This window comes from Rhinolophus ferrumequinum, chromosome 18 (assembly GCF_004115265.2).
Source record: "Rhinolophus ferrumequinum isolate MPI-CBG mRhiFer1 chromosome 18, mRhiFer1_v1.p, whole genome shotgun sequence".
Taxonomy (NCBI): domain Eukaryota; kingdom Metazoa; phylum Chordata; class Mammalia; order Chiroptera; family Rhinolophidae; genus Rhinolophus; species Rhinolophus ferrumequinum.
This window is the reverse complement of record NC_046301.1, coordinates 42,957,332-43,029,420: the sequence shown is the minus strand read 5'-3', so window position 1 is coordinate 43,029,420 and position 72,089 is coordinate 42,957,332. Positions and strand designations below refer to the sequence as shown.

The following is a 72,089-nucleotide window of genomic DNA, read 5'->3' as shown; positions in this document are numbered from 1 at the left end:
CTTTACTCTCTCCCCTTTTATGTTTTTGTTGTCACAAATTATCCCTATTTATGCTGTGAGTTAACTTCTGTGCTGCAGTAGCAAGTTGTCTATTTCCTCTCTTTTTTTCTCTTTTTTAAAGTGTTTTTTTCCTTCTTTTTTACCATGTATGTTATGTTTGGGGTGGTAGATGAGGGTAAAGGGGATCAAATATATGGTGATGGAAAGAGAACTGACTCTGCGTGGTCAACACACAATGTGATATATAGATGATGTATTACAGAATTGTACACCTGAAATCTACGTAACTTTACTAACAATTTCCAGCCCAATCAACTTTAATTAAAAGAAAAGAAAAGAAAAAAACAAACAAAATGAAAACTGACAGTGGTTTTACTCAGATGAAGGTAAGAATAATAAAGTTTATGGAATAAATAAGTAATAATTATGAGTCATGTATGACTTTCTTACTGATCATTGCTAGCCCAGCAACTGAACACCAGAGAAAGACAATAATAATTATATTCAGTTATTGTTGATATTTTTTTTCTGATTTTCAGTCATTTAAAACCCTAGCTTTACACATACTTTTCAAATATTTTTGTTTTGTTACGAGGGTATACGCATCAAGATAAGAAGAGAGAGCATATTTTATTTAAGTTTTTAGAATTTTAGAATATTTATTTTTATGAAGCTTATTGGGATAAAACTGGTTTGTAACACTACGTAAGTTTCAGGTGTACAACTTTATAATACATCTGTATACCCTGTTATGAACATTTTACACGGAGCTTCATTTGTACTTCTTTCCCAGGCCCTTTCATTTGAGGAGACTTAGGGTTATTTTATTAGGTTTAGGCTTAGAATCGAAGGCTGTGGAGATTGTTCCTTGGGCTATTGTTTCCCCATTTTCTTCTTCTATTATCCAGCTCTCCTCTTAATTGGAACAGGGAAGCAAGAACTACAGAAGTGCAATGTATGTTCTAACAATCTATTGTTGAGGTAGAAAGTAACACAGACATTCTCTATGTAATCAATTGCTTGTGGTGAGATGAAACGTCCAAGTATCTCTGAGGTGGGATCAATGAAAATTACTAGCCTTGGGGATAGAGGTTATGGAGAACTAATTTTTCTCTTTAACAGTGCCCAGCAGGGTACTGTGCAAATTAGGGACGTTTGTGGAAAAGGAGAAACATTTGCAAGTCCTGAAGGATGGGTAGGATTTGCACACTGAGTGTTGGAAGCATCTAGGCTGGGCATGCAATTGTGAGCAAGGTGCAAAGGTGTACATATAGGTACATTTGTTTATATGTACGTGTGTGTGAGAAAGATGGGGTGGGGTGAGAGAGAGAGATTTTAGCTTGGATGAACAGAAGCGTGTGCTGGAGAAGAGTGGGGAATAATATGGGGTAAAATAGGGCCCCAGCTGATGCAAGAATTTGGGGAAAAATTTTTTTTCTCAAGTTATATTATGAACATGTGGCACAGAGAGGTTTGTGGTGCCATTGGAAAAAAAGGTGATTTATGGGTAATTGTGAATTATTGTAATTACTTCCAGTCGAGCAAAACAAAGGGGAATGATTAAGACAGTGTCTACTTGTATGAAATTTGAGTTTTAATATCTGGAAAACTCCAGAGAAAACAGAAAGCAAAGTACATTACTAACTTCACAACCAGGCTCTTTCTGTTAAAGACATTTTTAAGAGCCAATTTTTTGAATGTCTTTGCTTAACTATAAAGAAAGCAAAGAGAAGCAGGAAGGGTGAGGGCCAGGAAAATTTGAGATGATTTTTCCCTTGTTATGTAATGAAACTTAAAAAAAAAAAAAAAGAAGTAGATAAGAGCATCAGTCAATCAGTTTCTTTGATTTTAGGCCAAGTCAAAATGTCCTCTGTTCCGTTTGCTCATTTTAAAGAGCTTAATGTTAACACACTCTAATCCATTCAGTTTTTCCTTTATGCCCATAAGAAAATGTAACACCTGTCAAAGAAAATCTTGTGATCAGTTTTTGTTAAAATTAATACAAAAAGGAACTGGGCAAATTAATCTCCAGCACTACTTTCTAGACCTGAGGGATTCTGGGAATGTTTAAGAGGAAGAGCAGGTCCAAAGCTCTTCTATTATAACATGCAATAGACATGCACACACTGTCGTTTGGGAATTACCCTGTAAATAAAAGTCATTGAATAATAGCAAGGAGTTTCAGGACTGACCTGACTATTAATTGGCTGTATGATTTAGGAAAATCCCATTTTCTTATCCAAAAAACAAGAAGGAATTGAAATAGATTATATTAAAGGTACGCTTTAGGAGAGAGAAATGGGGGGCCAGTGGGAAGTAGGAAGGGGTCATGAAAAGAAAGGGTCTGTCTGGGTGCTACTTGTGTTCGTTGCGACTGAAGTGTTGCTTCTAAGTCTTGTCAGATAACAAAGCAAGAAAATATATGTGTGTATACTAACATGTTGTATATGTCTATAAATATTTGTATATGTATATAACCATTTGTATGCATGAGGTCAGACAATTAAGTTCGTGAACTCATCCTAGAAAAATTGCTCCATACCTCATTGCTGAATATCACTACGGTCACCTTCAAAGTACTCCCCCTGGGAAGCTATGCACTGATGCCAGTTACTTGTCCACCCTTCAAAGCAATTTTGGAACTCTTTTTCTGGAATGGCCATCAGAGCTGTCGTTGTATTACCCGTGATGTCCTGAATGTCATCAAAATGTCTTCCTTTCAATATTTCCTTTATCTTTGGGTAAAGAAAGAAGTCATTGGGGGCCAGATCAGGTGAGTGAGGAGGGAGGGTGTCCCAATACAGTTATTTGTTTACTGGCTAAAAACTCCCTCACAGACAGAGCCGTGTGAGCTGGTGTATTGTCGTGATGCAAGTGTCATGAATTGTTGGTGAAAAGTTCACCAACTAACTTTTTCATGCAGCCTTTTCAGCACTTCCAAATAGTAAACTTGGTTAATTGTTTGTCCAGTTGGTACAAATTCATAATGAATAATCCCTCTGAGATCAAAAGATGTTAGCAACATCGGCTCAATAAGTTCACGAACTTAATTGTCGGACCTCGTATTTTAAGCTAAACTTAAGTTCATACTTTTATCTCCAACTCTATTCCCAGATGGATCATTCTAACCTCCTCCCTTTGATTATCTGTAACCTCCCACTCCAACACTGTAACACGGCTCACATCATCTGCCATCCGTTTAATCGTTCACTTCCAGTACACATTTACAGTGGTATCAAAATGGTTAATCTGTACTCTATGGGGCACAACTTTATTAACTAGGGTAGAGTGCTTATATGCAATTTATTTTGCCTTCTATCTTACAGACTCCATTGATTTCCAAAGTCTGTTATGTCTGTTACCCCCACCCCTTCCATGAGGTTGTTTCATACATTTGTAATACTGTTACATCGTTTTGTCATAATATTCATTCCATTCTGGCATCACCCCAACTCCGAAGTGATTTTTTTAAAGGTTTACATGCATTAAGGTTCACTGTACTGTAAAGTTCCATGGGTTTTGACAAATGCATAGTGTCATGTATTCACCATGAACATATCATACAGGATATTTTCTCCACCCTAAAAATAATCCCCTGTGCTTCACCTATTTAATCCTCTCTCCTTCCCTCTGAACCCTGGAGAACACTGACATTTTTACCATATCTATGGTTTTGCCTTTTCCAGAATGTCATATAACTGAAGTCATATAGACTGGCTTCTTTCCCTTAGCAGTAATGCATTTGAGATTCCTCCATGTCTTTTTGCAGTTTGATAGTTTATTTTTTGAAATCACTGAATATTCCATGATGTGGATGCACCAGAGTTTGTTTATCTTCTTATCTATTGAAGGATATCTTAGTTGCTCCCATTTTTTGGTGATTATGAGTAAAGCTGCTATACAGTAAAGCTGCTATACAGTAAAGCTGCTATACTTGCGGGTTTTGTTGTGGGCATAAGTTCTCATATCACTGGGTGAAGACCTTGGGGCACAATTGCTGTAACGTACGGTAAGAAACCACCAAACTGTCTTCCAAAGTGGCTGTGTCATTTTGCATTCCCATCAACAATGAATGAGATGAATATTACTTTTTACTTGATTGAGAATTAAAAATGAACAACTTTGACTTCGTTTGGAAGTGAGTAGTTCCCTTTCATCAGAGGGAAAAAACACCCGCACCATCGTTTAAGTGTTTACAATGTTTCAGACACTATGATAATGCTAACAATACAAAGATGGTACAGGATTCAAATGCTAGGGCATCTATGGAGACTAGGAAGACAGTAAATGAATAAAATAGAACATCAATGAGAAAAATAGGGAGTGATTGGGTCTGTGGCAAACCAAAGTATAAGTCTGGTGGCTACCTGGCTGTAGCTACTTGTTGTCATGTGGAAACTTGGGCCCAGTGCTTGTAAATATTCTAAATTTGCAAGAGAATCTGAAAATCTGGATTTTTATGTAAACTCTCCCACTGTTTTGATATACCATGAGTTCCATATATTCATAGTATATAGTTCTATAACTTTTGACTTATGTTTGCACCAGTAAAACCATCATCACAATCAAGATATCCATCACCCCAAAGAGTTTCCTCCTTCCTTTTTGAAAGCTCCACCCCCTGCACTTCCCTGCCTCACCTCCCAAGTCAACCTTTGATCTCCTTTCTGTTAATATACAGTAGTTGGCATTTTCTGTAGTTTTATGTAAACGGAATCATACATTATGTACTCCTTTTTGTGTCTGCATTCTTTCACTCAGCGTAATTATTGTGAGATTTTTCCATGTTGTGAGATCAATAGTGCACTCCTTTTTATAGCTGCATAGTATTCCATTGCATAGTAATACCATACTTTGTTCTTTCTTAGGATTTCTGTCTCTGTGCTTACATTACCTTTCGGTTCTTGCGTACTGTCTACTTTACCCATTGCAGCCCTTAGCATATTAATCATGGTCGGTTTAAATGGTCAGTCGGATAATTCCAACATCTTTGCCATTTCTGGTCCTGATGCTTGTTCTGTCTCTTCAAATTGTGTGTGTGTGAGCTTTTTGTTTTGTTTGTTTTTGTCTTTTAATATGGCTTGTAAATTTTTCTTGATAGCTGGACATGATATATTTGGTAAAAGGGACAGCTGTAAATAGACCTTTGGTGATGCAGTGATGAGGTGTCGGGGGAGGGGAAGCCTTCTACAGCCCTATGATCAGGTCACCGTCTTTCAGTGAACCTGTACCTCTGACTGTGAACTTCCTAAGTGTCGCCATAGGCAGGAGCGGAGGAGTACGGTGCACTGGAGTTGGGTGTTTTCCTTCTGTGTGGAAAGCTAGAGCTGACTGAGTTGGGTATCTCCCTTCCCTCAGGTCAGTTCGGCTCTGATCAAACCCCAGCAGCTTAGGCTCTGGTGAAGTAATTTCTCCTGAGGGCAAACCTGGTTAAGAATAGGATGCTCTGGCATATTTTGAAATGCCCTCCCCTGCTGGATGCCTGAGGAGATATTTTTTCCAATATTTACTTTGAGAACCAGTAGAGCTCAGTGTGGTCAGCCTTTTTATTTTCAACGATTCTAGTGACTCTATAGTGGTATGTTATTGTGGTTTTCATTTGCATTTCCCTAATCACTAGTGATATTGAGCATCTTTTCGTGTGTTCATTTGCCTTCCATATATTTTTTGGGTGAAGTGTCTGTTCACAACTTTTGCCCCTTCTTTTATTGAATTATATTTTTTATTATATTTTGAAGGGTTTTAAGAATATGTATTCTGGATGTAAGTCTTTTGTCAGACGTATGCTTTGAAAATATTTTCTTGCTGTCTTGTGGTTGTTCTTTTCATTTTCTTAACAGGGTCCTTTGAACAGCAGATTGATTCATGCCCACATCTTAATTTATAAAGGCAATTGAGTGACAACAAAGAGAGGTCAATGCCATTGAAAGAAAAGTTTAATGTTACTCGCAGTTCCCTTAGAAATGAGAGACACAGCATACCATGCAGAGTCACAGGAGGAGCACCTGTGTAGGACAGTGGGCAGAAAGGAATGAGGGAAACGGATAGGCCACAGCCTTAACTAGGGTTTCTGTGGGAAAGACAAGGCATGGTAAATAGCTTAGGATTGGCTATTTTGAATAATTTCAGCAAGCTTTTGGGCATAGGGGTTGTCCCTAGTTACCTGGTATCTGGCCCTAGGTTGATTTAGGGCAGGGGAGATATTTGGTGTGGTATTAGATAAAGGAGTTGGTTGGGGGTATGGACTCAGGTTTGATTAGATTGTATATGAAGGGTGGGCTCACTGACAAGCTGTTTAACTGTCTCTAGGAGTTAGTTAGCCCTGAGAGGGGTAGTCTCTCTCCAGTCAGCAAGGCTCCCTAAAGATGTCAACACATCATAAAATATAGAAGATATGATGGATATACAGTTTTCTATATTGATTGATATACAGATTTTAGATGAAGTCCAATTTATCAGTTTTGTAGTAAACATTTATTGTTGTAGATATGTAAACTTTGCCTAATCCAACGTCACAGAGATATTCTCCTGCTTTCTTCTAGAAGCTTTATAGCTTTAGGTTTTACATTTTAAATCTACGATCCGTTGTGAGTTAACTTTTGTATATGCTTTAGATATGTGTCAAAGTTTTTTTTTTATGGCATATGGATATCATTGTTTCAGCATCATTTGTTGAAAAGGCTATTCTTTCTTGACTGAACTGTGTTTGCATCTTTGTCAAAATTTAATTGTCTGCAGATATCGTGGGTCTATTCCTAGACTCTATTCTGTCTTATTGATCTGTTTGTCTAGCTTTGCATTAGTATTACACTGTCTTATTTGATGAAATTATTTAGTTTTAGTCCTCCAAATTTGCTCTTAATTTTCAAAATTGGCTCTTTGAAAGGATAAAATGAATAAACTTCTAGTTCGACTGATGAGGAAAATGGAGGAGATGCAAAAGTACCAACGTCAGGTATAGCAGTGTTGATTCTACAGATAATAAATTTGATCAGGTAGATGAAATGGCTAAATTCCTTAAAAGACACAAACTATCAAAGCTTACTCAAGAAGAAATAGTTAACTTAAATAGCTGTCTAACAATGACATTTAGTGTATAATTAAAATTCTTCTCAAAAAGATAACTCAGACTATTATTTTGGCTATTATTTTGCCTATGCTAGGACCTTTGCATTTTCACATGAATTTTTGAGTCGTTCATTAATTTCAACTAAAAAAACTGCTGGAATTTTGATTGGGGTTTCATTGCTTCTATAGACCCATTTGGGGAGAAATCACATCATAATAATATTGAGTCTTCTTACCTGGGGACAAGGTATATCTCTTCATTTATTTAGGTGTTCTTTATTATCTTTCATCAATGTTTTATAGTTTTCAGTATATAGATCTTGCATATCTTTTGTCAGATTTTCCCCTAAGTATTTTAATAATTTTGGTGCTATTGTAAGTGGTATTTAACATTTTCCTTTCCAATTTGGTTGTCTTTCATTTCTTTTTTCTTGTACTGGCTGGAATCTTCTATATGATGATGAATAGAAGTGGTGAGACTGGCAATCTTTGCCTTTTGATCTTTAGGTGTAAAGTGTTTAGTCTTTCACCATTAAATTTGGTATTAACCATAGGCTCTTTTTTTCTTTTCTTTTCTTTTTTTTTTTGGTGCCCTTTGTCAGGTTCCTTTTAAACCTAGTGTTTTAAGAGGTTTTTTTTTGTTTGTTTGTTTTTTGTTTTTGGAATTGATGTTGGATTTTGACAAATGCTTTTTCTATCTCAAGATCATCATATGATTTTTATTTTTTATTTTGTAAATGTGGTGAACTGAGTAGATTGGTTTTTGAATTTTAAAAACCCTAGCTGGTCATGATGTGTTAGCATTTTTATATATTATTGACATGATTAGTGAAATTTATATAAGAATTTTGCATCTATGTTCCTGAGGAATATTGGTCTGTAAATTTCTTGTAATATTTTTGTCTGGCTTTGGTCTTATGGTTATGAGGCCTTATAGAATGCATTGGAAGTATTTCCTTCTGTTCCATTTTCTGGAAGAGTTTGTGTAGAACTGGTATTATTTCTTTCTTAAATATTTGGTAGAATTAACCAGTACAATCATTTGGGCCTGGAGTTTTTTCTTATTTATTTTGTGAGAGGGTTTTTAATTACAAATTAATTTTTTTTTGTTAGACATGGAGCTACTCAGGTTAGCTATTTCTTTTTGAGTAATCTGAGATATTTTCTGTGTTTCAAAAATTTACCTACTTCATCCCAGTTGTCAAATTTAATGTGTGTAGAATCAACTCTTTCACGCTTGCTATTGGTATTTTTGTATTTCTTCCATTTTTGCCCCCCTGATCAGTCTGGCTAAAATTTGATCATTTTTACTGGTTCTCTCAAAGAACCAGCTTTTGGTTCATTGATTTGTTGTAATGTTCTATTTCATTGTTTTCTGCTTTGATCTTATTTTGTTCTGCCTACTTTGGATTTAATTTGCCTTTCTTTTTCTAGTTTCTTAAGGTAGAAGCTAAGGTCATTGATTTGAGACATTTTTCTTTTTCTAATATAGGTATTTAGTGATAGAAATTTCCCTTTAAGAGTGATATCAGGGAAGATGATGGAGTAGGAAGTACCAGGAATCTGTGTCTCCACCTGGACAACAATAGTACTGGAAGAAATGGTCTGAAGTAAATATTTTGGAACCCTAGAGTTTATCTGAATATCTACCTATAACTTCCAGGGGATAGCTTGTAATAGGTTAACAGTGAAAGAATGGAAAAGCTATTCCATATAAATAGTAACAAAAAAAAAGTTGGAATGGTTATACGAATATCAGACAAAATAGATCTTAAATCTAAAAGATTCAAGGGATAAAGAAGGATATTACGTATTAATAAAAGTTTTAATATAGCAATATGCTATAACAATTATAAACATTTACACACTCTAAAAATGTATGAATCAAAAAATTAACTGAATTGGAGAATTAGACATTTCTACAATAATAGTTAACACTCCATTTCAGTAATGATAAATCAACCGGACATAAATAAGTACAGAAATAGAGGACTTGAACTACATAATAAAGTGACTAGACGTAACAGACATATATAGAACACTACACCCAAAATTCTTTTCAATTGAAAAGAGAATATTTTCCAGGATAGACCATATTTAAGGCCACAAAACAAGTCTCAATAGATTTAAAAAAGATATCATACATAGTATCTTCTCTAATCACAACAAGATAAAGTTAGAAGTCAATAACCGAAGAAAAACTGGAAAACACAAATATGTGGAAATCAAACAACACCTCTTTGGGGATGGCTGGATGGCTCAGTTGGTTAGAGAGTGAGCTCTGAAGAACAGGGTTGCTGGTTTGATTCCCACATGGGCCAGTGAGCTGCACCCTCCACAACTAGATTGAAGGACAATGACTTGGAGCTGATGGGCCCTGGAGAAACACACTGTTCCCCAATATTCCCCAATAAAAAAAAAAAAAAACAAAACAAACAAAAAAACCACACACTCTTCAACCAATGGGTCAAAGAAGAAATCAAAAGGGAAAATGGAGAATAGTACAGGTGAATAAAAATAAAAACACAGCATACAGAAATCTATGGGATGCAGTGTTTACAAGGAAATTTATATCTGTAAATGCCTATTTTAGAAAAGAAGAAAGATCTCAAATCAACAGCCTAACTTTATACCTTAAAGAACTAGAAAAATAAAACCAAATTAAACCCCAATCTAGCAGCATGAAGAAAATAATTTAAAAAAAATAGGGCAGAGATAAACAAATAGAAAGACAATAGAGAAAAGCAATAAAATCAAACATTGGTTCTTTGAAAAGATCAGTTAAATTTACAAACTTTTAGCTAGACTGACAATGAAAAAAAGAGAAGGCACAAATAACCAAGATCAGAAATGAAACCGGGAACATTACTACAGACCTTATGTAGATAAAAAAGATTATATGAATAATTGTATTGCAACCAATTATATAATGTAGAAGAAATGAATAAATTCCTTGAGACATACAAATGAACTAAACTGACTCAAGAAGAAATAGCAAATCTCATCAGATGTGTAATAAAGAGAATTAATCAGTAATCAAAAAACCTCCCCACTGAGAAATGTCCTGGACCAGATGCCTACACGAGTGAATTCTACCAAACATTTAAAGAATTAACACCAATTCTTCTCAAACTCTTCCAAAAAATTGAAGAGAACACTTCCTAACTTATTCTATGAGGCTAGCATTACTCTGATACAAGAGCCAGGTAAAGACATCATAAGAAAAGAAAATTAAAACCGTATTCCTTATGAATACACATGTAAAAATCCTTAACAAAATAGTAGCAAAATGGATCCAACAACATATAAAAAGAGTTATTCACCATGAGTAAGTGGGATTTGCCCCAGAAATGCAAGGGCAGTTTGATATAATTAATGAAACACAATAGGAAGAAGAAAAAATATCCATATGATCATCTCAACTGACGCAAAAATAGGCATTTGACAAAATTCAATACCCTTTCATGATAAAAGCTCTTAGAAAATTAGGAATAGAGGGAAAATTCCTCAACCTGATAAATATTTATGAATAACCCACAGCTTACATGATATCCAATGGTAAAAGACTGAAACCTTTTACTCTAATATCAGCAACATGATGAGGATGTTGTTATTCTCTGTTGCTATTCAACATTGTACTGGAAGTTCTAGCCTGAGCTATTAGAAAGAAAAAACCATAAAAGGCATCTAAACTTGAAATGAAAAGATAAAACTATCCCTGTTTGTAGATGTATAGTAAATCCCAAGAAATTCATAAGAAAGTTACCGGAGCTAATAAATAAATTCCACAAGGTTGCAGAGTACAAGACTGACACCCAAAAATTTGTTTTCTTTCTATGCCTTATCAATGGAAAACATGAAAAAAAAATTAGGAAAGCAATTCCATTTACAGTAACAACTAAAATAATTAAATACTTAGAAAAAAATGTAACCAAGGAAGTAGAAGACTAGTATACTGAAAACTACAAAACATCGTTGAAAGAAATTAAAGACTTAAATAAATGGAAATACATCTTGTGTTCTCTTGGATAGGAAGACTTAACATTGTTAAGATGTCAATACTACCCAAATGAACCCAGAGAGTCAATGCATTGCCAATCAATATTTCAACTGCTTTTTATCAAAATTAAGAACGTTTGTGAAGCAAGGGATACTATCAAGAAAGTGAAAAGACAGCTTATTGACTGGGAAAAATATTTGCAAATCATATATATGGTAAGGGATTTATATCCAGAGTATATAAAGAATACCTAAAACTCAACAACAAAGAGACAACCCAATTTACAAAGTGCTTGAACAGATATTTCTCTAAAGAAGATATACAAATGGCCAATAAGCGTATGAAAATATGTTTAATAACAGTAGTCATTAGTGAAATGAAAACCACACTGAGATACTACCTCACATTATTAAGATGGCTACTATAAACAAACAACCAAACAAGATATAGAGGCATTGGAATCACCGTGCACTATTCCTTTGAATGGGTCATGTTTCCCTGTATGCCTGCCTTGCGATTGTTTGTTGAAATGTGAGCATTTGAAAAAAGCAACCACTTCTTCCAGTCTTTGTAGACTGACTCCAGGCAAGGGAGACTTTCACTAACCAGGCAGGCTTGAAGGCTCACATTTCTGTTAGGCCTTTTCTGGGAATGCGTTTCTCTTGGGTCTACGGTGTGTGCTTTCCCCAGTTTCCTTATAGATATCACTGTTTTCAAATGTCTTGATTTCCTATGAGTCTTACATTTGTTTCTTGTCAGGGCCTTAGGTGTTCTAGTGTATTGCTCTTTCCATAATCTCTTGTTTCCAGGTGGCTGTGGATCTGCAATCTCCTTGCTCATTAACTGCAGCACCTGCCACTACTTTTGAAGGGTTCCATCTGCTATTTAAACTATGCTATTGTTTCCTTCAGTGCTCTAAATCCGGCGAGGCAGAAACCAGTTCCACGGATGGCTCCCAGACAAGCCAGAACATTGCAAATAAGTTCTACTCTTTTCTTCTTTCCGGAGGTCGGGGACCAGGAATTGAATAGGTTCTACTTGATTGTGCCATACCTTGGCAAAGGCAAGGAAAAAGGCTACAAAATTCCCTACCTGTTTGAGTGTGGCTTTTTCTTGGTTAGGCATTTGCTGGATCGATGCAGCTTCTTAACTGGTTTCTAGAGTTCTTACAAAGCTACTTTGGTCTTTATGTTATTGTTTATTTGGTGTTTCATGGGGCATGGGGGCCTGGAACTTCCTAGTCTGCCTTCTTGCTCACCTATCTTTCAGTTTGTTCCTTTTTACCACTGGTCTAGATGTACCACAGTTTGTGTAGCCATTCATCCATGAAGGATACTTAGGTTGTTTCCAGATATTGGCTATCATGAAAGAAGCTGCTGTGAACATGGGTGTACATGTTTCTATTTTCTGGGATACATGCAACAGATTTTGATATATTGTATTTTCATTTTTATTCAGTTTAAAATACTTTTTAATTTCCCTTTTGATTTATTCTATGGCATGTGAGTTATTTAGAAATGCATTACCTAATTTCCAAACATTTGGAAAATTTCCAAGGATAATTCTATAATGATTTCTAATTTAATTCCTTTGTGGTTAGAGAACATATTTTATATAAATTGAAACCTTTTGGATTTATTGAGACTTGTTCTGTGGCCTGGAAGATGATCTACTTGGAAACTGTTTCCTGTGCGCTTGATAAGAATGTGTTTATGCCGTTATTCAGTGTATTTTTCTAAAAGGTCAATTAAAGCAAATTTATTCATAATCTTCAAGCTTTCATATACTTTCTGTTTTTCTGTATACTTGTTTCAGCTTTCTTTTAATGAGTGTTTACATAGTATATTTTCCCCATCATTTTAATTTTAATCTATTTGTGTCTTTATATTTAAATTGCATTTCTTATAGGCAGCATATATGGTTGAGCCATTTAAAAAATCCATTCAGTTAGCAAGTACAATTTTCCAGTTATAAAAATAGTCATGGGGATGTAAAGAACAGCACAAGCATTATAGTCAATAATATTGTAATAAATATATATGGTGTCAGATGGGTACTAGGTTTGTTGGGGTGATCACTTTGTAAGGTATATAAATGTCTAATCACTATATTGTACACCTGAAACTAATATAATATTGTATGTCAACTATAATTGAAAAATATTAACAAAACAAAACAGTCCATTCAGACATTATCTCTTTTAATCAGGTATTTAGACCATTTACATTGAATATGATTGTGGATATGTTTAAGTGTATCATTTTGTTATATGTTTCATTTGCCCTATTCTTTGTTCTCTTTACTCTCTTTTTCTGCCTTTTTTTTGATTATTTGAATATTTTGTATAATTTACTTTTATCTCCTTTTTTGATTTATAGCTATAACTTATTGTTTTGTCATTTTAGTATGTGCTCTAGGGATTATAGTAAGCATCTCTAATTTATCACAGTCTACCTTCGATTGCTACCATACCACTTTGTGTACTATGTGAGAACCTTGCACGGTATCATTTCATTCCTCTTCTTCTGGCCTTTATGCTATTGTTGTCATATATTTTAATTATACATACATTCTAAACCCACAGTACATTGTCATAATTTTAATTTAAACAGTTAATTACCTTCCAAGATCTTTAGTGATAGAAAAAACAAAAACTCTTACATATCAACACACAGTTACCATTTCTGATGCTCTTTATTTCTCTGTGTAGATCCATATTTCCATGTAGTTTCTCTTTCCTTTGTCTGAAAAACTGCCTTTAGCATTTTTTGTAGTGTGGGTCTTCTAATTACGAATTTTTTCAACTTTAGAGTGTTTGAAAATACTCTTTATTTCACCTTGGTTTTTGAAAGAAAGTTTTTGCTGGATGTAGATGTCTAAGTGGACAATATTTTTCTTCTAGTTCTTCAAAGAGTTTGTTGTGTTGTCTTTTTACCTGTATTGTTTCCAAAGAGAAATGTGTTATCTTTTTATTTTAAAATAGTTTTAGATTTACAGAAAAATTGCAGTATGGTACAGTGAGTTCTCATATACTCTATTCTCAGTTTTTCCTAATAATATCTATTATTAGTATGGTACTTTGTCATGATTAATGAACCAGTATTGACTAAAATCAATATTCAATTCGCATTTTCTTAGTTTTTACATGATGTTGTGTTTCTGTTCCAGGATCTCATCCAGGAGACCTCACTATATTTGTCATGTTTTCTTAGTCTCCTCTTAGGTGTTACAGTTTCTCAGGTTTTTCTTGTTTTGGATGACCATGTCGGTTTGAGGAGTATTCGTTAGGTATTTGATAGAATGTCCCTCAATTAAGATTTGTGTAATTTTTTTTTCATTGTTAGACTAAGTTTATGTGTTCTTGAGAGGACTACCGTAGAAGTTCATCATGTTAGAGTCACATCATGTCAAGGATAAATACTATCAATATGACTTATTGTTCATAATAACCTTGATCACCCGGTTGAGGTATGAGGTAGGATTTTCAGGTTTCTTCACTGTATAGTTGCCCTCCCACCCCTGTTTTAATATTGTATACTTTGAAAGGAAGTCATTATGCAAGCATACATTTAAGGAATGGGGACTTATGTTCCATCCCCTTGAGATCAGAGTATATTTATAAATTATTTAGAATTCTTCTGTGATTTATCTACTATATCCCATTTATTTATTCAATTATTGGTTGATATCATTGTGGACTCATTTATATTTATTTTATATTTTGGATTATAACCCAATGCTACTTAATTTATTTTGTTGCTCAATGTTTCAGAAAAATAGTTTTATTAGCCATTATTTTTTAAAATGTTTTTTCTCCTTCCTCCTTCTTTGGGGATTCCCATAACATGTATATTAATCTAATTAAACTTGGTGGCTGATGCTCTTTCACTTTTTACCTCTCTGTTTCTTTTTGTATCACTTCTATTGCTATATCTTTAAGTTCTCTAATCTTTTTTTCTGCAATGTCTGATCTGCCATTAATCTCATACAACATATTTTACAATACTGACATTGTAATTTTAATCTCTGAACATTACATTTCTGTCTTTTTTGTAGCTTCTATGTCTGGAATACTGTTATATGGACATATGGTATACTGTTATATGAACGTATGGAATACTGTTGTATTTTATGTTTGTTTTAACGTTCTTGGATACTAATTCTAACATCTCTACAGTTCTGGATTGGTTTTTATTGATTGATTTCTCTCATAAGACATCATATTTTTGGTGTCTTTGCATGTGTGGTAACTGATTGGATTGTAGACGTTGTGAATTTTACTTTGTTAAAGGCTGGATATCTTTGTAGTCTTACAAATGTTCTTAACCTTTCTTCTGGCATGCAGTTGAGATACTTGCAAATATTTTGATTCGTTTGGTGTCTTGCCTTTCAGAGTTCAGTGGTACAAAGGCAATGTTTGGTCTAGGGCTAATTATTTCACGTTACTGAGGTTAAGATCCTTCTGAGTACTCTACCCAACACTTTGTGAATTATGAGGTTTTCCAGTCTGACTGTTGGAAATAGACAATATTCCTGACCTTATGTGAATACTGGGTACCTTTCCCCCTAATTCTTTGGATAGTTCTTTTCTTGGCTTCAGGTAGTCTTTTCACAAGCATGTGCTGGTCAGTATTCTGCTGAATCCACAATAGGGACCCTCGGCAGATATCCAGGTTTCTTTCCCTGTGCAGCTCTCTCCCTTTTGATGCTCTGTCCTGTGAGTTCTAACCACCTTGGTCAGCTTACTTTCCTCAATTCAAGGAGTCCTCTGGGCTCTGTCAAGTTTCCCATCCTCCCATGCCGTAGCCTGGGAATTCTCTCAAGGCAATATATATGGGACAATGGTAGGGCTCCCCACATTTGTTTCCCATCTGTTAGAGACCACTGCCCTTCATTACCTGATGTCCACTTTCTTGAAAACTTTTTTTCATATGTGTTGTCTTTTTTGTTTTGTTTGGTTTGATTGTTTCAGGCAGGAGGTTAAATCTGGTTTTTGTTACTCTGTCTTGGATAGAAGTTGAACATCAATTTGCTCCTTTGCTAAATACTTGCACATAATACAGAATTTAAAAAGATATACTGCAAGCAAACAGAAAACATCTGGGGTTGCATTTAGCCCTTAGGTCATCAGTTTGTGATCTCCAAGGGAGAAGATTACAAGGACAGGCAAAAATGGCACTTTGCAGACAGTACGGTAAGAGCTATGACAGAAGTTCCTATGGGACACTCTTCAGCCATGCTGGGTATTGAATTCAGCCTTCTTAGAAGAAATGACACTTGAGTGAGCCTTGAAGACTGGCAGATATTATCCAATAAAGAAGGCATTGTAGCGGGAGAGGCTAGTTCTGGTCAGAGGTCCACTATGAATAAAAGCATATTAGTGTGTATGGAATCACATGACATAAGATGGGAACTACAAGCAGTTTGATTTTTACCAAAGCATAATAGGCAAGGTAGGAAATCATAGAGTGAGACTGGAGAAATAGGTAGCCAGCTCATGGAGAGGTTCATATGCCGTGCTAAAGCATTTACACTTCGTCTTGTAAGCAATGACGAACCATTGAAGGGTTTTAAGCAGGGGAGTTATATGTCATGTTTGCATCTTACAGAGGTCACTGTGGTAGCAGCGTGGAGGATGGAGTTGAAGTGCAAAGATTGACTTTGAGGAGACAGGTTGGGAAGCCGTTCTATCAGCCCAGGGAAGAGATAGTGGAGCCTGAACTATGATGTGTGGTCAGGGTTGGACATTCAGGCAGATGTGTGAATTATTTAGGATGTAAAATGTCAGGACATCTTGACTTACTGTGTGTGAGGGAGTGAGGGAATGGGTGTGGATATAAAATAAGTTCCAGGCCTTTGGCTAGAATTACCACATGAAAAATGCTGAAATGAACTGTTAGGAGCTGTTACGGGAGAGGGAAGTTCTGGAGTATGGAGAGTTCAAGAAATGCTGAACGTGACGTGGCTAGGAGAGGATATGTTTGTGTGAACTGTCTTTGACCCTTGCTTTTACACCGTACCCCTAACCCCCATTCGTTCCTTTTGAAGTTAAATCTGCCATAGTGGATAGAGTACTGGGTTCAGGGAGACTTTGTCCCCAAATCAGATCCCTTCCTGTAGAACTCTGATCATTGGTACTTTAACCGGTAGTCTCTGGGGAAGCAGCTTAGGGCTGCCATCCTAGATTGTGGAGATTGTCTGTAGCTCTATTCTATAGCCACCATTTATGTATCATAGGACAACGAATCATGCTCCCTGGGATTGGACAGTCTGCACTCTAAGCAGGTGTATGTGGTGGTGCATTGCTGTGTCATAGACAAAGCTTATCTTGGACACCTTACACCTGGGTGACCTTGATCAACTCACTTAAATGTTATGACCTTCAACTTCCTTGTTTGTGATCGTACAGGGCAGATTGTTAAGATTAAACATGGTATAAATTCTAAAAGTGTTAGGTATTATTCATATTTCCATCCCATCTGTTAAATCTATTTGCTGATATTGGGGAGATTTAATGATAAGCTTTGGGTGACATATTTGTTCCATGGCAAAGGTGGCTGCAGCCAAAGTAAAAGAGAAGAAAGAACAAGATTCAGAACTTGAGGACAGATAGAGTACAAGGTCTTAGTTGTTTGTGTTGCCTTAGTCCCTTTATCCAACCGCCTTATTCCTAAATCTCCCTTATGCTTCCTAAGGGGATTGGGCTTGCTATGAAAATGAGATATAAAGGCTAACAGGGGTTTTCAACCCTGGATGCACATTAGAATCACATAGGGACCTTTCAGAAATACTGATGTATAAGAATCACCCCAAGGGATTGTGATATAATTGGTCTGGAGTGTGGCCTGAGTATTTGAATATTCTAATGCTTCCATGGTTCTAATGTGCATCTGGGAGTCCAGGATTAAAGTTGGTGCTGGGGCAGGGAAGGGTTCTGTTTGTTCTCTTTTTGTTTTGAGATTAGTGTTTATTATTTAAAGAGGCTGGGCTGGAACGTGGGTATGAAGATAAGAAGGGGGCCGGGGAGATTTCTAAGCTCTGAGCTTTTGCCTTTAGAGTCTTGTTTTGAGAAAAATACCGAATGTATTTATGAAATAAATACATAAATAAAAAGACATTCTATGTTTTCAGGAAGAATGAATTTGGCAGCTTATGTCTCCCTTTCTGTTGTAATGTTGGCCAAGATCATCACTATTCTGAAAATTTTGGGGTATAGGAGAAGAGGTCAATATACGAATAAAATAGAGTTGCTAGATTCAGCAAATAAAAACACAGAGTACATTTAAATATGAATTTAAGTTAAACAAGGGCTACATTTTTAGTATAAGTAATGCCATGCATGATTGGGAACACATATACACTAAAATATTATTTGATGTTTACCTTAAATTCAAATATAACTGGATATCCTGCTTTTTTTTTGGAGGGGGGCAACTCTAGGATAAAACTACTCAATGAAGTTGGGAGAAGAACCTGAAGCAAGTCAGGGTGAGCTGATCTAGGAATCAAAAGTAATGTTTTTGCTATAATCGTAAATGGGTTGTCACTGGCTTAGGTCTTGGGATTAGTTTGTCTTTGAGAGAAAGAACTGAACACCAAGTAGCCTACAAAACAGTTTTAATAATATGATCTCTTATATTGATATAACACATATGCTTTTCCAAAGTACTTCCACAATGTATTCTCATTATCCCCCAAACTACCAGAAGTTTAGTTCACATTAGCCGTAGCCAGACAGCAGAAAAAGAACAAGGGCTAGGGAAAAGAGGGTACTGTGAAATACCCTCTAGGGAAAAAAGGGTACTGTGAAGTCCCCAAACGGGTTGGTGTTAAATCAAGACCTAGAATCTCTTTTTCCCCTGTTTGTGGCCCATAGTCATCTCTAGAGGTCGAGTTGATAGTCTTAACACAGAGGTGCCAAGATTCAGATTGTGTGTGTGTGTGTGTGTGTGTGTGTGTGTGTGTGTCCGTGTGTGTACACAGACAAGTAATTGTGAATGTGTTGACATTCCTAGCAAGGGAGAAAGGAGTCAATCTGCTTAATATGTGCCCAATCCTGTGAGTTTAAAGTAGGCTACTCTCTCCACCCCCATTTCATAGCTGAAACTGAATCAAAGTCGGTTTTGGACATCACAGCTCTGGTGAAGGCATTTCTTTTGGTCGTGCTCACTTCATTTCTGTTCTTCTTTCTCCCTCTTTTATGGCCTCTCTTTGCCTCACAGCCCTTGGATTTGTCTCCCATATCTGGATCCACAAAGACAGATTTCAGGTTCTTGGGTTTCATAGCTGTCATCCTCTAGATGCAGCTTGACTTGTTCTCACCTTCCGGTACTTCCTGTTTCTGCCATCTTGATTGAGCTCCAGCCTCCAGGACTGGACCCCAGCCTGCTGTTGACTTGGTGAGCTGACATCCTCACCAGGGTTGGACATTTGAAAGAAGCAGGTGGGTAGTAATCTTGATCTGTGACGGGGTGCTTTGGAAGCAGCCAATTAGCTAGAGATCTTCTGCAAACCGGTCTGTTGGCCGTTTCTGAGACTTGTGATGTGTTGCTAGTCTACCCACCTCTTAGCCTGGAGTGCCATGACACAGTCCACACCGGTGAAGGCAGGAGTCTTCATGGTGACTGGCTCTAAGTGTTCACTTAACCCGGGGTCATGAGCATATGGCCCCTAAAATTTACCTCTTAAGCTGCCAGCAAATGTTTGATTGAATACTGTAGTTTCCTTAATTTATTTTCCTTCTTTTTCTCTTTTTTAGCCTTCTCTTTACCCCCCTTCTTTCTTTGCCTCTCTCTTGGCCTTTCTCAATTCAATCTTGAGCCATCTGAGTGGAAATCAGGAACATGCTACAGTATGGAAGGTACAGCTCCTTCCGGTAATATTTTCCACTTTTTCTCATTTCATATCCATCGTGCCGCAAATCCAGGACTAAGCCACACTTGGAGATGTACCTATAGCAATGCATTTTTATCACCTGCTTTCAGTTAAGGATAGAACACAGTGGCTGCTTGAATTGGAATGTTTTATGGACACTTACATATACATAACAAATAGGGGTTATGAGGTGATCGTTTGTATACTAGTCAAAGAAACTCCCTGTGTTGACCTCCAAATCTGAGAATTTTAGGAGAAAATGATACATGGGTGTCCAAATTCTCTTCGTACCAAGTAACTCTGGAGTTGGAAAGGGCGTGGGAGACTCTGAGATATTGACTGAGGTAGACTCAAGGCAAAAGTCAAAGCCCCTCGCTTTATGATAATCTGCCGTTATAATATGCTTCCTTTTATTTCCTTAATTTTTCACTTCACTCTGTGGAGCTGAGAAGTTTCAGACTAGTGTGGTGGGGTTAGGTCGGTGGGACTATCCCAGCTGAGAGTCTAGGTCTTCGTCCCTTTAGGATAGACCTGATTCTCCTCTCCAAGGCAAATTCCAAATTCCTTGGCTTGGCCATTTAAGATCCCCCCGAAGGTGATCTCTACCTGCTTTTCCATCTTTACTCCTGATGAGTATCACCTGCTTACGCAGACTGTTCCCCTTGCTGCCCACTGAACACTCTTCATGTTTTGTTTCCTCCGGGTCTAACTTTGTTTCTGGAATGGGTGTCTCCCTCCATGCTATCTACATCCTACACCATCTCAAGGCCTAACTCAGATGTCATCTTTATGAAACTTATCTGACATCCTGTGATCTCCTAGGCCATTTTTGTCTGCCCCATTCTTTGAAGATTTACTATACGCCAGGAATGATGTTCAAGATAGTGGGCACTAATTGATCAAAATGGCACCGGCACAGGGTTCTAAGGACCCTCCCTCTCTTTAATTGCTAGATGATGAAGTCTTTGGGGTCTAGAGGATGGGACAGAGTGGCCAGAGTAGCAGAAGCACAAAGGTGGGAGGGCTTTGGGACAGATGACATTTAACACCCAGAATAAAGATATTTCAAAACTTTAAGAGTCAGCAGAGACATAACAGTGCACACCAGATGAATATCATTTCTCCAGATTGTCTGATTATTTCAACCTATTTCTATGTGTATGTTTTATATAGCTTTAGAACTAAAGATCTATTTCAGAAATCATTCAATCCTGGGATTCTCAGCCTAGGATCTGTACTATAGACTCTAAGGGAGTTGACAGCTTTCATCATATTTTCAAAGGTACATGTAACGCAGAAAAGGTTAGGAACCACTGGTCGCTCCAACACTTCCATTTACAGATCAAGAAACTATAGCTGACGGAGATTGAGTATAAGTGCTCTGCATGCAGTAGTTTTCAGGGGAATGTTTGCTGCCTGCAGTGTAATTTATGTTCCCTTATTCAAGGTACCATTATTAGTAAGCTTATTAAAGGTGTTCTGTGACACCATGGTGATTGTCCACACATTTTCTTCTGTAGGGAGCCCTTGGAGCTTGCCTGCTAGGTCAGGGTTCTTGGTTGGGTGGGAATGCGGACCTGGTGGAGGTACTAACTCTTATCTAAAGCAATAGGTGATAGTTACACTGAAGTGGTATGTAGACCATGCAATCTGTTGGGGAGATGCATTCAGAAGAGTCTAAAATGGGTTGTTAGGCCATGGGAGGGGTTGAAAGCAGATATTAATAATTTATATATTATCTATTATATTAATAGAGTACTTACTATCAAATAGATACTTTGCATGTATTAAACTATTTAACCTTCGGGAGAAACTGATGAGGTAGGAACTGCCATTTCCCCTCTAAACAGATGAAGAACTCGAGCCTCAGAGGGGATAACGTAACTTGTCCAAATTCACACAATTAGGAGAACTAGGATTGGAGCTGAAATATCCCGGTTCCAGCATCTTCACTTCTAACCACTACACCAACTACTGCCTCTTGCACTGGCGTGTGGAGGCAGGGAATGGAAAAGTAAGGAAGGCTGGGTCTAAGTGGTTGGTTTAGAGGGGCATGGAGTGGGGGAGGCTGGCTGACACCTCTATCACATGCTGCTGCCCACCCTGGCTTTTATGGGGCTTGGTGCTGGGATGCTGGCATGGTGTAAAGGGCAGTGATGGGGTGGACAGAGTCTCTTGAGAGTCTGAAAGCAAATGGTATTTATTTATTCATCCACATAACTCCTGTGCTTGGTACAAGGCACACCAGCTGTACCTACTGCACGGTACCAAAGAAACTGGGTAGTTCTTTCCGAAGGAATAGAAAACTACGTAAAAATCTGCCGGTTTATCTTGGGGACTATATCCTCCCCTTTCTTGGACTTTCTGCTCCATGATACCTTTCTCCTTTCTCTCCTTCAAGGTCCAGTGCCCTCACCTGTGCTTCTCCTCTGTCAAACATTCTGCTCTCAGGAAAGGAGGGGAAACCCTGAGGTGTACATCACCGAGAGGGCATAAATGATGACACTGCCCGGATGTTATTTTAAGCACGGTCTGTCTAGCGCTTCACTTTGAACTCCTGTGCCTCCCTGAAGAAGTATGTAGTCAGGACCACTGTGCCTAAGTTCCCCCACCTTGTTCTCAGCCCAAGTCGTGGACCCTCTCGGCACTGGGTCTGGCTTTTCCTCCTCTCTCTGTGCCTGCACTGCCCTTGGATCCAACGATAGCATCTATCTCTTCCTTGGCACTGCCTGGCTGTTGTCCTTCTCCCTCTGCCCCCTCCCCCAGCTGTGTCAGGATGAGCCTGGATGGGAAGGGGGACTGGGCTGGGTTGCCTTGTGCCAGGGCAGCTACTTAAAGTGCTTGGGATGGGGAACACCCAGGGGACGAGTGTGACCATGCCTGAGGTCTTACCAGCATCTGGACTTTACAGACTTTGTCTCATTTCATCTTTCTAGTAACCCTATGTGGCTGGTATTGGTGACCTCGTCTTACAGATGAGGCAACTGAGAATCAGAGAGTTTAAAAGAACTTGCTTCCACAGCCAATACATGGCAGAAGTGGGACTCCATCGTTCTCTGTCTGATTGCAAAGTCTATGTGTGATATTTCCCCCACCTGAATACCACGGAAGCAGAATCCCATTGTCTAGATCAAGGTGGCAAGGAAGGGACCAGAAATGAAAAGGAAAAATGAAAGGGTTAGAAGTTGAGTGGACATTGAAATGGAGCAGCCAGAAAAAAACCAGAAAGGGCAGGGATCGAACTAGAAAGTCGGAGACAATCACACTGAATGAAGCTGGAGTGCCTGAAGCTTTGTATATATGGGTCCCATGGTTTGTGGGAAGGGTGGCCTGGCAAGGGGCTACTCCGGAGGTGGGTACTCCGCCGCCATGCTTTGACCCTCACTCTGGGCCTGTTCTACTTCACCTGACTCAGCTTTGTCCCCCAGGACAGTGCAGCAGAATTGGACAATGACTGTAAGCCCATTAGCAGAGCTGGCAGCCTGGGATCTTAGACATTAGCAAGTTTGTTGGGAAGACAGTCTTTTTCATTCAGGAGGGTGGGGCTGTCCTTTTCAATATCCCTAGAATTCTACCACTGAATGGGCAGCTGGCTATTTTCCATAAGCCTGAGGCTGGCTTCAGATAAAGTTATAGAAGTGATACAGTCACATTTTGGTTTTTTGATTTCCTCTACAGTTCCTTTCTAGGGAGCATGTCCTGCCTCCCTTTCCCTGCCCAACATTATATACTTCCTGGCTGAGATGTGAAATGGAGTCTGCAGATGGCGTGGAGGGGCCCCAGTGGTCCCCGGCTTGGCTCCTGAGGCTGGAACTGGAGGATTCCGGCTCTGCCCTGAATGGCTGACTAAACTCAGCTCTACTTCTAGGGCTCAGGATTGTGCTGTTCTCTGCTTCTGGGCTTTAGGCAGTGTCTTGAGAACTGCATGGCTCAGAGAGAGGAAACAGGTGGACACCACGTGGTCTGGAGGAAGCCCAAGGTCACCAACTCCCCCTGGGGCCAGGAGGCGATGGCTCCCTTTGGAAAATGGTGTGTTAATCATCAGATCGCAGAGATGTCAGGCTGCAGAGAGACGAAAGTTAGTCAGGGCTTGTTAGGTTTGCCACGAGGAACCAATTTAGCACCGGCTAGAGTCACTTTCCGACCTTCTTGTCCTCAGCAATGAGTTAGATGCTGGCAAGATTTGAACATTGTAATTTACACCAGGCAAATTACACTGCACTCTACATTTTGGAGGTGCTTTCCTAGAGCCGTGAAACTTGATAGCTGCAAGAGCCCTCCTGGTCCAGTGCCTGGTGCTGAGTGGCTTTCTGTCAATGTTTATTGAATCATAATTTTATGGAGAAGGGACCTGCCCATGGATGTATAGCATTTTAGGACTGGAGGAGATGGGTCCCAGCAGGGAAGTCCTTCTCCACAGGGAACTGTTGAATTCTGCGTCCCTGGAAACCTCCATCATAAATGTGATTACCAGGATAAACTGAATGGGAGGGAAAATGTAAATAAGAATTTCACACATTGCATGTTACTTTCCAATGGATTTATTAATCTTAGAGATAATTTATGTCATTTATTATTTTTAGCTTAATAGGCATTTAGATTTCTAGGCCTTCTCCCTTTGCTGCTCTGCCAGGCTTGTTTGTTTGTTTTGGTGTTCAACACTCAGCAGACATCACATGTTCTATGGGGTCTGCATATTAGTTGGGGAGGAGTGTGGTTTATTGGAAAGAGAAACCAAGCAGTCCTGGGGTTCAGATCCTGTCTCCACTAATGATTAGATATGTGAACTCTGGCTGGTTACTTAATTTCTCAGCATTTCTGTTATCTGTGAAATGGGAGAGAGTAAGAACCCTTTCAATGGGTTACTGTGAAAATTAAATGAGATAATACATGCTTAGCATGGCACCTGGGACACAGTAAGCCCTCAATAAAAGTTACTGCTATTTAAATGTAAAGCTGAGTACGCGACATTAATTTTCTTCCACTTACAGGACATTCTGTTTTCAGCGTAGGAACCTCCTTTTTGAAATAACCAAAATAGCCATTACTTTGTAAAGCTGAATGTTCTTATATTGGCTCACATGAATGGAAATACACATCTGTATTTTAAATAAGATCACCTGGTGTTTATAGCATCTCTAGGGTATACAAAGGATTTTTACATCAGTTTTGTTTAGTTTTTTTTTATAAGGTCATTAATTTTCACAGCATTCTTATGAGACAGAGATTAGACATATTGTTCATGAATGAATGAAGGCACGGAGAGGGTTCGGCACTTGTCCAACATCACAGAGGAAAATCAATGACAGCCAGGAAGGAGTAGCATGGACATCTCCAGGTTGCAAACTCAGCGGTGGCTTGCTCTCAGCTGACTGTGTGCTGGTGTGCGTGTCTTTGCTCCTGCCCTTGGGTTGTGCATATCTTAAGTCCTCTGGGGTAGCACGCAGGGTATGAAGGTACACGTGAAGCTTCTATCAGATGTTGATCACTGACCATTCCCACTACCCGCACCCCCCGCCCCAATCCAGTTTTGATTGGATGAAAAGGAAAGGGCCCAACTGGAGCAGCGCTGATGAAGGTAAGATGGAGCCTATGAAATAGCCAACTTTCTTCTGTTCCACTTTCCACACCTCTTTACCTTCCATGATGCTCCAACCTTTCTGGAGCCAAGTTGTCCTTCCTCTCTCACTCTGTTTCTGGGGACAGTGCTCTCTATTCTTCTCTCTCTGTTGATAGCATCTTAAATATCCTTATTCATAAAAGCCAGTAAGTTCTATTCTATACCCAAAGACGTTTCAGACATTGGTGTGGAGGTCGTGGTGGTAGAGATTGTGGTGACCAGCAGTGCCATTTCCTGTGTTCCTAAAATCATATTTTAAAGATGGGGAATTCCTGCCTCTGGGTGAGATGTACTGGTTGAGATCGTGGCATCAGATTCTTGTCTCCAATTGTCTTGCTCTAAGGGTGGATACAAACCCCTCTGTGGCAGAAGAGGTCTGGTTCTCATAGATAGCTTTGGAATTGATTCTGGAATGACCAGGTCACCACCTGCTCCCAGACTTGGTTTCCCTGTTGGCGCTGGCCATCTCAAACCCTGGGGTTGACTCGTGTACTCTTCCTCCTCAATGTTTTCTTTAAAACTCGATTGTCTTCCGTTGCCTTGTCTGTTAAAAGACTTGGGACCAGCCCCCACTCTATTTTGGCTGTGTTAACTGTGTTTTGATTTCCTCCTTTTAGTTTCCTGGCAGCCTAGGCCATCTCTGCTTTTGGCCTCTAACACCTCCCTTGGTTTTGACTGCTTGGTTTTGTCCCTTCTTGCTATAAAATTAGAAGGAAGAGGGTAGCATCAGCTGATGATTCACACAAAGTTTCCTGTACGAGGTAGGAATTAAACTAGGTCTTGAAGTTTGAGTAGCATCCCAATAAGCAAAGGGAGGTGGGTAGGGGGGCCTCAGGCAGAAGGAACACAAGTGAGGAAGTGCAATGCCACAGGTGTCACCGAAAAAAGCATGGGTTGGTGTTAGAACTGGATTCAAAGTGTAAGTGGGCTGTGGTACTTACGGAACACATGCAGGCTTTCTGTATGTTTTCATCACAGTGGTTTTCCTGCAGAGTGTGGGTCAAACAGGAGGGGTGCACTAAAAAAAAATCCATAGGAAATTCTTTTCTCTTTCCCCAAACTAAATACAAGCTTGAGGATGTGGTTATACATGTTTGTATAGACATGTTTGTATTTAACTTCTAAAGCCCCTTTTTCCATTATAAAAGTTGCACAGTCTCCATAGGATGTGTTTTTTACTGTGAAAGAACAAGCTTCTAAAGAATGTATTACTAGCACTTTGAGTATGAGAAATTGTCAGAAAGGTTCTTGGGAAGATCCCTTAACTTCCCCGGACTTAGGCTTTCTTATCTGTCATAGAAGGTAACACAACTTACTTGTCAGTGTTGTTGGGACTAGTAAATAGTACATGTGAAAGCAGCTAGCCCAGTGTTTTGAGTAGGTTCTCAAAAACCTGTGGATTTTATTTCATGCTGCCTGAAATGCTGGTTTACTTAGGTAGGCTGGTAAGAGCTGGAGAGAAGGAAGAGCTCCGGTTTCTGCTTCAAACACTTGCCTGGCCAATTGCTCAATGCCGAGCAATGAGAGTGCTTCCTCTACAGTTGGGCCTATTCCCCTGGGCCCAGGCTAGAGTATCTCGATTGCTAGAACTTACACACGGCTAATGATGAGTTATCTTGCCCTTGTTAAAGTTCAGCCTGGAGATGTAAAGTGATGTCAGCTCCTTCTTCTCCCAAAGAGATGAACCTGTCCTCTCCTCTAGTGATGATGAATTCTAGCATTGGTGGCTTTGTGCCTTTAATACAAGGCCTGATCACCTGTATCCACCTACCTGTCCAGAAATGCCTTGCCAGAAATGCTTCTACACCTCAAACTCTAAACCCCAGCAGAGATTCTGATTCCAAAGTTTTGTTAGAGAAGGGGCTAGGGTGATAGCTAAGGGAGAGGGGTACAGCCTAGACCTTCCTAGAACTCTGGGTGCTTCTGACACAGGTGGTTCATGGATCATTCACTCTGAGCCACACTGACCAATACGAAAGTTTCTAGAAATCTGACTTCCATGTCAAGGGAAATGTTGTCATGTTGACCAACTGAGTGTGAAAGGCACAGGTAAGAATGACCTGTTTTAAATCAGAGCTTCTTCAGGGAATGAAAACAATATAATTTCCTAAGTAAGTTAGACATTCTCTCCCTACGTTTGTCTGTCCTAAGCATTTTGCTTGATTAGCCTTTTTAGTCAGAGGAAACTAAGAGAGGTGAATTTCAGGCCATGATTTGTTTGCTCAAGTAACTTTAAAATTTGAATTTGCTCAAGTCTGTGTTTATGAATTATGTTTGGGCTTACAAGGAATAAAGTATTCTCAGGCCCATTGTCACTTTTCCCCCCTCCAATCCTTGCCCTTAATCTGCCCCACACTCCAGCTGGCTCCCACTAAATGTCAGTAATGCTTTTTTGATAAGTGCTTCATGGGTGATCTTTCTCTGAGCCATATTTTTAGAGGAAGAGATAAAAGGAGACTGAAAAATTAAAATCAAGATAAGCGGTCTCTCCCTTGGAATGTTATTAAGAGGATGTGGTCATTTAAAAGAACTTTTCCCTCTTCTCCCCACTGTTTGAGAGCTGAAGTCATGGAAGATGCTATCACACCTGGCTTTATTAACATAGCTACAGTCACCTGTTTCAAGAAGCCCGGGAATGTTAATCTTAAATGAAAAGAAACTGGAACGAAAGGAAAGATAAAGGGAAACTAGGTTTTGGCAGCAGGAGATGCCGGCTCTCAGCCAGGCCCCTGCAGCTACTCTGTTAAATGGCCCCATGAATTTATTTTACAGGGAGATCGTTTCCACTATCTGAGTGTAATGAGTCTGCCATTGTTCAGACAAGATTCAGAAACCCAGTTATGTTATATAATGTGTTGATCTTCCAGGAGAACTAGGGAAGGGGGTCGTAAATTAGGGAAGGGAATAGACGGTCGAGATGGTCAGGACTGGCCTTCCTTGGAACCCAGCAGGACTTGCCGAGAAGGGTCAGAAGGTTCAAGAGAAGTTGGATAGAAGATTATATACACTAATACCACCGTCTTTGAGCCTGCGGCCAAGGGCGTGTGCTGGCAGAGCAGGGCTCACGCAGGAAAGGCGAGGGGGTGAACTGGAGGTGTGGGCCCTGCTGCCGCTGGCAGGAGACTCAGAAAAGAAGCTGGTGCTAATTCCATTTCTTTGCACTGAATGCTGGGCTTACCAGTTTATTTCTTGTTGTTAGAGTTTGAATGTTCCTGAAAGATGGATGGGTTGGGGATGGGGTATGAATAGTCCTTTTGGGTGTGACAACCTTATAGTCCAGATTTTATGAGATCTGCAGATTCCGGTGTCCTTCTTCACTGACTTCATAATTCACCTATCAAACCACATGTCCTGATTTGGGGGATGGAGACCCCAATGTTTTGTTTCTCTAACAGCTTGTGACAGTGGCTTTGGGTCCTGTAAAACTTCACTTCCATGTCTGCTTTTTTTCCCCTCTAGAGTCTAACAGGGCAAGTCATTTTAGTTCATTAGAATATTAAAACAGCTTGTTATTCAATAGAATAGAGAACACTCGGAATGGGTTTGATCAAAAGTGGGGCAGTTGGGTGTGCTCTGGTTCCTGAGCACAGGCAGAACCTACCTTTCAGCAAGCTACCTTGCACATGGTCTCCTTTGATCATAGGGCCAAAGAGAGAGTGGGGTGCGGGGCAAAGATTGGGTGTGAATCTATTTTCCCATTAGGGAAAACCGCTCTAAGTCCGTGCCATCCTGATAGCTTCGTCATCATATGGAAAGGAAGCACGTATTTGTACCCTGGTAAGAAGTGTTTTTCACTTATAAAAATTAAGAAAAAATTATGAACTGTTACCGTTTTGTAGGGGCGAAGGGTGTTATTAGTCCTTGACTGTGATGAGTACAGAGCTTGGCATTTAGTAGGAGCTGGCACTTAGTAGGATACTGATGGTGCATGATGTATGAATTGCCTTGACCTTGAGTTGTGTGAATCAGAAGTTTTCTTGAAACACACATATCTCTTAAATATTAAACTTGTTGGATGTAAATATGAACAGCTGGTAATCAAATATAGCAAGGGTGTTTGCTATGTTAAAGAGGACTTTTATGTAAATATATATGGTGAGAACATGGTATCAATATTTTGGATCCTTTAAGGTTAAAATAGAGTAGTTTTACAGTAATAAGTGACTTATTTGTTTAAGGTCTGCTTTTTAATTTTAATTCTTTAAATTTTTATTTTTATCTTATTATAAAACTAGTAAATTGTAAAAATATTTTAAACCTCCTCCCCCAACCAAAGCCTAATGGCAAATAGCTTTGAAACAAAAACAATCACTATCAACATTTTGTTATGTAACCTTTTAGTCTTTTATATACATATATATGGGTACATATACATATATGTATATTTTTTATAAAAATGAGACCATATTGTACGTACATTTTGCTAAGTTCTTTTTTCAATTATATATTTTAAACCTTTTCCTATGTCTATAAATATGCCTTGTATCCTTTTTAATGACTAAATATTGTTTCACCACAATTTCTTTAATCAATCTATTATTGTATGCATAGATTATTTTTGTTTATTTGGTAACAGAAAAGTTTTTGTGATAAATATCGCTATAGTAAAATATTACATATGGATATTTTATTATACTACATTTCTATATGTGGAATTACTAGTTTAAAGGCTTTGTAAAGCTTTAAGACACTGTATAGGTATTGATAGAATATTCCCCCAAAAAAGTACTCCATTTTGCATCTCTATCAGTAGCATTTGACAATTTTGTTTTCTTAAAACACTGATCAACACTGGAAATTATTATTTACAAAAACCTTCCAGTTTTATAGGCGAAAGTGTACATATCCTGAACCTTTTTCATCTGCAATAGCCAATTGTATTTGTCCTTTTGGAACTTGCTTTCATTTCCTTTGCCACTTTTCCTACCAGAATGTTTATGCCTATAGATGCTAAGAACAATTTGTGTGTCTCACATATATCTTGCTGTTGTCCCCCAGCAAAACCTGGAAAGAGAATGACCAGCTTTTAATTAATTTAACTACGTCACATTCCCATTCAATTAAATCCAACAAGTATTGAGAACCTATTATGTGCCAGGCACTTTTTCTAGACAATAGGCATACACTTTGGAAAAAAGACACTGACTTGCTCTCAAAGAACACATAGTCTAGTGAGGAAAGAAAAACAAGTCAATAGGCAATTTAATTCTCTAATAGAGAAGTAAGCACTGGAAGCTTTGGAAGCAGTAGAGAGAGTACCTAACTTAGTCTTAGGTAGTCATAGAAGACTTCTTGGAGGAAGGGATAATTTCACTGAGTCCCAAAGGATGAATAGCTGTTAGCCAGACATGGAAGTGTGTGTGTGTGTGTGTGTGTGTGTGTGTGTGTGTGTGTGTGAGTGATAGAATAATACTAATGAAGTATTATTGTATTATTAATATGGTAGTAATAGAAAAGATCAAGGAAGCAAAGTAAATGCATGGATGGAACTGCATATACTGCATACATGGCTGGAGCTCACAGTGAGAGAAGGAAGACAGTGGTTGAATTGGTTAGCAAGAGATGAGGCTGAAAAGTAAGAAGTGGCCAGATTATGTAGCATCTTATATTACATACTAAACAGTATGCATCTTTTCCTGATGTTTTAGAGCTTCGATTGATGGTTTTCAAGCAGTGGAATGACAGACTCAGATTTACTCTCTGGAAAGGCTTCTGGTCCCAAAGTAGGGAATGGATTTGTGGGCAAAGTCAGAACGTTCCTGGAATCTGAGAGAGAATTTAGGAAGCTCTTGAGAATGGTGTTCAAATCAAGATAGTAGCAATGTGAATGTGGATGAGTGGACAGATTAGAGAGGTAATTAAGGGAGAAATCAATGGTTATTATTTCCTGAGAGGTGTGGGGACAGAGGAGTCAACTGGTACCTATATTTCGGTGGGGGTGGGTGGGTGGGGTGCAGATGTTGTTCAATGAGGATGAAGGAGTTTGGAGAATTCAGCTTTGGGTATGTTTTGGTCTTGGTGACTATCATGTGTCAGAGTGGAATTTTCCAGTTGGATATGTGGATCTGAAGCTCGATAGAGTTTTCAGGGAATATACAGAATTGGAGTTATTGACATATACACAGGAATTATTAATAAAATATGGGAGTAGATGATAGTTCCAAAGAAGAATATGTAGAATGAGAAGAAAAGAGGGGCCAGGACAGAAAGCTGAGAAACTCCAATTTTGGAGGGATTGAGAAAGGAAGTAGAGACTGAGAGTATTCATAGAAAGAGAAAGCATTGTCCTGGAATGCCTTTTAAGGAGGACAGATGTTCATTAGTGCCAAATGGTGCAGTTAGTCACATAAGATAAGGATTTTGGATTAAGCAGCAAGAGGTATTTTGGTCTAGTTTTGAGTCATTTCAGTGAAGGTGGAAGCCAGATTATAAAGAATTAAAAGAGTGAATGGAAGGTGAGAAAATGAAGGAAATAAATGCAGACATTTTGTTAAGGAAGATTGATTGTGAAAGGAAGAGAGAAACAGGGTGGTAGTTGAAACATGAGATGGCCCTGAGAGGAAGCAGAGAGGGAGAGGCTGCTGATGGAGGAGAGAGAGGACCACCTGAAGGCCGGAGATCCCACGTAAGGGTAGAAATGGTTGGGATCTAGCCCTCAGGAGAATTCAATTATCCAGAGACAGGAAGACAGAGTCTGTACATTTTGCTGCAGAAAACATAAAAAAGGCTAGGTGTGGATGGGTATGGTGGCAGAAAACTGAGGGATTTCCCATGTGATGATTTCAGTTTTGTCTGTGCAGCCGGAGGCAAGATTTTCTGCTGGGTGTTAGAGAGGTGGTTGGGTGGGAGGTTTGAATAAACGGGAGAAGGTTTTAATTGTCGCTATGGAGAGTGGAAAAGGGAGCTGAACAGGAAGAGGGAAGATGGCCAGGCCGCCCGGAGGGTCCTGTTGGGCTTGAAACTGACACATTTTAAGTGACACCAGATCTGGGCATGGCTGTAGGATTTTCTTTCTCTAGCTGAGATGGCAGACCTCAGGGTCGGGATTTTTCCAGTTGAGTATGACAGAAGATTGATGGGGCAACTCTTTGAGAGCAATGCAATTGCATGGTTGAAGTGATTAACCATGGGTTCAAGTCCGGGCAGGGAGAGGACGATGATAGGAGGGGGTTTGGAAGATCAGGAGAATGTAGAAGGGTGAAGGGCCTGGGGATCGGGGAAAGGCTAAAGAACTAGTATGGTGCAAGTAAATTAGTAGGAGAGTTGGAAGGGATGGTGCAGTTCGAAGGACTTTTGGATTTCAGATTTCAGAATCGTACCAGTTTCAGAAAAGGGAACTATTTAACACAGTTGACTGGTCTGACACAGACAATGGCCAGAGTAAACCACGTGCAGCCATACGTGCTGTGCATATGGGGGTGCGGCTGAGGAAAGAGGAAGAGTTTGAGTGCTGCATGAAGCATGTCCATGGATAGTGAATTTGTTCATACTGATGATGTGACTTGAGAATGACGAGGAAAATCATGAGCGTCTTACCAATATCATTGATAAATGAGAGGCAATGCCTGTCACAGTCATTACAAGGTATTTTTGGGCTAGACAATAGTGGTAAGGAAAAGAGGAAAGTGCTATAGCCAGATAGCCTATGTCTTAGTCCTTTAGGGCTGCTATAAGAGAATACCATAGACTACTGGGTGGCTTATAAACAACAGAATTTCTCATAGTTTTGGAGGCTGGAAGGCTGTTGGGAGACCTGGTGTCTGGTGAAGGGCTGCTTTCTGGTTCATAGATTAGTTTCTCTCCTCACCGTGGCAACCTCCATTCTCTAGCATACCCTGCTATTGCTGCTAAGGTCCCAGCATCCTACTGGAGGAAAAGTCATGGATTATTTGTTGGTGGAAAGATTTTTTTCACTTCCCTTCCTCCCTCCTTCCCTCCACTTACAAATGCTTAGCACATGCTAGCTTTGTGTTAAGCACCAGGAATATAAGGATGACTAAGTCCTCTCTCTTTGCAAGCAGTCTGCAGTGCAGTTTTGCTAAAAGCTTGGCAATGCTGGAGAAGGCTTCCCAGGTGACATGGACTTTGGTGAATGAAAAGAAGTTTGGGCAGAAGAATATTCATTGGAAGGAATGATAGAGTGAAAGTGGTATATTAACGTGATGAGGCAGAAAGGAGCACGATGTCTTTGGAGATAAAAGAGAAGTTAGCATTAACAGAATCAAGGGTGCATGCTGGAAAGAAGGGCCCAGATTTTGAGGGGCTTGTATTTGAAGTAGAGATGCTTGATTTTTATCTTCTAGGCAATGGGGGGCTACTAAAGCTCTGTGGAGCAAGAAAATCAGCATCACCTGGGAGTGTGTTAGAAATGCAGACGCTTGGGCCTCACCCAGAAGTACCAAATCGCTTCACCGAGATTCTCAGGTGATTTGTGTGCATGGTAAATCAGACAAGTACTGATACAGGAGCTACACTGATAGCTCTTAGGGCATTTGTGTAACTCCCATGGAGGGATGGCCTGACCTTTTTTCTCCTCTTGTATCACAGATTTACAGACCATTCCATGATCTTTTTTTAACCCCAGTTTTGAAAGGCTGATAGAAATTTAAACAAAATTAAAGTATATGAGAAATTCTATCCGCTTCAGCCATGACTTTTCAAAAACAGCTGAGTCATGGATTGCTAATGTTTGAATGATTTCAGGGAGGTGCACAAAAGAGACTAGTAGATCTGTGCTGTTTCATTTTTTAAGCTTAGTGATGGGATGCAGATGTTCATATATTTGCCATTTTTGATACTTTGCAGTATTTTATGAAATTCATAAAATCTTGATGAAAAAGTAATGTTTAGTGATCTAAAAAGACAAAAGAACAAGAACCTTCATCCAAAATGGTGCCTCAAGGCCCATGTCACGGGTGGAAATAGAATTTAAATGATGGCGATAGTATTCATGTAAATGGTAATAGTTAACATTTGTTGAGTGCTCAATAAGTATTATTTTGGGGGCACTTGCTATTTGCTAGATACTGTTTTAAATGCTTTCTACAGAACTCAGTTAATGCTCACAATTGCTCTAGGAGGTAGGATCTATTATTTATCTCTATTTTGTAGGAATAACTTCATAGGTAAAAAAACTAATGTGTGAAGACATCAGACACTTGGCCCAAGGCCACAGAGGTAGTCGAGGAATGAGGATTTGAACTCAGTACATGGAAATCCCAGGTCTAAGTTCTTAAACCCTTAAACTATCATCTAATATATAGTCTCTCTGTATAGGTAGACATAGATAGAAGAAGACTGAGGATGAAGGATTGTAATGTAACAAATATACTCTTTTTCCTTGGCCAGGTCAGAGAAAAGCAAATGCAATACATTTTTGGCCTTGGAGTGACAACTCTTGTAGTGTTTATTAACTGTCCTGTTCGTATCTGAACTTGGGAAAATGCGATTTGGAGCTAGAAAAGAATGATACTGAGAAAAATGTCTCTATTTGAATCTAAAGTATGAGAAAAATCCACTAATTAAAAAAAAAAAAAAACACTAAGACCTCTCCTTGAAAAAACTATACCATAGAAGCCCCCTTCTTTCTGTGACTGAACTTGTGATCGTCTTTGAAGACCCAGCTAAATGGCATTCTGCTATGAATCCTTCCCCTATTTTGTGAGATGGGGAGTTCCCTCCTTTTACTCCCAACCCTTTTACTTGTAATGATGATAATGGCCGAAACATATTGAGTGTTACAGTGTATTGGGCATGTAAGCACTTCACTTATTTTATCTCCTTCTAATAGCCTTCTGGATAGTTATCGCTGTCCTCATTTTATAGGAAGAAACTGATGTATTTTGAGATTAAGTAACTCATCTGACAACATGCAGTGAGTAAGTGGCAGAGCCAGAATTCAAATCCCAGAAATTTGACCCAGAGCTGGACACATCTCATCACAGAGCTATCTGCCCCCCTTGTCACATTCATGCAATTGTCCCCTCTTCTGACTCTTTCTAAATCGTTCATTCATTTAAAGTATTATTGAGGGTATCCTGCAAGCTGGGTGCTGCTTCAGGGCTGTGAACACATTGTTGAACAAGCAAAGGTGCTTCCAGTCTAGGTGAAGGGTGAAGGACAAAGTCTTCTTGAAAGTGAGAAACGCATCAGTAAAGTTCTGCAAGGTGAGAGCGTGAATCCTTTCTAGAGCTCTTGCTCAGCTGGGGTGTAGAGTTCATTAAACTGGAGGAAAAGTGAGTTTTGAGAATGAGCAGAGACCATAAAGCTCCTTCTGAGCTTGTAATGAATTTGGGTTGCAATTTTACTGTGAGGGCAATGGGAGCCATTCCGTAAATGGTTTTACGGAAATTTGGAATATGTTGATTTTTCAACTATGTTCATTTACATATTGACACTTTAAATTAGTGTCAATTAGTGATTTAAAAGAAACTAATCAGCCATTAACTTCATGCTCAGAAAGTCTCATTCAAGAAGTTTTTAAAGAATAACAATGAAAGACATTGGGGAAAAAACCAATAAAACGTAACACTTTATTATTATTTTTTATCTTAGAAGGAATTCACCAAAGGTTTCATATTAAGCTATGGCATCTTTAATTATAAAAATAAGCAAATAAAATAACTTGCATCTGTCATTACCATGATATGTTTCATAACCTTTATATGCACATGGAGCTTAAAAATGTAATTTAACAATAAATAATGACATATACCAGATATGCTCACTGTTTATTCCAGTACTCAGCCAAAAACCTAAATATCATTTAAATTATAAATACATAATGCAAATATAATGGCACAAACATGTCTAAAGTGCAACCAAATCACAATAGGAGAATCATGCAAACTGTTCTAGGTCAGCTGGAATCACTCTGTGCAGGAAACATAAGACGAAGCTTTGGAAGTTTTAGAGGCAGTTGGGGGAGTGGGATGGGGAAAGAGAAGCAAAAAACTAGCAACATTGTGAGAACTGCTGCTTTCCGTATGTGTAGATATATGTATTACAGATACATATATAAATATCATTGTGGGGAGAAAAGGGGGGTACCACGGTGTGAAGAGGTCACAGCAAAAAAAGAGAATCTACTGGACTAAACTAAGAGAGAATTTTGCTAGGTATACTCATGAACGACTTGTTGCATTGGGGTCCTGGTTTCGTGGGTTTTGCGAAATGGACACAACACACACACTTTAATAGCTTTTCTGGTTCGGGGAAGTCAGCCTTGCCTGGTGGGAGACGGAGGGAGGGAGAGAGTCAACTTAGAGTATGGTCTACCTGATTTCCAAGAGGCTAAGGCAGTGTCCATATGTTTGGGGACCTGGGGATAGGGCAGTTCTGAGTATAAAAATGCTCTTAACAATCTGATGTCAGCACGCTTAGAGGCTGTGTGGGGACAAAGGCAGCAATGCTTGTGCTGCTGCGGCTGGGTCTGCTGCAATCGCTCTTGGTCCTTGAGCAGCACGTTACTGGTTTTAAAGGCTTTATGGTAAAGTTGTATTGCTTTTCATTTTTCTGGAGATGTGCCCTCCCTCCTCCCACCAGGATCCCTATCACTCGATTTGGTCAAATCTTGAGTTTAGCCTGGTGAGAGTCAAGCACCAATAGTTTCTACTTGAGCAAGTTTGGAGTGGCCCCTACAGTCCTACCCCTCCTCCCTCCTCCTTTCTCAACATTGACCTTTGGTGGGCAGTGACGCTCATAAGGGACTGTTGGGTTCAAGGACAGTGACCCTGAGAAACTACTGTTGTTCATAGATAGGTTAATCGGTTGGCTTTGGTGGTCGCCATCTTGTAAACATCACGGCAGAAATGATCAAACCACCAGCACTTTTTTCCCTCATTCTTTTTTTTTTTTTCTTTTTTTTTTTTTTTCTGCAATCCTACAGAGATGGCCCAGCTGCCAGGACTACTTTGGCAGGCAGCGTGCTACAGGACAAAAATGTAAGAGGAGTCTATTAAGGCTGGACAGCCCAGGGTTGTTTATACCCCCTCAGCCCCAAGTCCCCTGAACTAAAGACCCAAAGGCTGATTGACTCATTCCTGATTGATTTCATGAAACTCTCCCACCCATCATCAGTTTACAGGCGTACCGGGCACCGAAGAAAGGTGGTGAGTCGAGAACTGCCACTTCCCAAGGTGTAATAGGCCTTATCGCACTCTAAGTGGTCCAAGCCAAAGGGATGCTCTTTTTGGTTCCTGTCATTTCCAGTTGGATGTGACAGAGCTCTTTCAGGATAGGTCTAAGTCAGAGTCGCCTCTGGGTTGAGGTGGGCTGGGAGATTAAAATCGTAACCTGGGGTCCTTCAGATAAACCTGTTGGTGTTTCCTATCTCATACAGGCCCATCTTAAGTTTTGATGTTGACAAAAACTACTTCTACCCCCTTAGTTATAAAAAAGGCCACAAGGAGCATTTATGTGGATATCTGGAAGTGAGATAGTTATTCCATTCCCAGGAAAAGAAAAATAAAGCTAAGTTACAAAACTAAATCTATATGCAATAAAGTTATTATATACTGCTTTGTTTAAGCAGAGTCCTCTGGAAATTTATGTACAGTACGTTAGTTTTCAGCTATTTATATTCCACAGTTAGACCTTAAGATTCTCTGGTTTTAAGACAATTGTTAAAGATAACTTTTAAAGCTCTGAGCAGTTACAGTACATAAAGATGTTAGCTTTTTGTTTTTCATTAGATGCAAGAAGAGGCAGGCTCAAAGTCTGGTTGGAGAGCCAGGCTTGAGCAATTTGGTAAATGTGTTGGAAAGGAAATGAGACATTGGAGGATCAAGACCATAAGACATTGGCTCATGAGAGATCAAGAATTCAAACATGACATTCATATTCGTCCATGGCCAGCACAGATTCATAACACGAATTCCATTTAACATCTTTATGAGCATTTAAGACATGCATTTAAATTAAGTTGCTTCTTATCAGCTAACTCTACTGGGGGCAACCATTCTAAAGGGCTCTTCAAATTACAATGACTGGGGAATTACATGAATGTTTTATCTTTGAGAGTAGTTTGGAGGGGAGCTGGGAAAAGACATGGTAGAGGAAAGTGATAAAAGAGGGTCCTTTCTCCTGAGGAGAGGCAGAAAGACACACATGTTCTGTTTGTGGGAATACTGCCATCGTGGAATGTTGGGATATTGATTACAGAAGCCTAGTTTCATGCAATTTTCTTTAAGGGGGGATAGAAACTACTTAAAAAAAAAATCAAACCAGGCACAGTACACTCAAAGTTGGTGGGTGAACACCCTTAAATGATACTAGTTTGGTGAGGTTGTGAACACCTCTCCCCAGTTACGCACTCTCTTGTGAGGTGCGTTTCATGTGGGTGGGAGAGGCCACCTCACCTCGGAGGTTCCTGAGGAGGACTTTCAGCTTCTGTGGCTCACTGGTGCGCCTCCTGTTGAAGTCAGCTCGCGGGTGTGTTTGGGCACAGTGATCTGTCTGCAGGATGTGAAAGAGGCTGGCCATGTTGGGCCCAATTTTCTCCATCAGGCTGTCTCTGATTGTGCTGACGGTGTCGCCGTCACACTCCAGTAGGCTTCGGACAAGTCTGTTATAATATCTGCATTGAAAAAGAGAACACGTGAGACAGTCATTCAGTGAGAACAAAGCCAGAGCGGGCTTTCTTTGGGGCTCCAGCCAACACTGGTCCCGAATGGCAAGACCGTGCAAACCCAAAGAGTTCATCAGCTGACAGTCGCTTTGGCTTCTAGCCTTCGTGCAGTGTCTTCTTAGCTTGAGCACGCACGCTTCCAGGATTTAGTACACAATGCAAGACACGTCTGCCTTCGTGTTTAGAGCTCATGCGATCTACTTTGGGTAGTAGGCTGACAGTGATGTGTAAAAGTTTTAGAAACAGAATCATAGAGCTAGATGAAATTGCAGAGATCGTTTAGTGACTATTTCAGCATCTCATTTTATAGAGGAGAAACTAAGGGGGGACAGCTGAAGTGACTTGTCTAAGGTCATACAATGGGTTAGTAGTAGAAGCGGGACTTAGTCAAATATCATGGGGTGAGCCCAACACTTGAGACTTATATTAATAGTTATTGCACATAGATTTGCAGTTATTTTGATGCCTCTTTGCAACTTTCCTTTTTCTTGGTGCTATGCGTGTGTAGGTACCCATGCATGTGAGTACATATTCTGACTAAACTTCTATTTGTAAAGGAATCTCCTGTCTTCAGTGTCAGTATACTCCAAAGGTATAGTGTAGTGAGAAGGCCAAATGCCAGGCCATGAGGACATTACGTGGAACAATTCATGGTCTTTAATGGTTCATGCCTCAATAATTCCAGGAAGCCTTCTCTCACTGCTCTAGCTTTTTCTGGCCTCTTCCTTTTTTTGGACATTTTATAGATATTTGGTTAGCATCCCATAGGACAGCATTTGGTGGTTAGTGATGGTTTTGTTTTCCTGAACTAGAGTCTAAACTTATTGAAGGCAGGATTTGTGTCCTTATTCTTTGTATCCCTCATGTGCCAGTATCATAGGGGAATATCACCCGTTCACTGTTGACTTATTTTGTGGAAGAAAATAAGAAATGAAGGGGAAATGAAGCTTTAAAAATATAATTCTCTCCCACAAGTCATGATTCCCATCAGAAAAATTATCTGTAGGTGTGGTAAGTATTACCAAAAAACCCTTGTGTTTTGTATAAACTACCTTCATGTTTGGTGCAAATCCTTTAGATATCCGAAACACTGCAGCTAAGTTTTATGGCTCAGAAAGGATTAAACGGTCTAATATTTATACATAGAAGTTATTTGTCCTGTTCTTTGCGAGGACAGTTCAGGTATTTTCTGATTTGAGTTGGGATGCATTTGCTCCATTTTGAAGTGGTGACTGTTGTGAAAAGCCATTATCTCTGTGTTCACTATTAAGAGACTCTCCTGATGACAGTTATCTGCAGTATTTATGTGGAGAGACCCTTTCCTCAGAGGAGCCTGGGGATCGACAGGGCCATAAGATCGTCCGTGAAAAGAAACCTATTTATTTTTAACTCACCTCCCAGAGCACAGGATCAAACATCTTTCCAGAATAACTTAACCCCCCAGAGAGGTCCTTTCAAGGATGTACAGTAAATAGGGTGGAACGTGGGGAATGAAGCAAAGCAGTCACCCTTCTGTGAGTGAGCAGAATGAATTTGGGGACTGAAAGACAAGGGGCCTGTCTGGGTCTCAGACATAGTCCTGGCTCCATCTCTCCCACGAGGATGGGGGGTTTTATATCCAGCTGTTGTTAAAATTGGGATTCTCTGGCAGAGAAACACATTTTCCAACCCCTTGGAATTACAAAGCACATGAGTCAAAGCAGATCTCGCTTGGATGGGGAAGTAGGGAGAAAAACGGTTTTGGAAAAACTGAGAATAAGCTACTTGTACCAACGGCTTCAGAAGTCTACACACCCACATCGATCCCCAGGCATCTCGTTACTTGTGGATTCTGCTAGGTCATTGGTCCCCTGGATCTCTGTATCCAGTTCTCTAGATCCTAGAGAATAAGGTTTCTGACCCTCCCTTCCCTCTCCAATAAGGACTTTATAACTTAGAAGTTAATACTTCCACTTCCAGAAAGAACTATTTATACCAGATGACCTCCCATATGGGCTGGAGAAGATAGTCTTTCCTTAAATCAACATTGAAAGCTCTTGCCTGGGTGAGGAAATCTAATGCCAGTAAGGTAACTCAGCTTCTGTAGCTGGCCATAGCTCTCTAAGGCCAGGTGTATCCCTCTGGCCCCACTTTGTCCAAGGGAGGGCCTACTTTCTTTCCCCGAGGGCTCCCACCTTTACTGTTGGCTTTCTCTTCTGGCCTAGATAGGATATCTGTTCTTGGTGTTTCTTGGTACCTTGCCATCCTGCTCTTAGTGACTAAACCCAAACCTACCCTGAGTTTCTCTCATGGAGCTTTGTTAACTCAACAAGGGTAGGCCAAGAGAGCTCCTTGGAATAGAAAACATTCATGGCTCCATCAGCAGCTCCTCCAAGTAGAAAACCTGTCAGGCTGCCTTGAATGTCAATACCATTTGCCAGAGCAAGCAGTAGGCTAATTCTGTGCATCTCCATTAAGGGATGGAATATGGCATTGACCGCTGGGATTGTGTGAGTTAATGAGACAGATTTTTCCTATATATAAGTCACTGAGATTATTTAAGAGATTAGGTCTCCGGTAAAAGATGACTTAGCAATTGTCACATATTTATTGAACACCATCTGGTACCAAGTCTTGATGTTCCTCTAGCTATTGATGAGATGTGTCTTCTCTTTGAGGAGAGGATGTACACAAATCTAATTGTTGATCATCCTGGGGCACATTTATTCAATTCTGCTTGGTTGGTATTCTATTTTTGGATTATCCTGCAGGTTTTATTGGCTGCCATTTTTGAAGTAGAAATCAAATAGCTTGGCTTGAGGCCATGGGAGTTCTAGGCTCAACTCTGTCATTTACCAACTGTGTGACCTTCAGCAGGTCGCACCCCTCTCTGGGCCTTTGTTCTTTAATCAGTAAAATGAGGCAGTTAGTCTAAATAACCTCTATTGTCACCTATGACATTCTGTGTTCATAGGGATTTGATACATATGTTCCTTCTCAATTTAACAAAAAAATAGTGCAGCTCTGCTTAAGGCCCATTCTTTACATGATGGGCCTTAAGATTTAAGATTTCTGTCTTCATCTTTATGAGAGGTGGTGGGGATCTGTTTGCAAAGGCTTGGTGAACTAAGCGTTTTGATCACCCAGCCTGGAAGGACCTTATAAAGCATCTTTCTTCTTTCCCAGTTTGGAAATTCCATTACTGCCTTTTTTTCCCTTGGAAAAGAATAAGATCAGATATTCTCCATAGCTACTGTTTCAGCCATGCTTACCCAAATACACACATACTGCCTAGGAACATACTGTGTGAGGGTTTATAAATAGTCCTTTGTTTCCCTTGATCAATATTATTCTTCTGTTTCCTGTTCCCTATCCATGCCCTAGAGAGCTGGAAGCTTTTGTCAGTTTTCCCATTCTGGATCTGGGTTGGTCAGATTCCTTCCCAAGCCTCACACTGTCCAGCCTGCCGGATCAATTTTGCCTGCTTTCCTCATGGTTGAAAGAGTAGTTTGCAAATTCAGCCAGGGGAACACTCCAGCTATCCTGCCACTTCTAAGTGCATTTCTCTCATGGAAAACTTCCCTGTCCTGGCTCCTGGTCCAGTCTTTTGGATTCTCCCAGGCCCAACTCTCAGGCTAGATAAGTCACAGGAAGGTGGAATGAACCTGTAACTACTTCCTTTCCCAATTCTGTGCCAATTGGCACAAGTCAGCGTGAATCTATGGTGGGACAGAGGCTGGGAAAGCAGGATGTTTCAGGAGAGTGAGGAGCTTAAATAGCGCAAATCAAGCCCAGAATGGAACTGGAAACAGTTCTCAGCAGGAGTAATATTAGCTAGTTGAAGTGAAATAATTGGAGAAAGGTCAGAGTTGCATGGAAGGTTCTGGTCTTCCAGGGGTGGCCATTTCCCCCCCACTTTCCTAATACATGTGATTCCCCTACGATGAAAGAAGGAGATAACAAGATTCTTTGTGATCATTTTATGGAGGTGAGAAGAAGGCACCTATTAAAAGGAATAATGGCCTGATTAGAACTATTACTAGTCTCTTCTTACACAGTTAGGCTCACCAGTCCAGAATCTGTGTCATCCTTTCTATAAGACATCTCTCTTCATAATGGAAGATGCTATCTCAGTTGAAATAGAGAGATGATGAGTATTGCCTCAAAACTGGTTGGTTACATGCCATATTATAGATCGTGAATTGTGACAGGCTCCTTAAAGGTCTAAACTTATAATTGCTTCACTAACATACCCCTTGCCCTCCAGCTACCACACTAATACATCCTTTGTCCCTAGCCCCTGTCAGACTAAGAATTCTTTATTTCTCTTCCTTATGGTTTCTATATATTTCTCTTCCTATATATTTCTATATATTTCTCTTCCTATATATTTCTCTTCCTTTATTTCTCTTCCTTTCCAACAATTAGCCAGTTTCTTTTTCTTGCCAGATGTAATAAGAATCTTCCTAGGAAAATGTTAAGACCAAGGTCAATATAAAGGGATAGGCCATTTGAGATAAATGCTGGATTTGATTTTCCTGTTCTGAGTAAATCAGTTAGGACCTATGACAAAGTGGCTTCCAAGGACCGAACAAATGATGTTTATAAATTGACACCAGGTTCTAAAGACAGACCTAGAGTTAAGAGTGAATCAGAACTTTTACAAAATTTTAATGTCAGGGGTCTTAACCTTTCTCTAAGGAGGAGCTACTTTTCCCGTTTTCCAGTTGCCTTTATGTACATGCCTGAATCACTGGGAAACCCCAGAAGGACAAGGCTATAGCCACTATCTGAAGAAGGGTGGCTGCATCTGGTTAGGAAATTAATCAGACAAGTCTGCATTAGCTCCCAGGTGGTCAGAGTAACATGAATAGGACTGATCTTTGTGAATATGTGCAGCTTTGGCTGGAGAGTCAACGAATCACAGCACTTAAGGATTGAGAGTCAAGTTTTAGCCTGTGGGGCATCCCAGTAGGCTGAAGTCTGCATTGCCTTGGTCATACCTCCATGCCCGCCCCATCAACACCTCTCTTAACTTGGTCACAGATGGGGAAGCCCAGGTCTTGCTGGGAACCTTTCTAGGCCATGGAACAAGGATGTCAGCCCTCTCATGTGTTAGGTATCCACTCCTGGCTGGTGAAGACCTTGAGTCAGGGGCACAATAAGGCATGATGCTCAGATATTACCAGCTCAATGGCTTCGGGTGGCGTTAGATTACTAAGATGAGAATGTGATCTGGGCTGTCACCAGAACCTCATTCCAGGAAATCTAGGAGTAGAGGAATGGGATAACATTGGCCTGGAAGAGAATATGGGAATCTTTTAGTCTAGCCATTTTACTTTTCGCAAAGGAAACGAGTCCCAGTGAGGTGAGATGGCTTGCTCTGGGCTACCTAGTGAAATATCTGATTGGGCTTGGGGCTGTCTCAAAATCCATGCAGATTTAAAAGACTGCTCTATGACCTTTGATCAGGGTTTTTATAATGGCCTGTTGTACTGTGCATAGTCATTCTGCTAAATTTGGTGTCTCAAAAGCTTGTTTCCATAGACTTCACAATTCCCTTCAGGCTTGTGGCAAGAAAGTGACAATGTAAATGCACCCAGGGATGCTGCAAATGAAGCTTTCTATTAGCTGCATGGGGAGACTTTTCCTGTAACAGTGGGGGGAAGGAAAAAAAAAATCCCAGCCTGCTTAAGCTGTCACAACCAATCACAAACATATTTTTCCTACAAAAGCTGGGAAGACTGCAAGCTAAAATAAGAGCATGACTGTGGCAATTTTGCCCCCTTTCTGTGTCTGGCTCTCTCAGCCAACCACTCCTCATTCCACCCTAATTGCAAAAAAGTGGACTTGTTTCGTACCTGTTGGAGAAGTGATTGGGGAGCTGGACGACTTCTGTGATGGCTTCGGGGTTCCGCTTGGCGATACTGCACACATTCAGCTTGCTGTAGCACTCCTCCTGCACTTCGGCAATCATCCTCTGGAAAGTGGAGCACCTCCGAATGGTGAGGTAGACCTTGGCGATGACCCCATTGGCGATGCACTTCAAGCTCTCTTTGACAAATGCTTTTCCCTGCCAAGGAAGGGGGTAGGAGGAAAAGCTTCAGCGCAAGCTGACAAGAGAGGACAGGGCATACCATGTGTGGAACTTAAGGGGCCTCTTGGCACTGTATCGTGGCCATCTGCATATCCAATGAGAAAATTGTATGCTGTGGCCAGGATAAAAAATGTCCCTACTCCCTAAGATTACCTTGAGAACCGAGCTCCACAGAAATGAAATGGGACAAGAGAAAAAAAGAGGTGAACGTTAATCAACCACTCTGCAGCTTAAAAATAGTCATAATGTGGCTTTGTATTCTTGGGATTGAGACTTTGATAACTCAAAGCACAAGCTAGTAGGCTAGGTCATACAGTGAGAATAACTTCTTTGCTAGAAGAACATTTTTATTTCCCCTTGAAGAGGCAAAGATTTTCTGCTCATCACTCCTCCCTTATAAGACAGCCTCTGTCAGCAGCATGTGACAATTTTGCCTTCGAGTGGGTGAGGAGTATCTTATGCAGAACTTATTTCCAGGCCAAAAGTGTGTGTGTGAGTGTGTGTGTGTGTGTGTGTGTGTACGTGTACAAACATTGGAGATGAGAATTTAGAATGGGGATGATGAGGAGAGCTGGTTCCCTACAAGACTGGTTCCTCAGAACGCTAGTCTAACACAACGTTAAAGACAAGCAGCCAGTGGGAGTCAGGGTCAAGGTCTTATTACCTGAGTGTCAAATTTAGCAGCGCTGTACAAGAAGGATTTACAGATGTCGTACATCCCATCTGTGTCACAGGTGGAGTTTTCCAGGCATGCAAAAGCCCCACAGCCAACCTGCAGAGCACTGTTGAGGCAGCGAACCACTTCAGCTGAAAGAGACAAGTCCATCCAATCTAGGTCAGACAGTGAGGGGGGTTGGTTCCAAAGGATCACGTTGGTGTGGTGGCAAAATTCAAGGACATGGGGTCAGAAGAACTGAACCTAGAAGTCTGTGATGGGGCCAGTAAATAGACCCATTCAGAGGGGAGTGGAGGCTGAGAAAGCGAGGGGACGGGCAGATCCCTTTGGCTTAGAAGAGCCAGGGCACATGGATCAGAGAGAATGCATTTCTCCTCCGAGATACAGGCTCTTGGTCTCACCATTACCACACAGTTCGGGGGGCTGGCGAGTCAGATTGGAGTCCTTGGAATGCACAGTGCTTGAAGCAGCTCTGCAGAGCCAAAGGGCAGCACTTAGAGCCTGAAAGCATGGGATAGCAAAAGCAGTGGCTGGCGGTCAGGTGTAGGGGGTGGAAAGGTGAGGGAGTCCATTTGGCTCCTGAAAATGCACTCCAGAGTAATAAGGATGGAATTTTAGTCTAAATGGCAGAGAAGTATTTGCCAGGAGTCCCTTCCGAATTCGGGCTTTTTAACTTACCTTCATATTGGCAGAAAGGAATCTGATCTGTTCATGTTCCACCCCAACCCCCCACCGTAGGACAGTGCTTAGAGGTATGCATAATCTCTCTCATATTAAAAGCCATTTTTTTTTTTTTAAAAGAGAAACACAGGTGTGGAATAATAAGGCCAAGGCACCCCTTGTGCAAGACTAGAAGGAAAACGCAAAGAACTTGCATGAGGCTTTCTACGTTCTGGATAAGATCTCCCATAAAATAATTTCTCTCCTACAGAAGGGGGGTGTCCTGGCAGGCAGCTTAGCAAGAAATGATCTGCTTCGGCCTTCATACCATAGGATTCTCCTCTGAGATCAAAAGCCTGGTTCGGTTAGACTTCCCCTCCCCCTCCCGCCACCCGCAGCCTCTGGGATGTTACAAGTCATTTCCCTAATTATATATTTCCACGGGTTCAAATTATAACTTTGCTTTAAGCAGTTTTAATATGCATTAGGGTTGCTATTGTTTTAGGCAAGCTCGAATTGTGAATCACTGCATCTCTATAGCAACTAAGTACAAAAGGAAGTGAAGCAAAGCCCTTCTCTTGGCAGGGACCTACTCTTCCGAGGGAAGCATGGTCTGCAGCATTTGGACACCTGCGATCCCATCTTTGCTGACAGTTGGGGGAGCCAGGGCAGCAATGGGAGAGGAGCAAAGGGGACAAGCAAAGTCAAAAGGCAGAGGTGTCAGTGCTGGCTTCCTCAGGATTCTTTTCCTTTAGAGGCTAAGCTTATACACAATTAACTGCTCCAGGAGTCAGGACTAGAGTGAGACCTTCCCTTTGCAGAAACAGCTGCTACGTTTCACAAATACTCCTTTTCAAGGGGCTCTCTAGCCACCGGCTGCACGGGCGACTGAATGGAGCCGGAGAGAAAGCTGGATGGAAGAGAAGGAGCAGTGGTGGGGGTGGGATGTGTAGGGTTTTCTCTGAATCTGTCCTGGATTTGTGAGACTTGAGGGCTATGGTTCCGTAAATCAGTCTGCAGAGGGTGCTTTCGGCGTGTTCTCTGAAGGGGTGGGGAAGTCAAGTCTTAAGGGTGAAGGAAGAGGGACAGCATCAGCCAAATCATGTCTCACCTTACGATCAGCTTCAGCTTCTAGAAAGTATAGAGAGCGCTTTGAAGCATGCCAACATTCAAGCCTGCTCCCCGCCCCTCCCCCCCCAAGAGGGTACGTGCCAGATTTCAGGCAATCAGGCTAGGCTTATGCAATGAAATACCCTCAGCAGAGCGCCCAGCTTCTTCGTTAGTTGCGTGCAATTTATTAAACAAAGGAGCTCCACTTCCTAAGGCTATTGGATTACACTGGCAGTTTATTGCCATCAGGCATGAAGCACATTTATTATCAAGATCAGCCGTCACAGACACAGTTGCAAAAGCGAGAGGCAAATGAGGACAGCTCTTTTGGGGAGAAACCGGTCCTGGGTTTGCCGCTTACCTGAGTTCTGAGCTGCCACCCGGGATTTCCTGGGGCTCACAGAATCATTCTGCTCCGCCTCATGGGTTGCAGAAGCACTGATCACCAGCACCAGAAGCACTGCCGAGTTTTGGAGCATTCTCTGAGAAGTTTCCGCTAAGTTGTCGGGGTTTTCTTTTTCCTCCCCCCTTTTCTCTTTCCCTCTCCCGGCTTGAGGGAAGATGTGGATCTGGATACACTGCAAGCCTAGGTGAGGATTTGATGAGGATTTGCTGCTGCTGCTGCTGCTCTTGCTGACGCTTTTGCTGCTGTTGCTGCTGCTGCTGCTGCTGCTGCTTATGCTGCTGCAGTCGCTGCTTCTTGCACCTCTTGCTTTTGCAAACTGGGGGCCCAAGAGCTGCACCCAGGGGTTTTATAGCCTTCTTATCGGTCCTTAGGATCAGGGACCAATCAGGTCCCTCAACTGGTCTGGGTAGCCAATCAGAGGGCGCACTCATTGGGCTGGAGCTGTTTGACTTCTTAGAAATATTTTCCAGCAAATTAAAAGTACCTGCTGCCAATGTTTCATATGTGTGTGTGACTGTGTGTGCATAGCTGTGTGAAAAAGCCATTTTTCACAGAATTAAAGGATAACTTTGCACTGATTGAACGAAAGGAAAATCATATGACAATCTCCGCGAGATGCTTGGGGAAGCTATCCATCTTTTTACAAAATGAGCTAGAGGGCAGGGAATGGGCAGCAGCATTGGCAGGATGGGTAGTGTGGTCTCTTTGGATTCAAATTCAACCTCATTAGAGCAGTTTGACCCTAATTTTAACAGCACATTGTCTGTGTAGTAAGCTACAGACAGGCACAGCGCCTCCTCATCTCCTCAGCATATCCATGTTCACGGGTCTGTGATGCATTTTGGTTGGATGTGGGCATCCTGAGTTCTCACACATGGATTCCTTGAAAGGGGCCATGTATGAGCAGAAGGGCCCTGATGGACTGGGACAGGACAGCTTTGGGCTGTAGCCCCAGTTCCTCTATTGCTTAGCTCTCTGGCCCTGGTCAAGTCCTTTTACCTCGCTCTACCTTTGGTTTGAAAGCTGTGAAATGTCAAGGTTGGAGTCTAGCATTCCTTAGTCCTCTAACACTGTGATTCTCTAGTAACACAAATGAACCTTGACTCCATCTTTTTAGGCACCAGCAGGGTTGCACCAGGAGTGTTAGCTACCATAGGGACACATGTGCATCCCCGCACACACTGGACTCAACAGGGAGATATCATAAATGCCTGGAAATTCATAAACTGCGCATTCAAGCCCAGCAACTTTATAATCATGTTGAAACAATAAGCTGGCCAAAGCAAGGCTAAACCTGCTGGGGAAACCAGTTCATTTCTTGGGGGACAGGGGAGTGGAGGGGCCCGCAGGACTGGGAAGAGAAGTAGGAAAAGCCCAGAATGTGTAGGAGAGGAGACTGATAAGTTCTAGACTTACTGGGAAAATTTCAGATTATGCCTAGTATAGATGCTCGTATTTTCTTATAAGTTGACGAGGCAACACTGAGGCTTGTCCCCAATTTGTGAAGGAGGGTAATATTCCAGGAGAGGACTTATCAGGGTGGAGAGGAGGTCATTAAGGGCTGGGGTGAAATGAAAGGATTAAGAGGAAAAAAAAAAAAGAATCTTAAAAATTTCAGGAGGTAAATGAGAAAGGGTCATTGGAGATTCATATAAACACAGACAGGATGATCTTACAAAGAAACAGAGGCAGCCAGTGGTTTCAGTTTAAATCCTAAAATGTTCAGGCAAACGTTGAAGAAAAAGTGACAACTCCATTAGCCACAAACCAAGAATCAGCTGTATATGTGTGTGAGGAGTGGACTTGCTGAGTGATCACAGGCCCCCTTTGAAAATAAATATTGTTTGGAAAGCATGAAGTTTGCTATTAGGTTGGTGCAAAAGTAATTGCGGTTTAAAAGGTTCAAAATAATTGCAAAAACTACAATTCCTTTTGCATCAACCTATTAGAAAAGGAACAGAGGAAATAAAGGACAAAGGAAACATCTATGGAAAAAGAAAGAAATGTGCGAATTTCCATCAAATAATAAGTACATTTCAATTTATATTAACTGACGTGATTGGTATTCCTCAAGTACGTGTATCATCTGGGTTGGGTGCTAGGGGATGAATAGGGAGGGTAAAAGAGAAGAATGAAAAGTAATGGTTCCTGTCATGGAGGAGCTTGGGAAGTCAAGTTGGGAAGATGGTCAGCCTCAGTCATGTTTCCTGAAGGATCAGGATGTTAGGACCTTGCATGGTTAGAGAAGGCCATGGTCAACACTGGCTAGGGATGTGGGGAAGCCTTCATGGAAGGATCTTCAGGGAAGGATCAGGGAGGAAAAGATGTGAATTGCTGTTATTGCTTTTCAAGAATTTAGGCAAACGCTATGACATTTCATTTTTTTTTTTTTAAGTTTGTGTTCTAGAAAGCTGAGAGGTTGCTTTTATTGCTTCAGGCAAGCGTGGTAGATGTCTGGCAATGTATAGTTCAGTGTTCTGTTCTAGAAGGAGGACAAGAGGACAGATCCATGCATTTTCTTCCGAAGGATCTTGATTTCTGTTCCTCAGCATTGGCTACCTCTTTAGCCATTCTTCATTGTTAAATGTAGTGCTGTTGGTGTCTCTTGTTGGACTTTCCCCATGTTGGGGATGATGATGGCTTACTTCCCATCATCCACATTCTTTTTCTCTGGTGCTTCCAGCAGAACACAGTGTCCCAATAAGTGTAAGGAAGTGCTTTGTGTTTTCTCTCATGTTGATTTATTGTTCCTCTTTGTTTTGCTCCCTTACTGTCATGTGTCTGGATGTTCCTTGCTGGGTGTGCAAAGTGTCTCACAATGACAGATAAGCTGTCATCTGAAGAAATTTGACAGTGGTCAGCTATTTTGGTTTGCATATAACTAATGTGAGCGTTAGTATAATACATTTGAGGACATCAAAGGACAGAGCTGAAGTAGAACTAAATAGAAACCCCCAATGTCAAGTTTCTTCCCAGGAGTTCAAGGATATTTGAATGTCCACCGTTATTGTGCTTTTGCCTTGAACTTTAATATAGCAAAGGTAGAAGTGTCTTGGGAACTCTGCAGGTGATGTCCAGTTCCTTTGTAACTTCTCCTGGGGGATATAGAGGATTTTGGGAAGATAGAGGATTTTGAATATCAGATTTCAGAGTTTGAATCTTATCCTGCAAGCCACAGGGGTCATTCCGGGTTCTTGAGTAGGAATTGTTAAATGATGTGTTGATATTAGTGTTTGGGGAAGATATTTCAATCATACTTAGGATGGTTTGGAGGAAGGAAAGAATGAAGGTTGTAAGACTAGTTAGTAATACCAGTTTGTGTGGAGGAGGTCCTGGATAACGATGGTAGCGATAGGAAAGGGAGAGAAGAAAAACATGAGAGCTATTTTAAATAAAATGGAAACTTTCAGTTAACCTAAGAACTCTATTGGGAAACAAGCTGTCTCCCAGTTTAATGATAATGGAGATCGTGTACACTCGTTCCCCATTTATTGGTTATCATTTTTAGCTGACAAGACTACCTAGCTTTTCCAACAGGCAGTCCGCCATTCTGTTAAGGTAGTAGACTTACCTAACAGAATGACTTAACTGGGCTTCAGAAAGATAAGAAACCTTCCCAAGCCTGTCTACACGAGTTGGAGGTGCCCCCAGGTGCAGTGGGTGGGAGGGGAGGGGAGCCTTTGCCATCTCCCCGGAGCAGGGAAAGTGCAAAGAAGTGGGTGGGAGAAGCTGCCAACACCTAAGGCTGGGTGATGATGCCCTGGCTGTGCCCGTGCAAGGCTGGCATGAGTTCAGGGAAAGATTAAGCCAACAATCGCTGGGGCTTTGTTGGATTTGGCTAGCTTAAAGCTAGGCAGTGAACGGCTCTTTGCCTTTTTGGTGAGAGGAGCCCAGAAGCATCATTTCTTGGTAAATGTTCCTTTTGTTGTTAACAGAGCACAAGATCCATCAAGGTTGATCTGACATAGTGATCAAGGTTGGAGTGTCATTGTCATTCTTGTTTGGGAATTCTGGGCTCAATGTTGAGTCATGCCTTCTTAACCTCAAACTAAGGTGGAAGGGGAAAGGAGGAAATTGAGGGGACACATTTTTATTTTTGTCTTCATATAAAGATACCATGTTTTCCGTGTGCACAGTCTCAAACTCCTGAGTGAGTCTTTGCCTTTTTATTTGTCTTTGATTGCTTTAAACTCTGCCAAAGAAAGAAAGTGAGAGACTATATTAAGAGGGCAAACACTCCCCAGCCTCCACCCCCAGCCCCACTGGTTTATGGAGGGTTACTCTGTCCCTGGCATGAGGTCAGGTGTTGTGAGAAATGCAGAGAAATGTTTGACCTTTTCCTATGCTCCATGAATTCCCAAGCTACTTCTAAACGCATGAATGTTGTACTTGAGGAAGCATATCTGTTTTCTGGAAATATAATACAGCAAGGGGGTTGGAATAGAGTTTATAGGTTTGGATGCAATTAACATTTACTGGGTGTCTATCTACTCTATGCCAGGCATTGCTGTAGATGCTTCTTATCTGTGAGAGAAGAACTGCTACCCTCTCTTCCTGCAGAAAGAGCCAGGACCCAGAGGGAGAGAAGAATGGCTTACCCATGGTCGTAGAGTGGATGGGGGAGCCAGGTCTCCTGAGATTTGCTTATTATAGACGTAGTTTGGCTCCTTCAGTTGTGTGACCACTGCAGTGGAGGGGGTTGGTACACATGCTTAGAGCTTTGCCCCTTGGGGTGGGCGTGGGGAAGGAGGGAAAAATAAAAAGACAGGATGACTTAACATGTTTCAACCAGAACAGGCAAGTTGAAATTAGCCTCCACTCCTGTGAACACTGGTTTCGCATTCCTTCAGGTGTAAGTTCTGATGTCACTTTACATCAGGGAGGACAAATTCATAGTCTTAGGGCAGCCTGAACATCTTCAGTTTCACACAAGGCTCCTGAAACAAATACAAAGAGGATATGATGCGTGTGTCATTATATCTGCCATTACGAATAGCCCTTTCGAAGACCTAAAATGACATTACTCTGTAGAGACACATGAGGGCGCTCGAACCAACCAACTAGATGTTTCTTCTCCATTTAAAAAAAAGTGAATCCTAGCTTTGTTAGAGGGGCCCCTGTTTCAGGCTTCAGGATGCTTTTTAGTGGGGGGAAACTTACGTTTGTGGTCTAGGTCACTTACCTATAACTTAGCTGGTGAGCTTACAGACTAGCATGGTTCTGCATATTTGGAAGTTTTGCTGTATGTAACGTTCTGTATGCCATCCTGTTATTGCCTGATAGGGTTGCAGGCAAATTCTTAAATATTCTGCCTCAGTGCTAAGGGGAAGGATAATATCTGTACCTAACTGTTCAGGGCAGATAAGAAGATGCATCAGACAACACACATGTGTTACTCTGAGCTCCTTTGTTTAAAAAGAGATTCTATTTCAAGGTCGTAGTGAATATTGTTCCTCACTGGTGGAGAAAACAAAATTTCTTTGACCTGTTTTTCTAGTTCGCGTTCTTTCTTTCAGTGGTCTGCAGACAGAGGTCAAGGCTGAATAACTTTCATTCTATTTCTGACATTCTTTTGCGCCTATCCTACTGCTTGGAAACCTTCCAGGGGAATGTGGGAGGTGAGGTGGGGGCCTACCTGTGCATGAGTGGTCTCCTGCTTCTTGGTCCTGTCCCCAAACATCTTTGTGAAGAAGACATCCGAACTCTGTTAGATGCAGGGACTCGTTTGGAATACCCGAGGGCTGGGGGCAGGCCTGTCATACTGGACAACATCCGGGAAAGCCTTTCACCCACACGCTTAATGTTTGCACCCCTCCAGTTAGAGATCAGGACTTACTACTTGCAGCTGATGGACCCATCTACTGGTGTATACTCACTCCTTACGCCCTCTATGCCTGCAGTGGTGTCAGTGCTGTGAAAGCACAGACAGCGCAGTGTGGGGCAAGGTATGGTGGCATGGACCTGATCACAAGGCAGCAAACGCAGTGTTAAATTGTGAGCTTTAATGAGTGCGTCTGATGGATGATGCCAATGAGTTTGTGAAATAGAAATGAAAAAACAAAATCTACTTCAACAACCCGTGCTGAAGCATCATTCTGACATATGTAGCCTAAAGCCAGCTTGTCATTTACAAAATGCTGTCCAAGTATAAAGAAGTGTCTTGCAGCCATTTCTGAGTGCTAGACAAATCTATTATTACTAGTTTATTGGCTGAGAATGGGGGGATACGGAGAGGGAGTAGCTTTTATACAAAGTTACCTGGCAAGTCAGCAAAGGGGCCAGACTAGGAGATTATAGATTTCTTTACTTGATGTTTGGAAATCTTGCCAAGAAGTTTATTATGGCAATTCAAATGCATTTTATAATCAAGTTGCATTTCATATGCTTTAGGCTAAAGTGCAATTAAGATAAACCAGTTCCTGGCCCTGGATGGGTATCATGGGAGTGTCAACATATTCTGATTACTCTATCAGACTAATAAAGTGAAGAATGCAGAGTCAGAATGTAAGCTGTAAGGGTTTTATGATGGTACCAAAAATGGTCACCAAGTGGCATTTTGTTTGCTTTCATGGAACATGGCTTTTGTCAGCTGTTTGGGAAATGAACTCTCTCAGCCCCTTTAAAAATTAATTGTAAGGAAATTTAGTGGAATAAATGGAAATCCAAGTGCAAAGGAAACACACTCTGGCCTCAAGGCAAGCGTTTTCTTGAACATATCATTCCGCACTCTCTAGTGACAATACTAGGAGGCGGAGGAAGAGAGAGGGAAAGAGTTACAGCTTCAGAGGAAGTGGTGAAATACTTAAGGGCAAAAATGTCATCGGGGGAATCACTGCGCTAAGACAGGGACACTGAGCTCAAAAAAGTGTGGAGCAGTGGAATATTATTCTTTTCACACAGCAAATGTTAGTAATATTTTCATTGCTCCTTTTCATATTTGTACTTACAATCATTTCTTCACATAGTTGTAATTCATTGTCTCTACTGTTTCTCTTGTTAGATTAACAAAGAAGGGCAGTTTCCTGTGTGTGTGTGTGTGTGTGTGTGTGTTGTATATTGTGTGTTGTATGTGTGTGCGTGTGTTGGGTGGGGGTAGGGGTGCTTTATTCTTCATTTGGTGTTTAAATCACTCACAGCAGACTTTGGAATATGGAAAACAATGGAAAACAATATGGAAAACAATGAGAAATGAGCCTGTTTGACTGTTAAAGTCAAACATTGGAAGTGAGAAGACTATTTCCTAACATGATATTAAACAGACCTTGAAAAACAGATTGATTTGAAGGAAGGGTCAATGTTTTGGGCTTCTTTTTGGTCATAGCTCCCCTTGTCTCTCTCTCTCTCTCTCTTTCTCTCTCTCTCTCTCCCCCGCCCCAAAGAAGTAGAGGAACAGACTGATAGTTGAGACTTATTCTGAGTCCAGATGTCTTTCCAGAACGTAGAGAAAGGTGCGTGATACAGAATCATTTCTCTTATGACTTAGTTATCCTTATGCACACACTCCTCATCTCAATCCAGGTGGAGCAAGAGCCTGACTTGAGCTGCCTTCTGTCCACAGTCACAAGGCTTTGAGAATTTGTACCTCTCCTTATGTGTCTCCTTTCAAACAAATGAAATCTCTTTAGAAGACCTTTAGAAGCTGTGAAATTTTCTTTCAGCCCCTCTCAAACCCCTTCCCCCACTCACTCCTTAAAAGGTTGCCTTTTGCCAGGAATTGGAAAGAAGGACTAAAAGCCCACAGCTCCTTTTAGAAGCCAGGAATGCAAAGCCATCAGCTGTAAAAGAGGTACCTTGAATGGCTTTGCACTGGGTGGGGGCAGATTTACTGAGAAAGAGCTGTGCCTTGCTGCAGGATTCTATGGCTATTGCCAAAAAGGATTTGCTACATGGTTGAGAATCCAAACCCACTGAGTCCTTTGGCACTGTGCGCTGTGGAAGGTGTGTGTGTGGGGACCCCCAACCTACCTCACTATTAAGTGACTGAATCTGACTGCTGCTCTCATGTTAAGAGCTTGATTTATAATTTTGGTTCTTAATTGAAATTTCTACAGCCTCAAGTGTGTGTGTGTGTGTGTGTGTGTACATCATATGGTGTAGATACATGGTTTAAAGGTATGGTCCTTATCAAGATAACCAATAGATTTTCCAAACTCTAGGATCTTATTCTCATGGAGCCCCGGAATCACAGCATAGCAAATGTATTTTGTCGTACCCACATTCCATGCACAGTGTATTTCTATGTAATTATATATGATGTGTAGAACAGCAGTTGACTAGTTGGCATAATGTTACATTTGTAGACATTTACTTAAATATCTGTGTCAAATTTCTGTAGTTTTATTATCGTAATTTTTTTTCTTTTAGAACCAGCAAATTCTCTTCCCAGTTCTCAATCATCTTTAAGCCCTTGAAGAGCTCATAGTAGCTGGGTACCACTGTGGACGGAAAAGGGGCCCCATACTTAACCTGACAAGGGGAGGCCTGCATGGTGGGCTCTAAAACTCAGAGACCAAAGTAACCACATAAAACGGTCTGAACATAAAAATTCCTACCTAAAAGCAGGTCATGGCGAGTATTCACATCCTAGACCTGTAGCTTCCTGGACAAAGGACAATCTTTAGCTTAAGTGAGCCTGTCTATTGTCTTTTTGCATCTAAGATAACATACCTTTGAAATGTCACAGTAATCTTCTTTTCCAGATGCATCCCCCCCACCCCGCCCAAAGGCACAATCACCAGAGCAGGAGACCACAGAACTCCTTACTGTTCTTGTTCCCCTCATACCATCTCTGTGTGCTGTAAATGTTTATTAATGACTATCTAGTATCTGCCAATGTATGAGAAGTATGTGATACTATATTGTGCCTTTTTATCCAATCCCAGAGATTTCCCCCGCTTTGCTTTCTCCTGCCCCCTTAATCTACTACTAATGAGTTTCATGTAACCCTTGTTTTGTCTCCTCCTTTTATTTTAATATATAAAATAAGCTGCAAAACTGCCATTCTCCGGAGCATTTTATCAATCCCTTGAGATTTTTGTTTCATAGCAATTGTCATCAGTTTTGTTCAAATAAACTCATAAACGTTCTCTACGGGTTCGGACATTTCTTAGATCGTCAGTCCTGTAGTGCCTAATGAATAAGTTGCTTCTGAGTTTTTGGCTTAAGGAGTCATCAGACAGGACCCAGAGAGCCATTCATTTAAAGCAACAGTTCCTAGAGTGTGTTTCAAAAGGTAACAGTCCTATGAAATGCACCAAGATAAAAGGACCCCCTGCTCAAATTCATTTTTTTGCTTTTTTGTGGAGATGGGTGTTGGTTCCCCATGAGAATCAGCATATTAAAGTTACCCAGAAATCCTGCAAAGAAAGCTTTTCAATTTTTAAAAAAGATTTTATTAAGGTATAGCTAACATAGAATATTTTATTAGTTTCAGGTATACATCATAGTTATTCAACAGTACCCATCTGGCACTATACATAGTTATTACCACATTATTGATTATATTCCCTATGCTAACGAAGTGATCACCGTGGTAAGTCCAGCAACCATCTGACACTGTACCACGCTGTCACAATATTATTGACTATATTCTATGCTGTATATTACATCCCTAAGACTTACTTGTTTTATATCTGTAACTTTGAACCTCTTATTCTTCTTTATCTCCCCCCCCCTTTTTAAATTTTCAATTAGAGTTGACATTCAATATTATTTTATATTAGGTGTACACAATAGTGGTTAGACATTTATATAATTTAGGAAGTGATCCCCCTGGCTAGTACCCACCTGGCACTATACATAGTTATTACCATATTGATTATATTCCCTGTACTTTACATCCCCATGAATATTTTGTAACTACCAATTTGTATTTCTTAATCCCTTCACCTTTTCACCCTGTCCCCAACTCCCCTTCCATCTATCACCCTGATAGAGCTGCACCCACCTGATACCATACATACTGTGTTTCCCCAAAAAATAAGCCCCAGTTAAGATCGTCTGCTAAACAGACACATTTAGTACATTATGACGATGTTCCAGAAGATGACATGACTGTATTTGAATAAATATAGATTAGTGTACATGAAAAAATAAGACCTCCCCTGAAAATATGCCTTAATGCGTCTTTTGTAGCAAACACCCCCATGACTACTGTGTAACAACCAATTTGTACTTCTTGATCCCTTTCCTTTTTACACCTACCCTCAAATCCCCTCCCATCTGGCAATTATCAAAATGTTCCTTGTGTCTATGAGTTCATTTCTGTTTTATTTGTTTGTTTATTTTGTTCTTTAGATTCTACTTATAAGTGAAATCATGTGACATTTGTCTTTCGCTGTCTAACTTACTACACCGAGCACAATAACCTCTAGGTCCATCCATGTTGTTGCAGATGGCAAGATTTCATTCTTTTTTTCTTTCTTTTTGGTTGAATAATATTCCATTGTATACATGTACCACCTCTTTATCCAGTCATCCATTCAGGACACCAAGATTGCCTTCATATCTTGGCTATTGTAAATAATGCTGCAGAGAACATATGGATGAGCATGTCCTCTTGAAGTAGCGTTTTGTGTTTCTTTGAATAAATACCCAGAAGTGGGATTACTAGGTCCTTCTTTATCCCTTTTTATATAGTCTTTGTTTCAAAATCTATTTTGTCTGGTATAAGTATTGCTACCCCAGCTTTTTCTTCATTTGTTTGTTTTAATTTTCATGATATATCTTTATATATATATATATATATATATATATATATATATATATATATATATATTTTATTTATATATATATATATATATATATTTTAGTTTTTTAATTTTTCTTTTATCTTTCTTTTCGTCTTAAAAAAGCCCCTCTAAGATGCCTTGTAATACTGGTTTGGTGGTGATGAACTCCTTTAGCTTTTTCTCGTTTGGGAAACTCTTTATCTATCTTTTGAATCTAAGTGATAGATTTGCTGGGTAGAATAATCTTGGTTGGAGGTCCTTGTTTTTCATCACGTTGACAATTTTGTGCCAATCACTTCTGACCTGCAAAGTTTCTATTGAGAAATCAGCTGCTAGTCCTATGGGAACTTCCTTATAGGTAACTAACTGCTTTTCTCTTGCTGCTTTTAAGATTCCTCTTTGTCTTTAATCTTTGGAATTTTAATTATGATGTGTCTTGGTGTTGGCCTCTTTGAGTTCATCTTGTTTAAAACTCTCTGCACTTTTTGGGCTTGAGTATCTATTTCCTTCATCAGGTTAGGGAAGTTTTCTGTCATTATTTCTTCAAATAGGTTTTTCAATGCCTTGCTCTCTCTCTTCTTCTTCTGGTACCCCTATAATGAGGATGTTGGTATGCTTGGGGTTGTCCCAGAGGCCCCATAAACTCTCCTCAATTTTTGGATTCTTTTTTCTTTTTGCTGTTCTGATTGGGGGTTTTCTGCTACCTTATCGTCTAAATTGCTGATTTGATCCTTTGTTTCATCTAATCTACTGTTGATTCCCTATAATGTATTCTTCATTTCTACTATTATGTTCTTTATTTCTGACTGGTTCTTTGTTATGTTTTATATCTCCATTTTTATATTTCCTATGTCTTTGTTGAAGTTCTCACTGAGATCACTGAGCATCCTTATAACCAGTGTTAGGAACTCTGCATCTGGTAGATTGCCGGTCTTCATTTTGTTTAATTCTTTTTCTGGAGCTTTGTTCTGTTCTTTTATTTGGGACATGTCTCTTTGTCTCCCCATTTTGGCTGCCTCCCTGTGTTTGTTTCTATGTATTAAGTAGGGCTGCTATGTCTCTAGTCTTAGTAGAGTGGCCTTATGTAGTAGGTGTCCTGTGGGGCTCAGTCTTGTTGGTTACTTGAACCATTCACTCCAGGTGTGTCCCTTGTGTGGGTTGTGTGTGTCCTCCTCTTGTAGTTGAGCTGTGGTTGCTATTTCACATCAGTGGGAGGGATTGACCCTTAGGCTCATTGGTTGTGAGGACTGGCTTTGACTACAGTGGAGGAGTTGTGGTGCAGGGGCTGACCTTACATAGCAGGATCTGCCTCAGCAGGGCTCTGGTGCCTACCCACTCTGCCCCTTGGGTGTGTCATCCTTGGAGGCAGCTGGGTGATCCTCCAGCTAGTTTTGAAGTTGGCCACTGGGGGTGCTAGCACCACGGCCACCTGGGAGGGGACCCGCTGCAGGTCAAGTTTAGCCGCAACCAGTGCCCCACCTGGGGCTACCTGACAGGTGTCACAAAGAAATCTGAAGATGGCCACCACCTGTGCAATGCTTGGAAGTGCCTTGAGAGGCCAAGCTGATAACCAAGGCCGGCTGCTGCTACTGCTGGGCTTAGGGCTGTTCAGCTAGAAGTACGGGACATGCTCAAGCCAGATGCTGCTTTTTTGGTATCAAACTTTTGAGAGATCCTAGGAAAGTCTGTAGCATGATCCAAGGCAGGCGGTTTGTACAAAAAAGCCACTGGAAGTGGCTTGGGTGTGCCTGAAAGTTGGGCGGGTTGGGGTCTCGAATCCAGGGTGTGGTAAATGAATGGCTTAGCCAGCTTGATGGAGACTCAGAAATGGTGGGCACCTGTGTTGCAAAGGAGAATGGCTCAACAAAGAAACAATGCCTTCTACCAGCTCCTCCAGAAATTATGGGGACTTCTCTCCCTGGCACTGGAACCTTGGGCTGGACAGGGACTGGGAACTCTCACTCCTTCATAGGGACCTCTGCAGCTGAGATATCCGTCCCAATTTTTAATGGTCACACACAGTTGTAGGAACAGCCCGTTCCACATCTCTGTCCCTTCTACCAGCCTCGAGGTGGCTTCTTATGTATGTCCTTAGTTGTAGGGCTTCAGTTCAGATTTTAGGCAATTCTCAATGATGGTTGTTTTGTAGTTTAGTTGCAATTTTGATGTGGTTGTAAGAGAATGTAAGCATAACATTTACCTATTGCATCATCTTGACCAGTAAATTGCTTTTAAATTGTTTAATCCAATGTTTCTTAAATGTATTATTCCAGCAGCCTTTAAAAAAATGAGTACTGCTTATTAAGATCCTACAGAACTAGTGTTCCTTGGAACTAACTTTGGGAAATGCTAGTTTTAAACAGATTAGTTCCCAACCACCTTATCTGAGTTTCCCCTGGTTCTGCTGTGAACCAGTTTTACCCCTGCAGCCTCAAGCTCCCTTCTTAACAGCCATACTCCTAATTAGACTTCCTATTACCTGAATGTCTATAAGACTTTCAGTGTTTGACATATCTCATTTAATCTTCATAACAATGGTGTAACAGGTATTATTATGCATTCTGTACTGACAAATAAAGCAAAGTTCAAAGAAGCATAGTCATTAAGAAGTTGTCTTGATTCAATATTGGGTCTGTCTGACTCTAGTGCATGATTCTAATGAATGGTATTCTGTAGGATAAAACTGAAAAAATTCAGATATATGTATGTTTAGGAAGACAATAGAAAGTATGTGTTTCTCTTTATGTTCCTGAAAACTCTACCTTCAACTGGACAAAACTCTTCCAAACTGCCTGTTGGAGCAAAGCAGGGAGGGTAGGAATACAGGCTCTCCTGAATGGTATTTCTCTTCCAGTTTAGAAAATTCTCCCTCCTGCTACCAATGAGTCAGGATTGTCAGGCCAGGCTGCACCCAGATGTTTAGGAGTTCTGGAATTTTGGAATTTCTCTTTTGGAGAAATTCTTTTGGGATTTCTCAGCTGGGTTCAGCGCCTCATTGGCTGTCTCCCCACACTGTTTCTTCTAGTAATCACTGCTGAGTTTGCTACTGGCTACCCAAAATACTGCAGCCAAACAAAATCATCTGGATTGCCCTTGTCTGTGTTTCTGTCATTGTCCTATTAAAATTGCTCTTGCCTCTCTCTATGGAATGGCTCAATCTCTGATTGAACATTATTTTCTTGTCTTAAAAATGAGGAGGAAGAGCACAATGACTACTTTGCTGAGTCTGGGAGAGGGCAATGATTGCTTGGCTTTTTCTCTACTTAAAGAACTCAGAGCTACAGGTATCACTGCTGCTCCCTTCTGGGGAAATTCTGGGCTTCTGCCTTTCCCCATTTGTGTGTAGTGGAGTGGGTGTACACCTGATAAAGGTTACAAAATCTAATTTTTTAAAGTACCACTTTCTTAGAAGGACATCTGTGTGCCATCTAAATAATTGATTCTCCATTAGTGAGGTCTTTGGGCTGGTTTACAAGGCTATGTATAGTTTTAGCCTTTCCTTGCTTCCTTTTAGGGGAATCAGTATGGAGGGAATCGAAATTTGCACATATATACTCTCCAGGCTTTATAACTGTGTGAAATGACAATTTTAAAAGCCAAATTATTGAAACAGAAAGGATTATCCATGTTACTTATTTTTTTCTTTCACACTATCTGTAAACCAAGAACATCAGCAGGGATAGGGGGAAAATATGTGTTAAGTATTACTTAGGCATTTGACATGTTATGAGGGAAAAAGTCCAACCACAATCTTAGGTATACTATTATGTCCCATCCTCTGTTCGTTTGGTTAAGTGGCAGTTACAGGCTAGTATAAATAGGTAATTATACATGTGCTAAATGTTACAACTCAAAAATTCAAGACAATAATTAGAATGAACCGGGGAGGGTGGTCAGAGAAAGTTTCCTAGAAGAGGAGGTGTTTGAGCTGAAGTCTGAACAATAACTAAGATATAGTTAAGCAATAGTGGGGATGGGGAGGGGGGAAGGTGTTTGGGTTGCACAACTCTAGGGATCACCAGTCATAGCCTATTTGCTCTATGCATGATGACCTCTAGTTATTTAACTCTGATGTGGAAGCAGGTGAAGTGGGAGAGGTTTTTTGTCAGAAGGAAAAGCATGCATGGTGATCCTGAGATGCAGTATGGTGGGTCCAAGGAACTGAAGGATGTCCAATACGGTGAAACTTAGGGAGAGGAACAGTGACACTAGATGAGACTGAAGAGGTTGGATGAGACTAGATTAAGCATGATTTTGTGGTCTATGTTAAGACTCCTTCCTAAGAGCAATGAGAGGCCATTAAAGGGGTTTAAACAAGCAAGTGTTGTTGGTAAGATTTGCATTTAAAAAAAGTGTATATATTTCATCCTATAATATAAAGAATGGATTGGTTGAGAACAAAAATAGAATAGGTACACCAGCAGGACATGAATGAAAATGAATGATGTCTGGACCACAGTGTTAGTGGGGTTGGAGAAAAATGAACGAATTTAAGAGACATAGGAGTATATGGTATTGGATTGATGGGACGAGGTGATTGATGTTTAGGGGGAGAGTGAGGGAGAGGGTGGGTTCAAAGGTAATTTCTGGGTGTCTATCTTAAACTAGAGAGATAGGGGTGACATTAACTGAGATATGGAACATTTGGGAGAGAGTTTTTTTGTGTATGAATGCAAATGCTAACTTCAGTTTTGGACAGAATTAAGATGCTAGGATATCTGATGGGAGATTTTGAGTAAGTGGTTGGATATATGGGTCTTGAGGTCAGGAAGAGAATCTGAGCTGGAATTACACATTTGGTCCTTGTCAGGGTGTTGAAACCATGAAAAGTGTATGAGATTATTTAGGGAGAAAGTGTTAGTATCAAAGTCCAAAAAAGAAGAGATTTGTGGAAATCACATATGAAATGCTTGGGTAGAGGAAGAGATTACAAAGGAGATTTAAAAGGTGAGTCTGCAGGGATAAGAAGGTGCAATTGACAAAAGCAAGGGAAGAGGATGTTTCATGAAGAAGGAAATAGTTAACTGTTAAATGCTGTTGAGAGATTAAGGGTATAAGGTAGGATATCTTCAGCTGCAAATAACAGAATCTGATTCAAACTTTCTTAAACAGCCTGGATATGTATTGACTCTTCGAACTGGAATTTTAGAAATATGCAAGCCTTCAAGTTTACCTTATTCTAATGGTTTTGCCTTCATTACTCTGGATTCCCTTAGGTGTACCCTCTTCTGTGGGTTGGTTTTCTCTTTAGACTGTTTCCCTCATGGAGACAAAATGGTTGTAGTTGCTTTTGGCTTCATACCAGTACATCCTGGGTTCCAGAGGTAAGAGTTTGTCTCTTCTACTTGCTCACTGTTGAGAGTGAAAAAACATTTTCCAGAAGACCTTGGTGCACTTTTGGCTTATTGGACTGAATTGAGTCACATGCCAATTTCTGAACCAAACCCTGACCAGAAACATACCTTGCATTTAATGACTTAAATATTATTTGCTGAAACTATTATTGCTAAGAGGATGAGGATAAATAAACAATGAGGCTCATTCTGGGAAATAGGGATGGAGTTATTATCTCTTGAGGCACGAAACTGGAGTTCTTTTGGAAATGATGAAGAATGGATATAGGTTGGGCAACCATCACTGTCCACTGTATTACATAAGCAAGGGCAGAAAATTGTACATTAGAATTAAAAAAGTATACATATTTATTTAGGTATGATTGACATACATTGCATCATACATATCTAGAAGTGTACCATAAAACCATGACCACAATCAAGATGAAGAACGTATCCATAATCACTGAAGCTTTCTCATGACCCTTTGAAATCATTCCTCCATCTTCTCCCCATTATACCCTTCCCAACTTGTCCAGTCCTCAGGCAAACACTGTCTTCTAAGGAATTTATCCCTTTCATTTAAGTTGCCTAATTTATTGACATGAAGTTGTTCATAATTTTCCCTTGTTTCCTTTCAATATCTGTAGAATCTGTAGCGATATAACCTCTCTCATTGCTGTTACTGGTTACCTATGTGTTTTCTCTTTTATTCTACATTCTGGCTAGAGATTTGCTCATTGGATTTCTTTTATTTTCTTCTTTTTTAGGTCTCCTATAGGTTATTAAAAAATGGGAATGAAAAAATGCATTAAGTTTAGATACCCACCTAAAGGAAATACCTCTCTGGTCAGCAAGTTTTAACAATTCTTTTTAAAATGTTAAGTTACTTTATTTAAGATAATCATTTTCACACTGTGACAATTTGTAGCATGCAAGATCAGAAAATAAAAATTAAAAGTCCTATTTTGTTTTTCACCTTTGTCCCTCTATACAGTTTCCACACACCTTGACCTCCCAATGTGATTGTTCTTAAGAGTTTGGTGAATATTCTACTAGATACAATGATCTATACAATGTTCTCATTGTTTTAAAATTTAAATGGGATTACATTGTGCACATTGCTCCATTATTTGCCTTTTTTTCTTTAAAAATTTTTATAGACACTTTCACTTAAGGTTACACAGACATTTTCACAGGATGAATGTGCAAAATATGTAACCAAACCCCTAATAAGGGGACATTTAGCTTGTTCTAATATTTCAATATTACAAATTATTCTACATCATTGTAAATGCCTTTTGGACACATCTAACCTTTTCTGTAGAATATTCCTCAAGGTGAAATTTCTGGGCCAAAGAGTAAGCACATAAAATTTTATGGAGACTGAAAAAGCATCCTGCTTTACACATTCTTCATTGAACAGTCTGAAAATATTTGGTTAAATCAAATTGTCATTTTAATTATACCCTAGATTATTATGTTTTTTAAAGTGGATCTTTTTCTCTATTTTTAATTTATTTTCACTTTTCTTGCTTTATTTTGATTTTCTACTATTTTTGAGTAATATTGGCAAATTATGTTTTTCCCAGAAAAAAAGTCATTCGTCTGCATTTTCATTACATTGGTTGAAACTTCTCCATTGTATTCCCTTTGAATTTATAAAATTTCCCCTGTACCTATGACTAAGACCATTTGTTGTCTTTTAACATAGCTTATTTGTATCTTTTCTCTGTTTTTTATTCAGACTTGTAAAGATTTGTTCATTATATTGTTTTCAAAGCACCATTTTTTTTGGTTTTATTGTCTTCTAGCTTTTTGTTCTAAATTATTCATTTCTATTTTTATTAATTTTTTTCTACTTTTAAGATGCTTATTTTGCTGTTAGTTTTATAGCTTTTTTGATTCACAGTTTAGTTATTTATTTGAAAAATCTTGTTATATAATGCATTAAGTGTATGTCTCTGAAAGCTATTTTGGTCACATTGTAAAAATTTTGTTATCTGGGACATTCATATATCATTTTTTTCTCAATAATTTGTAATTTTATTTTGGAGTCCCACTAAAAATAATTATTTAGATCAATTCTAGTTTACTAATGGTAGCATTAATATTTTTAAGCATATTTTGACTCATGTTTTATAGTGATGGCTAGAGTTAATATTCTTCCTCAAGAATATTAGTGTGCTACAACTTTTACTTCTCTCACTTTTACCACATCCCAAATTGTTATCATCTGGGATTTTAGATACAGATTCATATTAATATTTTAAAGTTACAGATCAATACTTATTTAGCTTTAACTATAGATTTTGTTAAAGTTGGATTCTCTAGCAACCACTATTTACATATTCCATGTTTTCCTATTTTTAGTTACATTTATTTGGCTTATTTGTTTTAATGGAGCAAATGAAATATTAAGTCATTCTTTCAGAGAGGGTCTCTGGTAAATTTTCTGTGATCTTACATGTTGAAAACATATTTAGTTCGGTCAGATATAGAACTCACTCTGTATTCAAAATAATCTTCTCTAGATCATGACAATAGTTCACTACTTTTTAGCATACTGTGTCACGGGTGAGAATTTTGATGCCTATTTAATTTTCATTCATTGATGATAAACTACTTTAAAAAATTTTTCTGGAACATTTTGGTTTTCCTATTTATTTTAGAGATCTGAAGTTTTGTTAAATTTGTCCAGTTGTAGGTTTTTTGTTTTGATTTATTTTTATTTATTTTTATTTTGATTTTTTGAAAGATAAAACATTAACATGATTCAAAATTTAAAAGGCAAAAAAGGTTATTTGGTGAAAAGTTTTCCTCTCATTCCATTTCTAGCTCTCCCTCTCCCTCCTGCAAACTGATATAATCAACTTCTTGTGTATCCTTTCAGAGCTCTCCCCCCTTTGCCACCTGTGCCTCCTCTCATGCCAGTAGCATATTATATATATATATATATATATATATATATATATATATATATATATATATATATATATATATATATATTTCCTTTCTCTCTCTTTTTTTCCATTTAACACTCTGGAGGACAACATATTAGAATATTTGATGAATATTTTTTCTGAAGATAAAATTCCAGATATAGATATTTTTTCTTTAAGCGCTTCAAAAATGTCATTCCATTAAATTCTGACTGCCACTGTTTTTTTAATGTAATGTAAAATTACAGTTTACATTCGATATTATTTTATATTAGTTTCAGGTGTACAGCATAGTGGTTAGGCATTTATACAATTTATGAAGTAATCCCCCCGATTCGTCTAGTATGCACCTGGCACTATACATAGTTATTACAATATTAGTGACTATATTCTTTATGGTGTACTTTACATCCTGTGACTATTTTGTAACTATCAATTTGTACTTCTTAATCCTTTTTTACCTTTCTTGTGCAGCTCCTCCAATTCCCCTCCCGTCTGGCAACCATCAGTTTGTTCTCTGTATCTAAGAGTCTGTTTCTGTTTTTTTGTTTATTTCTCTAGATTCCACATATAAGTGAGATCATATGGTATTTGTCTTTCTTTATGACTTATTTCACTTAGCATAATACTCTCTAGGTCCATCCATGTCATCGCAAATGGTAAGGTTTCATTTTTTTTTTATGGCTGAGTAATAGTCCATTGTATATATATACCACATCTTCTTTATCCAATAGTCCTTTGCTGTGCAAAAGCTTTTTAGTTTGATTTACAAGTCCTGTTTGTTTATTTTTTCTTTTGTTTCCCTTGCCTGAGACAACATATCAGAAAAAAAATACAGAGAGTTAACTGCCTATGTTTTCTTCTAGTACTTTTATGGTTTCAGGTCTTACATTAAAGTCTTTATTCCCTTTTGAGTTTATTCATGTGTATGGCATGAGAAGGTGGTCCAGTTTCATGTTTTGCATGTATCTGTCCAATTTTCTCAATACTATTTATTGACTAGACTGTCTTTAATCCATTGTATATATAGGTGTGAGTTTATTTCTGAGCTCTCTATTCTGTTCCATTGATCGATGTGTCTGTTTTTATGCCAGTAGCATGCTGTTTTGATTACTGTAGCCTTGTAGTATAGTTTGTATCAGGTAGCATTATACCTTCAACTTTGTTCTTCTTTCTCAAGACTGCTGTGGCAATTTGGAGTCTTTTATGGATCAATATAAATTTTAGGATTATTTGTTCCAGTTCTGTGAAAAATGCCATTGGTATTTTGATAGGGATTGCACTGAATCTATAGATTGCTTTGGGTAGTATGGACATTTTAACGATGTTAATTCTTCCTATCCATGAGCACGATATGTTTCCATTGAAGAAATATATTTTCTTCAATTTCTTTCTTTAGTGACTTATACTCTTCTGAGTACAGGTCATCTATCTCCTTGGTTAAATTTATTCCTAGGTATTTTATTTTATTTCTTGATGCAATTACAAAAGGGATTGTATTTTTAATTTCTCTTTCTGATAGATTGTTATTAGTATATAAAAATGTAACCAATTTCTGAATATTAATTTTGTATCCTGCTATTTTACTGAATTCATTTATCAGTTCTAATAGTTTTTGTTGGACTCTTTGGAATTCTATATATATGTAGTATCATGTCATCTGCAAATAATGACAATTTTACTTTTCTGATTTGGATACTTTTATTTCTTTTTCCTGTCTGATTGCTGTGTCTAGAATTTTCAATACTATGTTGAATAAAACTGGTAAAAGTGGACATACTTGTCTTCTTCCTGATTTTAAGAAAATTGCTTTTAGCTTTTCCCTGTTGTGTATGAAGTTAGCTGGGGGTTTGTCATATATGGCCTTTATTATGTTGAGGTATGTTCCCTCTATTCCCACTTTGCTGAGAGTTTTTATCATAAATTGTTGCCTAATTTTGTCAAATGCTTTTTCTACATCTATTGATAAGTTCATATGATTTTTATCCTTCATTTTCTTTATGTGATATATCACGTTAATTACTTTGTGGATATTGAACCAACTCTGCATCCCAGGAATATATTTCACTTGATCATAGTGTATGATCTTTTTAATGTATTGCTGAATTTGGTTTACTTATATTTTATTGAGGATTTTTGCATCTATGTTCATCAGGGATATTGACCTATAATTTTATTTTTTTGTAATATCTTTGTCTGGTTTTGGAATCAGAGTATTGGTGGCCTTGTATTATGAGCTTGGGAGCCTTATCACCTCTTGATTTTTTGGGAATAATTTGAGAAGGGTAGGTGTTAATTCTTCTTTGAATGTTTGGCAAAATTCACCTGTGACCCCATCCAGTCCAGGACTTTTGTTTGTTGGAATGTTTTTTATCGCGGATTTGATTTTGTTAGTAGTAATTGGTCGGTCAATCCCTTCTGGTCTGCAAAGTTTATGTTGAGAAATCAGTTGACAGTCTTATGGGAGCTCCTTGTAAGTAACTAACTGCCTTTCTCTTGCTGCTTTTAAGATTCTCTCTTTGCCTTTCTAATTATGTGTCTTGGTGTGGGCCTCTTTCAGTTCATCTTGTTTGGGACTTTGCGCTTCCTGGACTCGTATGTCTATTTTCTTCACCAGGGAAGATTTCAGTCATTATTTCTTCAAATAGGTTCTCAATCCCTTGGTCTCTTTCTCTTCTCCTTCTGGTACCTCTATGAGGCAAATGTTTTACTTGATATTGTTGCAGAGATCCCTTAAACTATTCTCATTTCTGAAATTCTTTTTTCTTTTTGCTGTTCTAATTGGGTGTTTTCTGCTACCTTTTGTTCCAAATCCTAATTTGATCCTCTGCTTAATCTAATCTACTGTTTATTCCTTCTATTGTATTTCTCATTTCAGTTACTGTATTATTCATTTATGACTTATTGTTTTTTATGGTTTCTATGTCCTTTTTTATGCTCACTGTCTCTTTCTTGAAGTTCTCACTAAGTTCCTTGAGCATGCATATAACCAATGTTTTGAACTCTATATTTGGTAGATTGCGTGCCTCCATATTGTTTAATTCTTTTTCTGGAGTTTTGTTCTGTTCTTTTATTTGGGACTTGTTTCTTTGTCTCTTCATTTTGGCTACCCCTCTGTGTTTGTTTCTACGTATTAGGTAGATCTGCTATGTCTCCCAGTCTTGGCAGGGTGGCCTTACATAGTATGTGTCCTGTGGGGCTCAGTGACACAGTCTCCCTAATCACCTAAGCCAGGTGCTACATGAGTGTCCCTTGTGTGGGTTGTGTGTACCTCCTGTTGTAGTTGAGACTTGCATGCTGTTTGCACATCAGTGGATGGTATTAACCCTTGACGGGCTGTGAGGATTGGTGACCATCATAGTATATGGGCTGTTTTTCTGGAGCTGACTTCATAGAGCAGGATTCACCCCAGCAGGCATGTGAGACCACCTTTTGGGTGTGACACTTGTAGGGCTATTTGGGTGGTGCTCTGTTGTTGTCTGAGCCATCCACTGGGTGTATTGGTTCTTGGGCCTTTTCAGAGGGGCTCCAGTGTAGGCCAAGGTCAGCTGCTGCCTGTGACTAGCCTTATAGGAGACACAAAGTGATCTGTGGTTGATATCTGCCTCTGCTGGACCTAGAAGTGCATGGGTGAGGTCATGCGGCAAACCACGGCCAGCTGTCACCAGTACAGGCTTGGGGCAGCTTGGCAAAAGGCCCAGAGTACCCTTAGGTCTTGCTTCCACCCAAGGCTGCCTGTAAGGCTCAGCTACTGAAAGAGCCTTGGGTGGTATGCGAGTTGGGTGAAGCCAAGTCTCAAGGAGTCACCAGGTTGGGGAGAATGGTGTTCAACAGGTTAATGCAGATTCAGATTTGGTGCCTGTGGTAAGCTTGGGTCTGCTCATCAAAAAGCACAGAGCACACTGAGTCCAGCTGCTACCTGCCTGGGGCCCATGGATCCCTAGAGTTCTCTAAGGAAGATTGCACTGTGGGCCACCTGCCCACATGAGAGTTTCTTTTTATATTTATCTTGCTTAAAGTTTACTGAGCTTCTTGAATCTGCAAGTCAGTGTTTTTCATCAAAGTTGGGAAATTTTCAGCCATTATTTCTTCAGATATTTTTTCTTCCTCATCTGGTTCTATTCCCCTCCTAGAATTCTTATTGCCCATGTCAGACCATTTTATATTTTCCCACAGGTCCCTAAGGATGTGTTCATATTTCTCCAATTTTTTTTATCACTCTCCCATAGATTAAATAATTTTTATTACTCTGTCTTCTAGATGGGCTGGGCTAAACATCCAAGATGACCCAATCACATGATTAATAGTTGATGCTGGCTGTCAGCTGAAAGCACAGTTGGAGTTGTCAAACATACCTACATGTGACCTCTCCATGTAGATTGAATTCTCATACCATGGCAGCTGCCATGAGTGTTTGAAGAGATACAGTTAGGAGCTGTAGGGCTTATGATCTTTCCAAAGAAATCTCATAATGTCACCTCCACTGTATTCTATTGGTCAAAATGTTCTAAGGTCAGACCATGAGAGAGTAGCACAGTCACTTTGAAAAAGAGCACGTAGGATGGAGGTATTGTTGTCACCTTCTTTAGAAAATACAGTCTGTCACAACTTCTTTAGAGTCTTTGCCTGCAAGTATACCATCTGGGCAATCTTGGTTTTGGTTCCTACTAATTACTTTTTTCCCTTGGTGACAGGTTACATTTTCTTGTTTCTTTTTGTATTTAATGGTTTTGAATTGAATGCTAGACATTTAGAACAATACACTGTAGAGACTCTGTATTCTATTATCTTTCTCTGCAGATTATTGAGGTATGTTTTAGCAGGCAGTGAAATTATTGGCTGATCCTTTTGAATTTGCGTAAGCTTGATTTTAGTCTATATTTGGGTGGATGTTTCCCGAGCCCCAAGAAGTCTTGGCAGTCCCCTATAACAATATAGATCTAAACTTCCAAACTTTCACTTCCATA

At 39.8% G+C, this 72,089-nt stretch overlaps 1 protein-coding gene across 1 annotated transcript; it reads right to left on the bottom strand.

Annotated features, from left to right (window-relative positions):
* Positions 1 to 36,073: 36,073 nt before the first annotated feature.
* STC1 (stanniocalcin 1) lies at positions 36,074 to 48,430 on the bottom strand. Its single transcript, XM_033133455.1, has 4 exons — positions 48,073 to 48,430; positions 45,930 to 46,072; positions 45,030 to 45,241; positions 36,074 to 39,138 (listed from the first exon to the last, which is right to left on the bottom strand). Exons 1-4 carry the CDS (start codon positions 48,188 to 48,190, stop codon positions 38,868 to 38,870), a joined length of 744 nt encoding a protein of 247 aa, XP_032989346.1. The 5' UTR covers positions 48,191 to 48,430; the 3' UTR covers positions 36,074 to 38,867.
* Between the last annotated feature and the right edge of the window lie 23,659 nt (positions 48,431 to 72,089).

Excerpts from the sequence above, each read along its gene's own strand:
- STC1 (XM_033133455.1), bottom strand. The coding sequence starts at position 48,190 with ATGCTCCAAAACTCGGCAGTGCTTCTGGTGCTGGTGATCAGTGCTTCT. Across the intron at positions 45,242-45,929 it reads CTGCTAAATTTGACACTCAG|GGAAAAGCATTTGTCAAAGA; the intron begins GTAATAAGACCT and ends CTTCCTTGGCAG. Across the intron at positions 39,139-45,029 it reads CCCAATCACTTCTCCAACAG|ATATTATAACAGACTTGTCC; the intron begins GTACGAAACAAG and ends TTTTCAATGCAG.